Source organism: Acinonyx jubatus, chromosome C2 (genome assembly GCF_027475565.1).
Source record: "Acinonyx jubatus isolate Ajub_Pintada_27869175 chromosome C2, VMU_Ajub_asm_v1.0, whole genome shotgun sequence".
Classification (NCBI taxonomy): domain Eukaryota; kingdom Metazoa; phylum Chordata; class Mammalia; order Carnivora; family Felidae; genus Acinonyx; species Acinonyx jubatus.
In genome coordinates, this window is record NC_069384.1 from 120,562,836 (window position 1) to 120,634,924 (window position 72,089).

Genomic DNA, 72,089 nt, shown 5'->3' on the forward strand with positions numbered 1-72,089 from the left:
TTTCTAAAAGAATTAATTGCCATAACACTTCCAGAGAACATAGGACATACCCTAACACCCAATGAACCTAGTGTCTGACTTGCTGTTGTTACACAAATGCTTTGGGGGAAAAAAAAAATCCAACGGTTCTCAGTAGCCTCAGGATGTAATCTATGTAGATCAGCTTCAAGAACAGTAAACTGTAAATAGCTCTATTTCTTATTATCCCCCAGTAGGTTTCATTCTGAGCCAATCCCCGTAGGTCTTTACTCTAAATGAAGGGTTTTTGTTTTGCTGATCACCTCTGTGTCGTCCCAAATGCTACTGAAGACTCTAGTGTAGTAAATAAACATAGAACTAAAACTCAGAACAACACCAAGTAAAAAAAAAACCCATTGTGACTGATTTCCCCCTAATTATCACTTGGGTATTCACCCAATCTCTAGGCTGTTGGAAAACTTCATGAAATCACTGTATAAAGAGCACACTCTATGAACTTAAAATTACTGAATTGATTCCACATATTAAGATAGTCAGCTGGTTTGTGCAATGCAAGAAAATCAGGAAAATAAAGGAAACCATTTAACTACATCTTGCTTTCTTGCCTGAGTTTATCGGTTGTATGAAGGTCATACCTGAACCTCAAGAAATCACACACTCACAAATTCCTTCCTCTACAACTCCTGCTATTCACTAATAAATGAACAAATAAATGAATAAATAAAACCTGGGACACTATTAAAATATGCTGGTCATACCAACCTCAACTATTATTTTCCCAATGTCTTCACCTCATCCACTATTTCAGTCTTCAGTGGAAAGCAATCAAAAGGTTTGAGTTTTATGTTTGAGAAAAGGAACACAACAAATTTGTCCGATTTCCTTCCTCACTTACAAAACTAGGTGATGTTTGATGGTTGCTATTAATTCGTGAAAACTTAAACAAATGGACAAAATGTAAAATGGGTAGTTACTATTAACATTTATATCTGTGTCACGTGCTGCAACTTGTCATACATGGATTCATTTGGTTATTATAACAAGTTTCCAGCTTTTTAATTTTTTCTTAGCTTTCTGAAAGGCTGAAACCAAAACTAACAAAAATTCATGATGTTAAAAAAAATCATTATAACCCAAGGAGTTATCAATCAAATAACTTAGTCGGTCTCCAACTTCTCAGATATATTTTGCAAACTGGATGTTTTGATACATAAAAAAGTATGGTACCTAAAGATCAATAAACCTGTGGAAAATATGGCAGAACAGAAATACCTTACTACAAGGGAATTCGATTATTTGACCTTTTGTTTCCTCTAGAGACATCACTATACGTCTAGCAGACAGGGGCCTAACACCTTGAAAATGGCAATGCACTTTTGTTCTTCACATAATCCTAAGAAAGTATAACATTCTCACCATAATATTAGAATACATTATAGGAAAAAACCCCCATATTTTCATAAGGATGTTTTAATTTTTTAATTTAACAATTCAAATAAAATTCAGCTAGTTAACATAAATAGAATAAATGCACATAATTTACAGCCATGTACACAAAATGCAAGAATAACAAACCTCACGTAAACGGTCAAAAGATACCAACTCCTTTGAAGCTGATTATTTAGCTATGACTAATAGATCATAATTGTTCACATATGAGGGGTACACATTCAAATGTTTTTTAACGTAAAAACTGAAACCAGAATTTTCAGTTTCTAAAAGGGATAGCCTAAAAAGCAGTGTTTAGATTAACAAGAAGTCTAAGGGGATGATGGAGAAGAGACTTGAATGGGCAGAATGCACACTGTATTAAACACCTTCATATAATTAAAACTCCTTCTAATTTAATTCATTTAGAAATACCTTTATTCTTAGGAATGTTAAAGTCATGATCAGTAGACAGAAAGGCTCATCTATTATATTTATTAAGCCAAAAGGGGTCCCTACAGTACTAAAGTCCTGGCAGAAGAGCATGTAAACAACAAAAGATAGGCATGAACAATGCTGAAGAGTAAGGGGATAGATTGATTTCTAGCACTTACATCCTTCAAGTTCAAATTGGTATTTTAGTGATTTCAAACAATCTAAAAATGCTGACATGTTTATACTCCAGTAAAAGAGTAAACACTCATCATTTTTAACAACCTGGTCCTAATACAATAATGCTACTCCACAACGGGCATTAGGTTTTAAGAGACAAAAGCTTGGATGAATTAATCTAACAATATTCTATCCTAGTTTCAAAGTTATAAATAAATTACTTGTGGGCCCAATCTAGGAAGGCTGGTTCCACAAAGTTACATACGTAATGAAAATTAAGACAAAGCTTTGGTGATACAGTATTTGTTTTTTCCTCGATTTAAAAGCACTGTATTATACCCCAGTCACAGGGTTGGTAGTTCTCAGATTTGGACTTTGAGATTTAGCAACCTGTCTATGTGCTACAGGTACCAAAGTTCTATCTGGTGCTCTATGAGCATATCTTTCAGTATCTACTTCTTTAACGTGAATAAGTTCAATTCAATTTTCTGAGAAGACTGCATAATAAAAGTACAGACCAGTCTGAAGAGTGCTGCCTATCTCTATGCTAGAAATAAAAAGTCATCTGATAGAAAATAGATGAAAAGTTAAAAAAAAAAAAAAAACAATCCTTTAAGTATGCTTTTTAAACATTTGCATCAATTAAAAAATCTCCAAAGAAATGTTTCAGAGACAAAATTTATACACAACTTTTATATATAGTCTTTTTTTTTAAATTATCTCTATCACACATAAAGTAAACTATGGCAGATTGTGCTTTGGGGAAAAAAAAAACCAAAAAACAAAAAACTTCACTGCTCCTTTCCAGTTGTTGTACAAAGAAACAAAGTCTAAGACTCTAAGATCTGGGGCGCCTGGGTGGCTCAGTCGGTTGAGTGTCCGACTTTGGCTCAGGTCATGATCTCACGGTTCGTGGGTTCGAGCCCCGTGTTGGGCTCTGTGCTGACAGCTGGGAGCCTGGAGCCTGCCTCAGATTCTGTGTCTTCCTCTCTCTCTGCTCCTCCCCTGCTCACACTCTGTAAATCTCTCTCTCAAAAAAATAAAAACATTAAAAAAAAAAAAAAGAGTAAAAAAGACTCTAACATCTTGTCTTCCAGTACATACAGAATACTCTATAGCAGAATATAATGCACTAAAGGTCAACATAAGTTTTACTTGCTAAATACAAACCAGAATAGAATACATGTTCATCCTTGAAGGACACTTATTATGAATTTGCTACAGCTAAATAAGAAGATGTTCCTTAGCTGCTGGTTTTCAGATCATTCTTAATCATCTGTGGTGTACTGAGATCATTAAGATTAGGGAGAATGTCTGTCCTACATTCAGCACAACTAATGTTTATGCATCTTCACAAGGCAAATGGCACTGTATTAGGCAGTATAAGTGGCACCTGAAAAGGCAAACACTCTAGATTGAGACTTTCTCTACAGGTTTAAGTGAGAACCCCCTATTATTGGGTTGCTTTTTTTTTTGGCATGTTTCTCACAATAAATGTCAAAGCTAAAAGTCACCATAAAAGGTATGAATAATCCCAAAGGTAATGAAACTGAAATTGCCTTTGGTCTCCAAAGAGATTGGAATATTTTTAAATTCCAATCAAAGCACCTCAAAAACATCCAGTTACTGTTGATTATAATGAGTTAAGAAGGTGAGGAATTTAAGAGGGCACTGTGTTTCATTGGTGACAACAGAGTAAGCTTGCAATGACGTGCTACAATTTTCTACGTTAGGGGCACTAGAGCGTACATAGAATATGTAAAACATTTATGTTATTAAAGATCTCCAAAACACTGTATCTAAAACCCAGAAAAATGTTTTGTTGAACACTGTTTCTGCCTAATACATGACCAATGTTTAAAAAAAAATAATCCTAAAGTGGAATTCTCTGTTACTCTCACCCCACCACCACCCCCCCAAAAAAGGCCACAAAGTGCATTCACAAAGAGTCATTCTTAAGATAAAGCCATTGCACAAAATGTACAGTTCATCTATACTGAAATGAGTACCACACTGGAGTTTAATTGTAGATGTTTTATACACCAGTATAGCAACATCCATTAGCAAAGTCTCTTAACAGAATTATAGCAAACATCTTCATAAAGGCCATACATATAATACATTTAAGTATTAAGAGGTACAGGTGAACTCAACAGCAAAATGTAAAAGCTATATCCTGTTAGCACACTGAATCTGAATTAACTTGAATCTTTCTATGATTTACCATTCAAGAAATTAGGATAGCATACATTTCTTGTCAAAAGCAGTTTGTTCATTTACAAAATTGTAAGTCAATTAGGATCACCACCTGTTCGATCAGATGGCAAAGGGCCCCTCTTCGATGTTTATACTGCCCCAGATATTTATAATGCCACCTTAAAAAAAAAAAAAACCTATTACAGCAAAGCTGAAAATTACCATTTTCTCTACAAAATAAATGCAATTTATATTGATCATCTGGAAATAATTCAAAGGTTCAAATTCCTAATGGAGAAGATTCAGAAGTGGTAAATTTTTTCCACTTTAAGAAAATAATACCTAGGTATGACAGATGATAATTTAAGTCCATAACTAATAAACCACTGAAAAGACAACTGAAGTCATTCACGTATCATAAAGATAGAAAAGATCGGAGGACACGCTCAAGTTATTGAAATGGCCAAGAATCAACATTTTACTGGTTTTTTCTGTCCCAAACTATTACCACTGAATTTGATATGTTAACAAACAATTTAAGGGTCCACATTTTGCTAAACATCATGTTCCTGTTAGCAGTGGAAACCAAAACATTTTAAAGCTAAAAATACGCAAGATATTTAGATACTATTTCATTAGCTGTCAAAACTAGTGATGAATAATGCCAAATAATTAACTTTAAAATACTCCAGATCCTCTCAAGGAAATGTGAAAACAATACTAAGGATCTCACTTATTGTTATTTTACAATTTTACAGAAATTACACAGAAGCCAGAGGTAAGACATTTATGACTGTCAATACTATCTTTGGATAGTTACAATATTTATATAATTATGGATGGCTTTATTAGAAGACTGAAAAGTGCTCATGGAATAAACACTATATTGTGCCATAAATCAACAAAATGCAACTATGTCCCATGGACATGGTAGAGAAAATGGCAATTTGGAGGAAGTAGTGCTTCTAAAGGCTTTTTCTTGGGCAGCCTAGGTTTTTTTCACATTACTGAAAAGACCAAGTAATGCGGTTATTATGATTACTTTAATTCCTACAACCAAACTTTCCCTTAGGCATAGTTACATGTTCCCAAACTATTTTCTTCTGTCCACCATGCTGGCTTCGATACTGCATGGTCCACTGTCATCTTTTGGTCTTCCCTCTTCATAGTATACAGCAGCCTGAAGTTGCTATCCATTGAGAAGGTAGACCACTAATTCATAGGTGGCCATCATAATGGCTGTGTTTGGAATCTGTCTCACCAGATGAGTTGTTAGACCACGGTAAAGAGACCCATAACCTTCTTCTTGAACAACCAAAGACAGTGTCTGAAAAAAAGATCTATATTTTGTTCCCTCTTCACGTAGTCTTGTTCTTACGACTTCTGTTTAGGGGAGAAAAAGTCATTTTAAAACATTAGTGATATCTTTATACCCTCCTAATGCTGAGCATATCCCATTTACCAGTCTTTTAAGTGTACACTTCGGATAAGGAGTGACTTTTAATGAGTAACTGATTGAAATTGGTTACATTAGAGTAACACCAAACTTTTTTTATTTAAAAAAAAAATTTTTTTTTTTAATGTTTATTTATTTTTGAGAGAGACAGAGACAGAGCGTAAGAGGCAGAGAGAGAAGGAGACACAGAGCCCGAAGCAGGCTCCAGGCTCTGAGCTGTCAGCACAGAGCCTGACGCGGGGCTCAAACTCACAGACCGTGAGATCATGACCTGAGCCCAAGTCGGACACCCAACCAACTGAGCCACCCAGGCGCCCCAGTAACACCAAACTTCTAAGTCAGCTGGCTAAAATCACTAGTAGTAAGTGGTAATTATAACAGGTTCCTTAATGGTTAAAGAATAAAACAAAAGTATCAGTTGTATACTAATATAGACAAAGGGGAGAATAGATTTTGTAAGAAAAAGGTAAAGAGACAGGAAAAGGAATGTAGGTGGTATCAAGGACGAATACACAAAGATATAGTGACAGAAAAGATTTTAAGTGGACCCTACAATGAAAAAATAGAACAACTAATCTATTCACCACAACTAATCTATTTGGTCCACAAATGCCAACATGAAATTTCATGTTCATGAGGCTGGATATGTTCAAAATACTAGCCAATCAGCTGAAAGGTTCCATCTGGGAAGCAACTAAGCAAAAATTATAAAGTTTTAGAGCTCTAAGAAATCTAAAAGATTACGTATAGTTAGTCCGTATTTCTTAGTTTTGAAAGATGAGGAATCAGGACTGCTGAGAGGTTTTAGTCAGTTGAGAGGCTGGGACAAGAATTCAGAGCTCTCTACTGAAGAGTCTGTTTTTCCAACACACTACTCCTGATGGGTCTGAGGGAAATGGCCTAGAGACATTTTCACTGCAAATGTGAATATCTGAAATCTCTTGTGTCCTCTCTTAAAAATTAATGCCATTTACATATTCCACTCCAAAATACTATTTATAAATTACCTCTTCTTGTAGTGACGTCCTCTCACTGGAAGGAACAGGGTGCTTACAATTCTAAAATTCTGTCTCTCACCTTAGCAGGCCATGGTTCTAGGCATCCCATAGGAGCCAGAACCTAAACAATGCTGATACTGTCCTCTTTTGACTTCTCTTAAAGAAAGAAGTTAGGAACTTCCCTCAGGAAACTGAGAGAACTTCACAGTGCAAATTGGTTAGACTTGGTTTTACTCGTAAATTACATCTTACGAGTAAAATTCTCATTTTACTCATAGCCCTGTTTCATTTATCTTGATACAGCTTTATTACAGGGCTTTAGCTTCACAAGGGTGAAGCTAAATGCTCATCAGTGTAACAAGAGTGAAGCATTTAGATTAAAATGCCAAAGCGGGGGTGCCAGGCTGGGTCAGTCAGTGGAGCATGCAATTCTTGATCTTGGGGTTGTGAGTTCCAGCCCCATACTGGGTACAGAGATTACTTAAAAAATAACACCTTAAAAGGGCACCTGGGTGGCTCAGTCGGTTAAGCATCCTACTTCAGCTCAGGTCATGATCTCATAGCTCATGCGTTCTGACAGCTCAGAGCCTAGAGCCTGCTTTGGATTCTGTGTCTCTCTCTCTCAAAAATAAATGAACAAAAATAATCCTGAAGCAAAACAAACCCCAAACAACAAAATCAAAGGCTACCTTTAAACAAAACAATAAAAATTACAAAAAAACCCCCAAACCCTCAGCACATCGCAAGACGAATTTTTAAGTAATTTTGTTATCTATTAATGAAATACGCTAATACTGTAAAACTTCAGAGAGAAATAAATCATATATACTTATTTGCCAACATGAAATAATGTAAAATAGGCTGGCCTTTGGGATTACAGACCCAATTTCAAATTTGGGCTCCTCCACTAAAAAAGGTATGTGATCTGAGTAAGCTGTGTGACCTTGGACAACTCAATCTTAACATTTCTTGTTTCCCATTTGAAAATAAAGACAAATTCTGGGTACGTATTAGCATGCTTAGACTTCAACAGAGACGGTTAAGTACTTCACAGAAATTTTCTTGTAGATTAGCACTAATGTATAAAAGTATCTAGCATACCATAACCGTATCCATAGTTTTTTTTAATTTAAAGAAACTTTCCCAAAAGTCACCTGGCTATAATCTGACAGACTCTGGGCTGAAATGTGACTATCCAAAGCCCATGCTAAATCACCACCATGCTACTATAATATATACTGACCAATTAAAACCGTTACTTACAGATTTAATCCCATTATGATGAACTCCTAGGAAACCATATATTGTTTTACTGGAATTCAATAAAATTATAAATGTGCTAATAAGTGGGCCATTGGCTGACACAGGAAAATTTCTAAATTAATAGAATTTTACTCCTATAAACTCAAACACCTCTTACCATGTGGATATGCTATAGTTGTGGCACAAGTTTTTGAGGTGGCAGCAGCTAGCATCATTCCCACAAAATCTGATGCTTCTTTTACAGACTCTTCATCATTTTCCATTGTAGAAGCAATCTTATATTCCAGTAGTTTTTGCTTAATACTTTCATAAATAACAAAATGGATAACAGTCTCTGATATGCCAGCATATGAAGCAGACATGCCCCTATAAAATCCTTTAAGTCCATCTGTCTGATACACTTTACGAATACATTCAAAAGCGCCCATTCGTTTTTCCCCACGGTTCCTGAAAAGCAAAAAGGAAAAATCTTATTAATAAAGTAGTATAGGTTTTTAAATAAGGTAAATAAAGTATAGATGAAATCTGCCATTCCAGTATAGAATGATCCCCTGTAACTCATGAAGAAGTGAAACCAAAATTTTAAAACATTCATTTTAGATTTCCTATTCTTCTGCCTGAACTTTGTCATATTAGATGGGTAACATGTAAATACTTTCTTTTACAAATGCAAAATAGAGTATATTAAATCTTCAGTTTCATGTGCTCATTGAAGTTTGTATTGTAGGGATAAGCAACAAAATCCTTTAGTCCCAATATGCTGTGACTGCAGCTCAAGATAAAACAAACCATCACATCACATTGAATCCAGTTCAAATGAGAAGATTTCTTCGGACTTAATAACATAAAAGAGTGATTGAGACCCCAGTGATTACAGTGTATCATAAAGCAAGTACAATTAATCTAGTATCTGTACGTCTGAGGGATTCTTCCAAACCCACTCAGTTCTTCCCTAAAAATGACTATGTGAATTAAAGTCAAATTTCCTATGATCCTTTTAAGGCAACAGCCAGTATCATGGTGAAAAGTGAATGAGGATCTCTATAGTTATCAAGTAGTTATTGAGTACTGTGTCCAATAAAACTTCCTTAGTGCTACTTAATGGCACAGCATTTACTCTTACACATATACAATTTTGAGTTTGTAAAAATATTACTTTATACTATGATTCTCCCAATAAAACCTTACCTATAAGAAATGGGTTTAAATGCTACCTACAGGGAAAAAAATAGAAAATTTACCTATTTATAAATTAATACAGCCTGTTTCAGACATAAAATAAAAACACAATTAAGATACCCACCTGATAACCTACAGATTCCTCCAGTTTTATGAACTAATTATTGTTTAGAGCTAATGACTGTCCTCAACTAATGACACTGTATGAATACTTTCTCAGTTGAGTGATCCATACAACCAATTGTAATCAGTTTCTGCCATCAGAGACTTCTTCACAAGAAGTTAAAATGCTACAAGTCCAAAGGGTAATATACAAACACATCGGCCCTGTTCTTGATCTCAGTTATAAATGAGCATCCTCAAACCAGCCTTTCACTATTACCCCAAACCCACCCCATTCCCCACCACCCCCAAGCCTAAGAACTTGTGCTGTTGTGTGTTAAAATTAGAAGTGAAAAAAATAATAAAGAGTTTTAAGCCATACTTTTCTCAGGACCCCCTACAGATCCACCTTATAACATCCTGCAGTATACCCCTGGTAGCTTATGGTAGTATAATATGGACCGGCATCTCACATTTCTTTAACCTTTGGGTTGTTTTAGCTGCCACTACTTTTCAGATCTCTTAGCTTTAAGAAATAAACTTTGAGGGGCACCTGGGTGGCTCAGTCAGTTAAGTGTCCGACTTCGGCTCAGGTCATTATCTCACAGTTTGTGGGTTCGAGCCCCGCATCGGGCTCTGTGCTGACAGCTCAGAGCCTGGAGCCTGTTTCGGATGCTGTGTCTCCCTCTCTCTGCCCCTTCCCCACTCTCACTCTGTCTCTCTCTGTCTCAAAAATAAATAAACATAAAAAAAAAAAGAAATAAACTTTGAGTTTTGCTTCACCATTTAGGATTTCATTAAAAATTATTCAGATGAAACAAGAATTAGAGCTATTTCAAGTCTCCAAATAGCATACAGTTCAACATGATAAAATGCAAACAACAGATAAATTATTAATGATTTCTCAGATCAGTTTTATTTATAGTCTATGAGATATAACACTACTTTCCCATGCCATAAAATGTAAAAAAGGTAGAAATTTGTTATAGTCTACTTCAGAAAGGCTGAAAGTTTCAAAAGTCTCATTATTATTATTATAATACACCAATAGGATCATCTCTCCATAAAAGTATTATTTTTCCTATCGTCCATACAAAAGACCAACAGGAATTGACATGGCAAGACTCTAAACTGCACTGCTTCTGGCCTTTGCTCAGTTCCCAGAACACACCAGAGGCCCTAACCTCAAGACCTATGAGGTTTGCACAGACCACTGCCTCTGCTTAAAAATGGGCTCAAAGCAACACTCCCTAACTATTCCACCTAACGTTGGTCCCCAATGTCTCTTGGTATATCCCTAGAACACAGCAGTATCTGCTCAACATAGATCAAATGAATGAATTGTGCTACCATAAAGTGGTCAGTGGTAACAGATCAAGTCTATGAATATATGAGAGCTAAATCCCATGCCAGGCCTCTCTGTACATAAGGCTACTAAATTTGAGCAATGCTCCTCAAAGATTCAGTCTAGACCAGTTGATCCTGTTGGTTAACTGTTGGGTGGTTGATTATAATCATTCATGTAGTGAAACTATCACTGCTTGGCCTAGATTAATATATATTCTTTTTCCTTTTATTTAAAAACACAACACACAGGGGCACCTGGGTGGCTCAGTTAGTTGAGCTCCTGACTCTTGATTTCAGCTAGGTCATGATCTCAGGGTCGTGAGATCAAACCCTGCATTAGGCGTGGAGCCCGCTTAAGAATCTCTCTCTCCCTCTGCCTCTCTCCTGCTCTCAGGTGCACTCTCAAGAAATAAAATAATAAGAAAATAAGCAAGCAAGCAAATAAATAAGTACATAAATAGAAACACATAATCTACATTCTTCCTTAGCAAGTGTCATATTGCCAACTATTATATATATCTCTTTTGCTTCTGATGGCAGACCCAAGTTTCAAAAACCAAACAAAAAAACAAATTCAGCAGCCAAAAAAGGGAAAAACATAGTTAGATACATGGCACTGAAATCTCACATATAAATTTATAGGAAAAAATTAGTTGAAACCAACTTTAATTTTGTTTTAATGAATTAACATACCTTGCATCGAGCTGTAACCGAGTCTTTACAAGCCAAATGGGGTTGGTCGCTGTGATTGCAGTAAAACCTAAACAAACATGTTTAAAATGAACTCTGGTAAAAATGAAGAACTATTAAGTTAAAGGTTTTAAATAGTATATAAATCTACATTAAAGAAAATGCATAATAAATATTTAAACTATTAAGTGATGTATACTTTACACTTTTATTTTACAAACCCATATAATCATGAACGTTTGTAGTTTATTTCCAATCTACATTCTCAAATTCTGACCGTAACTAAACAATTCTTTTAAGAGCAAATTCTGATTATATATAAATTCCTCTCCCACCATATTCAGAATATTCTCTGGGGTACCCATCTACACTCTACGCTAAATTTAAAACCCCATGTTTACAGACAAACCTAATAGAAATTTGGTATATTCTAGGGCTTTTTAGCATGCAAGCTCTACAACAGCTACTTGACATCCTTAAATCACAATTCCCTATCTTAAAAGTGGATTCTACCTAAAGGCCAGCATTTACTATATATGATCTTAATGGGGCTGTATAACAGGACTGTTGTTTGCCCTTATGAATGCTTTATATAAACATATGCTCACTAATACTGTTAAAATAATGGTATCACAGAAGTAAGGTTTCTGTTAGGGTTAATAGGAAAAGATCTATTTTTCATCCACTTAAACACATACAAAAACTCAAAAGTTCGAAAAGTAACAAACTGAAACTTCCCTCTCACTTATAGACACTTAAGAGAGAAACTCAGAGTAGAAGGTAGTTCTAACTTACTTTAAAACTTAAGTACTATATATTATCAGTGCAGAGGGTGGTCACCTAAGATGGCTCATTCTAGTTAGTAAATTAACATTTCTGGAACAGGGTCTCTAGACTATTGCGTATCTTTTACTTGCTATCTTCCTACTATTACTGAAAAATAGCCCATGAAATGTCATCTTGAAAACAGGAATTTATGAAGATTGCTTCATCTTTATAAAACAGGGCTTTGATCTATTGCTTGTGAACACTGAAGATCACTACAGAAACCTCACAGAACTACTTCTATCAAGCTAGATTTATTCAACTGGCCTTTAAATCCAGTGAAACTTACATGCAGAAATGTCTAAGGATCTTAACTGTTTTAATATTATCAACTAGCTTTTAGAAAGGTGGAATATAACCAGCACATTTAATGTGAGTAAAGTGAATTCAGAAAGAAAAATGCTGGGGTGTACTTAAAAATAATTTTGGTTTCTAAGTTAACATATACTGCAGAACCAATCATTATCCTTCCTTGGCTTTTGAAGTTACTATGGGTATACCTAAAATGCAAAATAATTTTACTAAATTGTACAAAGTAGTATTTAGTCTCATAGGTTCTTTTCCCTACCATAATGTCAGACAGTTAGCTAACTCAAACGTTATTCCCTTAATCCACTGTTTTAACACCGTAGAAATAGCCAGATGTCTCACAAAAAGATGCTTAAAATTGAATCTATTTATAAAACATGATAAATGGAATAGAAATTTGGTTTGATAACTTGCCCAATTTTCTAAATAGTTCTATAGTCTCCATTTCTCTTTAGTGCTTTTAATACTGCATACATATGTATAAAACTAGTATGGAAACAATTTTCTATGTGCCAGTATTAAAATAATAAAAATTTAAAGTGTTGGACCAGCTGTCAGGAGCATTTTTAATAAATAAGAGTTTCTTTTCATATATAAATTCTTAGAAAAGGAAAAGAGAAGAAAAATATGACCCTGTTAGATCAGTTTAAATATTCTGGAAAGATTTTTCTTGCATGTTCCAGCTTAAAAGAGAATAAAGTTAAAAGAATTTTTTTTCTTTTCTTGACTCTCATTTTCCTAAGTGAAAAACTCAAACTAAATACATTCAAATTATATTTTAAAGTAAATGTGCACCTGACAGTATTCTGGCCATACCCCTAAATTGATGATTCTTTGTTTTTTAACTTAAATAGTTATTATTAGCTAAATATCTGTATAGCAATATTAGGGGGTTTATTAGTAAAAGCCCACAAAGCTGCACAAGGCAACAAAATATTCTGCATTATTCACAATAGCCTTTATTAATTATCCTGTGGAAATTAAGAAAAAATATTTGCTTTTCATTAAATTTTGAAAGCCTAAAACTGGGAATCCTTATGCCGAACTTTTACCTGTCTAGGTAAAAATCTCATTCAATCTATTATACTTTATTTGTAAATATGAGCAAAGTTTTTTTAATATTAGTTGTATTTTAAAAAATAAACTTAGTACCCAAACTTGATACTCTCCCAAGTCACAAAATTCCTCAATTAAAAGCTGAAAAAAATACCATATGTAAACTTTAAAATGTTGCATTTAATTATTACTAGAAATTAATTTTTAAATATCAGTGAATAAAATTTTAAATTATTCTGTACACACTAATGAACAATGATAGGGCGCAAACAACAGGTATTTCTCACTTAACTAAAATTCATTTCCAGATACAAATTGATCTATAGAACAGGACACATTAAAATTCAGGTAAGAGAGTGCTGCCATCTTATCCCTCTATAACTGCTACTATCAGTAACTTGTACTTTAACTAGAGTTGTTCTGGCTCAAGTCCCCCAATAAAAAGCCAGATCTTAATAAAGACACTAGCCTAAATGCTGGCGAACCATTAGACAGAATCTAGGCATAATGCACAGCTTTTTAGCTATTGGCCTTACCATAGTTAAAATTCTAGTCCTGGAATTTGATGCTATTACATTCTCTTAACCACACTTTATTAAACTAACTAGATATTAGGCTAATTAAATCTATAAAAACATAGTCTATTAGTTCAAGAAATGAAAGAAGTGGGAAGAAACAAAAATCTGTCACCAACTTAGAATTATACATGGTAGGGCAATTTGAAGTTCGCCAACAGCCAAAGCTAAACAGATCTTCCTACTTCTAAGACAAAGATACTGGGAATAATCCCTGAAGTTTAGATATTTACTGTAGCTTTTTATTTTGGCATTTAAATTTTGTGAAATTTTGGTAATATGCTAGTTCATATTAATATTCTGAGTACCTGTTAAACATTAAGAGGTATCTGAAGGATCTACTTGTAAGGTAATAAGAATTAATATTGCTCTAGTCAGTTAAAGCAAAGTGGCAATGTAATGGCCATACTGTTATAGTTAGTATGTATAGTAGTACAGTTAGAATATTATTAGAAAAATGTTTAAAATTTTCAAAATGCAACTTTTAGAGTTCTGCTTCATCTAACACTCCATTTGATAATGTAAACCAGATTAAGAGAAATCCTGCTTATAGGAAACTTGCTGAAAATGTCTATTTCATTAAGTGAGTGATACCTGTAGTATTGCATTTTCTGTACTTTTTATTTCATCAAGTTCTGTAAGAACAAAGCCCACCTAACCTTCTAAGAAAAATACATTAAAATTATAAGAAAAAAAAACCCAATTAAAACTAAAACAGCTTAGATCCCACATATTCTTAACCTGCATTTATTGGAAAGTAATGTAGATAGATTATTTTTGCAAGGAAGTAGAAAGCTAGTAAGTATCAACAGACAAGAGAATAGAGAGCACTGTATTAGACTTTTAATATATGTTATGCTAAGCAAAGAGAACTATTATTTTTCCTGAAAGCTGTAGGATGGTATACCTTTACAACTATGTTTATCTTAAATACTGTCATCAAATTCTTTGGAGGTCAAGGCTATTATGGCCAAGCTGAAGACCCCAGGCTTTTATTACACGATGACTGAAAAATTACCCCATTCTTCCTTCTAGAAGGAATAGTATAAAGGGATCAGAATTAAAGTTTTATAAAATACTCAGAACGCACACACAAATTCAGGAAATAAAAGTTCTTCCCGCCTTCTATTAATTCCATAGCTATCATAAATTCCCAGGGTGTGTTTCTTAAAACTAGAGGCTGCAAGAGATGCTCAGATCAGTACTCACGAGGTTTAAGTTAGTCCATATTTCTACAGGAAGTGACCTGCGGATGGGGAGCATGAGATGACACGATCTCACTCTTTTCTCGGGAGAAATGTACAGTAAATGCCTAAAATAGACACAGGCTTTTCTGTATCATAACAACAAGCAGTGACCTCATCAGAAACATGTGTACAAAATGAATCCCATTGGAAGGATTTCAGAAATATTTACTGTGAGATCTAACTTTTTTGAAAATTTTAAGTTAAAAAACAAAAAGGAATATCAGAATGGGCCATAAATTTTTTTAAAAAAATGCACCGAGTACTGAAAATTCTGCCATCTGCAGCAGTTTCAGAGTCCAAATACTTACCTAAAAGATGAATTTTGCCTTAAAGAAAAAAAATGCTAACCTTGTCAATGGGGAATCTAAGAAAATATTTAGAAGGGATTATCATATCCCATTTTCTAATCATAGTTATCTACCATCAGAGGTGAAATCACAATGTTCTATACTTTAACCATCAGCTTACTTAGTAAATCCTTTTTGCTTAGTAAATCTTAAAAAAGAACCCAGAATATTCAAGTAACATTTTGTAATAATTTATAATTTTTTAAAATAAAATAAAGCATATGTTGCTAGAATAATACCTTTCACCTTTGCACTATGGCCAATAATATTGCACATCCATTTTTATGGAATATTTTGGATTATTTTATATTTAATTTCTTGTGTTCTACAAAACAAAAAACAGGAAGAATGTTTACATACAAACACACAAAACATCTGTCTAAATATCCATTTGGCTGAATAAACTGCCATGGAAAAATATTAAAAAATATATTTTATATAGGCAAGACAAAATTTCTTTGTAATGAGTAAAACTTAATCTTTAATAATAAACTAAGTCAGATAGAAAGATGTATCTTGAAAAATAACAGTGAATGCTAAATAAAAGCAAATAAGACCCATAAGGTAGGCTATAAATGACAAATGATTACATTACTAGTATTTTAAAAATATAGTGATAATGTTTGAATATCTAATCCAATAAAAATCAGAATTCTTTTCATTTAAATCTGTAATGTTGTATAGAAAAGCATATATATTCCAGATAAAAACTTTTGAAAATTAGGAATCACTATAAAGAAACAATACTATTTTTTGTATGCATACTTGTGTCTAGGGATATGCATAGAGATAAGCAAGTTCATTTAAACAAAAACATACAAATAACCTCAACGAAATAAATACTCTCAATCTGATAAAGGTTACATGTAGGGAAGGGAAAAAAAACAGGTAAAACATAAAGACTCAACAATACTTAATTTGATTAAATAGCCTTCCAATTGGAAATAATTTTTTAATTTATACCTCCAGATTTAGGTTTATAAATTCCTATAGTCTTCTCTTGAAACACTAAAGCCAGAATAAGATCCACCTTAAATTAACTGTCATTTTGAGAAAAAAGTTTTACTATCTGAACACTTGAGTTCATGAGGATAAAATACAAAATCAACACGCTACCTGGAATAAAAATTACATACAAGGTCTACTAGTAAATCCTTAATGTTTTGTTTGATGTGGCAAAATCTTGCAGGCAATATCATTACAGTCTATTTTAGTGCACTTTTTGATACTAATATGACAAGGTTAGCATTTTTTTTAATAGCCAGTTAAAAAACAATTTTTTCACATGACTGCCTCTAAGCACTTTGTACCCCCAATTCATATTTAGAAGACTTCTAAAAGTAATGCTGAGGAAAAACCAGAGCAATCTGGTCTAGATTATTTCAAGAATGAAGGGGGCAAAAGGCTCCCTTAATGAGTCTGCACAGGGACCATTCAGTTTCACCAACCATGTAGTTATGTATAAAAACTGCGAAGCTAAGTGTTAATGCTCATGAATAGTGCGAGGAAGCTCTGAAAGCACAATTCTCAGAAAAATGTAACTGTAAACAAATGGAAGAAGTATTTGCAAATTACACAATAAGTATATAGTGTAATAATCTCTGAACAATAGGACCATCAATTTACAAAAACTCAAGGAATTCAAGTTGGAAAATCTTATCAACGTATAGATATAAAACTATGAGTTGACATTTGTACACATTTGAGAAAAAAGTACAAAATGACAATTCCACTGAAATTCTTTGCAACATGATACAAAAATAGTAATAAATTCTGATGAGCTATCCTAATGAAAAAAGATGTTCCATTGGGAATCAAGATATTCTGAAACCCTAAATTTGCACCACTGAATATATAACAACTATCCTCAAATAAAAATGACCACTCATCTACTTTCTTGACTTCAAGTCTTCCAAAACAAAACAAAAAAAAGAAAGATTAACATTTCTTTAATAATTTTCTGGGTTTAAAAAACAAAAACATAAACACTGGTAATCCAGAAATACATTCTTAAAGATCCTATTACAGTGGTTATATAATTTGAAATTAGCCACTAACTTTTACCTTATACCACTCAAATTTGTAGAGGGAAAATCATTTCTATTCATATTCAACATCTATAAAAAAGTACATTAAAAAAAATTCTGGTTGTAACTAGATGATCTCTATGGTATTAAAGAACTAATTCTCAAAATCCAAATCTTTGTAGCGCAATCTACATCCCTAGGATAAGGTAAGAGAGGTTCATACAAACTGTGTAACTTGCCCAAGATCTCTCCTCATGGGTAAATAAGAGTAGTTTACTACCTTGACCTCTAAGGTTTTTCCTTCCAGCTTTAAAACTTCAACAAGTCAGTCAACAATTACCAAGTATAAAAAGACTTGAGAATAATTGTAAAGTATATGGTAGATTATTATGGCTATTGACCTTTCAGAAATTAGTTATTTCCAACTTACACTTAGTTTGTTAAAGTATGTGGTTCAAATTGATCCAATTTATTTCTAAACAGAAAATGGTTAACAGTTTAAAGCACTCATTAAACACATAATTGACACTCCATTTACTGCTCAACAGTTGATGAAAGTAGTCATAATCTGCTTAATAAAGTCATAGTATAATTTGAAAACATGAGGTATGGTTAAATACGCAATGAATCTCAGAAAACTGCAGAGAATGAACCAAACAAAGGTCGTGGCTTTGTCTAACACGCATTGCAACAAATGATTCCAAAACCAGACAAGTCAAATGAATCTCCTAGTTTATCTTTAAGGCAGTGCAGAGGCCCAGAACTAGCTGCTTTGATTCAGAATCATATATACCCAATAATAATGATAGAAGAGTCCCTGGAAAACATTTCTACAGCAGGCATGTACACATAGCCGTTGCCTAAATTTCAAGTGCTATCTAGTGTGATTTATATGGAGTGCTAAACATATATTTCAAAATACATAAATTAGTGACTCTTAGTTATCAATAATACATCACAAAAACTTCAGCATTTGAGCACAGGACAAAATGAATACTTTACCAAGAACTGCCGGCACATTTCAGACAGAAGCCAAAACATGCAGCAAAAAGGGAAAAGGCACTAACAGAAATTGAGGAGAGAAGAGTAAATTACAGCTCCATAACTTATTTATATGTAATTATGGTTGGATTCTTTAAACTGTTAAAAATGATCACTAAATATACAGTGGACTACACAAGACAATGTAAATATTATATTACCTGTATGCTATCACAAACCTAATTACAAAAATGCCAACTGGTATCAGATTTTACGTATACCTCCTGATGAAATTTACTATATACTAATAAATTTAAGAATTATGCTTGTAGATGCTAATCAATGAAGAGAACATTGTCTTAAAAGTACAAATGTACAATGTAAATTCATCGTAATTCAGTATTAAGTCTCTAGCTTTTAGAAACTTTTTTGCCTTTTAATATTAGATATTCATACCTGCCATTGCAGCAGAAATCATGTGTACCTGGGTAGAATCCGGATCAAATATATCATTCAACTTTTCCTTGCAGTTTGAATAAGCAGCAAAGTATATTGCTCTAAAATAAAGATTTAAACTTTATCAACAAGCATGTTGCTTAAATTCATAAGATTTAAATGACAAGTAAATTAATCTTTATAATTTTAGAGAAATCTAAAAACAAAGTCTTAGCCAAGTCTCACATAACCTCAGGTTAATTTCTATATTATTTCTATAATTTCTGTATTTTTTCCGTGAAGATCCTGAAGTACTTCTTACAATGACTCATTAAGAAAAAGACAAACTTCTGGGGCGCCTGGTGGCTCAGTTGGTTAAGTGTCCAACTCTTGGTTTCAGCTCAGGTCATGATCTCAGTCCATGGGTTCGAGCCCCACATCAGGCTCCATACCAGTGGTACAGAGCCTGCTTGGGATTCTCTCTGTCCCTCCCCCACTTGCATGCTCTCTCTCTCTCTCTCTCTCAAAATAAAATTAAAAAAAAAAAAAAGAAAGAAAGAAAAAGACAAACTTTGATGTAAAGTTAATCAAATGCAAAGCATCCTCTAACAAAAAGACACTCACTACCCCAGCCCCAATACTTTCACAGCAACTGAAATAAAAAGTATTTGTAGAAGATTTTGATATTGGGAAAACACATAAGGCTGGAAGGCTTATGTAATGGTAAAGCTTAATTAAAGACACTTGAGTTAAGTAAATATGGCATGAGCACTTAAAAAAATATTGTTAAATATGTAATTAATATAATTAGTTTATATTAATATAAACTATAAAGATATAATATATCATATATATATATATAACATTTTTTAAGTGAGGAGAGGGTTGTAGAACTGACCCAATTAATCAAAATATATTAAACAAATTTGAGATACTGTGGTATATTCTAATCTACATTATACACAGAGTAGTTCACAGTATCCTTAAATAGACACAATTCCAAAGAAATCAGCCCTATCATGTCATATTTTTTAATGTTTGTAAACATTTCATTAAATCTGTAAATATTTCCCATTAACTTATTGACTATGACTTTATGCATCTCAACTACTTCCTCATTGTTTTGCTTTCCAGGCTCTGAATTACCTGCTTGCTGCATCAAATATCCTATTATTTCCCAACAATCCTGATTATCTGTCTAATAAGGAACATAATATGCAAACAAGTACAAGAGCTAGAGTCTCACTGTTGTGCCTTTTTAAATGTGCTGAAGAAAAATGGAAATTAATATAATTTAAAATGAAACATGCTGAGGTGCCTGGGTGGCTCCATCAGTTGAGTGTCTGACTCATGATTTTAGCTCAGGTCATGATCCCAGAGTCATGGGATCAAGCCAGTCTAAGATGCCCTCTCTCCCTGTCTCCCCCACTTGTGCTCTCTCTCTCAAAAACAAAACAAAAACATTCTACTTTAGGAGTAAGAAAAAAAATACATTTAATGATGATGAATTGTGAAGAGGTATATACAATGCATTCCTAGAAATGAATAAGAAAAAAGAAAAAAGACCTCTTAATGAGAAGACAGGCAAAGAATATATACAGGTAATTCATGGAAGTGATATACAAATGGCAAATAATTATAAGAATGATGGTGTGACTATACCAAAAATTAAACAAATGTATATCACAACAGTGAAAATCACGTTTGGTCTCTTTAGCAAGTATTAAAAGACATGAATAGTTGCCAACATGAGTAGTATATGGATAATGAGCAACTAATTCACTACTTGAGAATAAAAATATGAGATACCTTTTTAGAAGGCAGTTGAACAATATTAATTTACAATAGGCCTATGTTCTTTTATATAGAAATTTTAACTTTTAAGTAAATATCATAAAGAAATACACTTGCTTAGATACTCAAAGATAAAAGTACAGCTATGTTGACAAAACCACTGTTTAACAGAAAAAAATGGAAAATCTGATAAATCTAAAAGTTTTATCAGTAAGGGAATACTTATTAATGACAGAATAGCCATACTATGCAATTTAAAAAAAAAAAACCTACATGATTTCCAATGGAAAAAGCTTCAAGGCAAATTTCGTGAACTACTTTTAATATGATTAAATTAATATAGATGAACACAGAGGAAGGGAAAGAAAAATAAGACAAAAACAGAGAGGGAGGCAAACCATAAGAGACTCTTAAATGCAGAACAAACTGAGGGTTGCTGGAGGGGAGGTGGGCGGGGGAGATGGGCTAGACTCGTGATGAGCATTAAGGAGGGCACCTGGGGCACCTGGGTGGCTCAACTGGTTGAGCGTCCGACTCTGGCTTAGGTCATGATCTCACAGCTCGTGAGTTGGAGCCCCATGTCGGGCTCTGTGCTGACAGCTTGGAGCCTAGAGCCTGCTTTGGATTCTGTGTCTCCCTCTCTCTCTGCCCCTAACCCACTCACATTCTGTCTCTGTCTCTCTCAAAAATAAATAAACATTTAAAAAAAATTAAAAAAAAAAAAAAAAAAAAAAAAAAAGGAGGGCACTTGTTGGGATGAGTACCGGGTGTTGTACCTAAGTGATGAATCACTGGGTTCTACTCCTGAAACCAATACTATACTGTATGTTAACCAACTTGAATTTAAATAAGTAAATTTATAAAAGAAAAAAATTAATGTAAATGGTGATAAGTATACATATTATACATTTTACATACACAATAAGCCAGAAAAATTAACAGAAGACTATACACCAAACTGTTTTAACAATAGTTATTGTAAAGAGAAGAGTAAGTATCTGCAGGAAGGCATACAGCACAAGAGGTGATATGTTTAAGATGGAATGTCAAGCTTTATGCTATACATTTTTTTAAATTTCTACAGTAAGGGTAAAATTTTTAGTATAGTTTTTTAAGAGAGAAAAGAGCCCATAAAAACCTGAAACCCAATAAATAATAAGACATGGACTTAGTACATGGGATACAGAGAGCTAGATTTGCATTTTCATTCTGAATGTGAACTCTACGGTATTCTTTCATGGAAGAAGAAAGTCTAAGACAAAAGGACCGCAGAGAAAAATGACTAATGTATTAAGGCCTTTTTGGTTTCTTTAATAGGCAATGAAACCATTCTACCTGTTTAGCTTGTCCTAGAATCCAAAAAATACGGTTAGTTCTAGAGTTCTAGGTATTCTTCTCACTGCTGGTTCCTTTAGTTTGGTTTTTGCCTTTTGAAACTTGGTACAAAAACTGCTTCCCAATGACCTCCACACGGTGCAAACTGCCCATCTTTTTGGATGGTTACAGATGTCTGTTCTTTACACCCTAGTGCTTTATCCTTACCACCCTGACTTCTCTTCAGCATCTTCTGTCATTAAGCTTGAAACAAGAAAGACTGCCACAATTTTGCTTAACTTAAAAAAATTCTTTACCTGGAAGGGGCCACCCCCACTAAATTGGGGCCTAACCCTCTGAACAAGGAACGAGGCCCCTCTTTTTCCAAGATCACCCTGAAAGAGAAAAATGTTATTTAGAAAGGAAATGTCTTTCAAAGTCTAGTACTTTATCTGTATAGCAAACTTAGACTTTTAAACCCATACGTTTCTACTATGATGTTGTGCTTTTCTGGTCAGTTTTTCTTACTTGTGAACATCTGTTTTTCCTGACACAGCACAGACTGATAAATGATAGTAAAAAGAACTCCAATCAGATTCTTTCCTAAAACTTTTAAAGACTACAGTATAATTTCTACATTTATTTTAATATGACCATACTACTATGATCTTCGATATCCTCCATTTTACCATCTTTACCAGCAAATTCAATTCCCAATTAGAAATGCAGCTCCCCATCTAGTATTTGGGGTCCTTTCTTGGTATCAGACAATTCTCTCAGTACTGCAACATTATCTCATACAACCATTCCTGTGAAATGCTGTCAAAATTTGTCACCTTAACCTCCTTTAGGGTACTAAAATGGTTAGCCTGTTACCACTTCTCTCTCTATTCATTTAACATTTACTATATTGAATACTTACTGTATAAAAACTGAGCAAAGTAGATAGAAAGAAGGTAAGGCACCTGCCACTGAGAAATCTGATAACCAGTTGTGGAAAAAAGAATTATACTGAAACCATTCAACAGACTTTATTAATAAGCAAATGCTATACAAGCTAGATTAATATGCCCAGCAGGGAAAGGAAGAGGAAGCCTTTCTGAGGGTGAGGTATTGAGTTTTGAAAGTGAGAAGAAACAAAGAGAATAGCTATTTTAACTTATTTTAACTTAGAGTTAATAGGCTAGGGCAGTGGTTCTCAACCACCTATACACAGAAGAATAATTTCTTAAGGGGCGCCTGGGTGGCGCAGTCGGTTAAGCGTCCGACTTCAGCCAGGTCACGATCTCGCGGTCCGTGAGTTCAAGCCCCGCGTCAGGCTCTGGGCTGATGGCTCAGAGCCTGGAGCCTGTTTCCGATTCTGTGTCTCCCTCTCTCTCTGCCCCTCCCCCGTTCATGCTCTGTCTCTCTCTGTCCCAAAAATAAATAAATGTTGAAAAAAAAGAATAATTTCTTAAAAGGCAGTTGAGCATAATGGTTCAATAAAGGCCTGAATTATGGGGCCAGACTTCTTAATATGAAGCCCAGTTTTGGTAAATGACTAGTTATAAGAACATAAAGTAATGTCTTTTATCTTTATTTACAGCAGCAGTAAACAGAGAAAAACAGTACTCTTTCTTTGGGTTACTGTGAGGAATAAGTAAATTAATATATAAAGTGCTTAAAAGAGCACCTGGCTCCCAGTAAGCACCTGATAAATCTTAATATTGATTACTGATGGAGTGTTTTTTAAAATGCCAATTTCAGCATGGGTGTTATACATAAGTGATGAATCACTAAATTTTATTCCTGAAATCACTATTACACAATATGTTAACTAACTTGAAATTAAAAAAAAAAAAAACAACTAAAAAAACCACCCACAAAACCCCCCAAAACACACAGATTGCTCTGATCTCACTCTCGAAGTATTCTGATTCAATAGGTATAGGACAATGCTCAGTAATTTGCATTTTACCATGCCTTCAGACGACTGACACAGGTGATATGGAACCCCTTTTGATAAAACTAGATTAGACAGAAGCAGAGTTAAAAATAACAAATTATAGAGCACATTTTAAAGATTAAATGCTTGTTAGCCCTTTCTGTATCATAAATCCCCTTGAGAAATTAAGGAAGGTAGTAAATGTTCTTTTAAAAAAATACACATTTGCTAACACTCACAATTTTGCAAACAATTTCATGTAATTTATTGAGCTCTTGAAGTTCATCCATGAACTACCTAGGAAACTAAGGGAGCCCAGCAGGGGATCCCTAAAGTTGCTGGTTAAGAAGCAATGAAACGCTTCACTCACTAGGATGGTTTTAATAAAAAAAGACAGTAAAACAATGCAGAAATTGAAAATCTCACTCACTGGTGGTGGCAATGTAAAATGATACAGCCACTCTGGAAAACTGTGTGACAGTTCCTCAAAATGTGAAACATAAAGTCATCATATGACCCACCAATTCCACTCCTAGTATATCCCCCCAAAATAAAAATGTGTATGTCTATAATAGCTCTATTCATAATACCCCCAAAGTGGATACAACCTAATGTCTATCAACTAATGAGTAGATAAAGCAAATATACAGTGACAGAAAGTAGGTTAGGAGTTGCCTAGGGATAGAGGATAGGGGGAGAGAAGAGAGGGAAAATGAGAAGTGACTGCTAACAAGATAAGGCTTTCTTTTGGTGATGAATGATGAAAATGTTCAAAATTTAGAAGGTGAGGATAGTTGCACAACTCTGTCAATATATTAAAAATGAATTTTACACTTTACATGGGTGAATTTTATGGTATGTGAATTATTCCTCAAATAAAGATGTTAGGAAAAAAAAAGCAGCCATGAATCAGACTGACTAGGACAGAGCCTGAACAGGGAAACAATGGGAATGAGAGTAAAGAGATGTTAAGGCAGAGAATACAGACTTGGAAGTCACCTCAACACTGAGGATAGGTGAAACATGTTAAATTAGCTCTTATAAGAGGGCCTGAAAAACAAATTAAAATGAAGCAGAGAGGGATTCCTAATGCTGAGGAAAATCAGAGAAAGCAAAACCACTGAAAAAGAAGACAAAAAATACAGTACTGTTACAAAGGTCAAAGGAAGAAGTTTAGGAGAGATAATCAATGGTAATAAAGGCAAAATCATGATATTTAAATAACCTATTATTAGTAGATAAAATATTCTATTTTTAATCAAGATATTACTAATCAGGATTGATAATACTATTACTCATCAGATATTTATAACTTTCATTAATTGGTAGCAATTTTATTCTACCCATCCACGTACTTAGGTAAGTTTAAAAAGAAAAGACTGATGAAATCTTTTGGTAACCACGGTAAACACACAGTATGAGTTTATTTGCTACCACAAAATAAACACTACTGAACTAAGTTCAAACAGATCATGTCCCAAGTGACCTGATAAGGCAGATACGAGTTACATACCTAAGTCTGAACACGTAAAACCTAATTTCAGTAGTTTTGAAATTTCCAATCTAATTTGCAACATAATGAAGTACGGTAAAACGTAAAAACAAATCTTTTTCAAGCCACCAAAAAATTTCAAGCAAACAGTGAACGGTCTGTTAAAAATCAGCAGAATTCTGCTTTAAATCTCAGTTATGTTTAGGTTATAGAAAAATCACAGACTGCCATTAATTGGATGTACTTACTTGTGTCAGTATGTCAGTACTTGGAAAATTAAAAGCACATACACAAAGAGTTAGCATTTAACACTATCACATTTCAAAGATAAATAAATAATCCAAAATAGAATACCTATAATAGCTTTAGAAAATAAATCCAGGATAAATGTAGAAAAATATTCCAAATACACATGATTTGGAAATAATATTACATTTTATATTATCCAACTAACTATTCTTCTCCATTAGGGATGATCATTTCTGACGAATATAATTGAGTAACTCTGTTATTAAGTTTGTAAAAAACCTTTTTAAATGTGGCAGAATATAAATGAACAAAACACAGGGGCATCACTAAGGTAAACAGACTAAAAAAACAGATTCACGAATACTGTGCTCTCACTTTAGGCAATGGAGAGGTCCAGGAGACACTACTCGGTTGACACTGGCTCCAGCCATGGTGTTCAACTGAACTTCAGAGATGTAAAGCGTCACAGAAGATGATTGCAGCCGTGTTTTTACAACTTCCAGTGGACATGTCAGAATAGCTCCTACTGTACCACCACATCTGGGAAAAAATGAAAAGAACAAATCTACTTAGTACACACATTTAGACTGTAAAATGAGTGGGCAACTGGGGGCTTCATCAAGGCACTAAAATGTACGATTTTTTATTTTAGAAGATTAAACTATTTTAATGTTTCATTTATTTGACTGCATATAAACACCATTAGTAGCTAAAAAGAACTGAGTTAGGGGCACTTGGGTGGCTCAGTCAGGTAAGTGTCCGACTTCTGATTTTGGCTCAGGTCATGACCTTATGGTTCCTAAGTTCAAGCCTCTCATGGATAGAACCCCACATGGGGCTCTGCACGGACAGTGCGCAGCCTGCTTGGGATTCTTTCTCCATCCCTCTGCCCTTGTCCTACTCATGCGCATGTGTGTGCTCTCTCTCAAAAATAAACTTAAAAAAAAAAAAAGAAAAAGAACTGAACTCAACATTTACCTAGCAAAAATAATTAAAGAAGACTCCCAATGGTGGATATTGTTACTAAATTTTACTGGTAAGTCACATCAAAGTTTGAAATACTTTTCTAAGGGTTTCTTTGGTGCTCCTTGCCCAAATATTACTCGTGGCTCTGTTGAAACCTAGATCACTATTTGAGTATTCTCTCTCAAACTCCTATCCTATCTTTCAAAACTTCGGAGAAATTGTCTTCAGAGCAATAAAAATTAACCATTGATGGTTAATCATACATTTCCTATTTTAAATATTCAAATATTCAGAAGTGTCTTATCTACAAAAAAAATTACATGTGAATCTCAAAATCAGTAATATTAGGCCCACATGTAGAAATCTGTACCAGGTAGGCAGGCTTTCCTATAAGAATCTAATTTAAACATAAAAACTGGATAAATAATAAAGCTCTTAACAAATGACATCATTTAAACTTTTTAAAGGAATTTGAGATAGGCTGAATAATTATTCTTTTTAAGTGGAAGAGTGGGACATAAAGCATTAATAAGTACTTAGTGAAACCCTGAGAATTGCTTTTAACCAGATGAAAATCACTCAGGAGAGCTCTTACCACAGTCAAAGAGAAAAGCAGACCAAATCAGAGGTAACCTGGACCTCCAAAATGGGCATTAAAGGAAGAAAAAGAAAAGCAGCCCACCACAGAAATACACTAAACAATTCTACGTCTAGAATTAAATATATATATATATTTATTTTCATATATATATATATATATATATATATATACACACACATATATATATATTTTCATGGTGATTTTAATTCACATTTCCCTGATAAATGACTCTGAAAAGCCTTTGTATGTTTATTTACATCCATCTATCCATATATATACATATATACACACTCACACATACATATATATAACACATAATAAAAAATAGAGGCATGGCAATAATATCACTACAAATAATATTTAAGAAAATACGGTATTATATATTGATGTAATAGTACATGCCATCAAGGAAATAAAACCAGAAACATTTTATGAGATAAAAGTGAAAAATACAACAACTTAAAAATTTGAGAACATCCATATGTAAAATAAAATTGGACTCTTACCTCATACTATATTTAAAAAATTAACTCAGAATGAATCATAGACCTAGATGTAAAACATCGAACTGTAAAGCTTCCAGAAGAAAACATTTGGAGAAAAATTCTTTTCACTTTGGGCTAGGCACAGGTTTCTTAGATAACAACAAAAAAGCATAAATCATAAAAGAAAAAAATTGATAGGGGCGCCTGGGTGGCTCAGTTGGTTAAGTGGCTGACTTCGGCTCAGGTCACGATCTTATAGTTTGTGGGTTCAAGCCCTGCATATGGCTCTGTGCTGTGCTGACAGCTCAGAGCCTAGAGCATGCTTCAGATTCTGTATCTCCCCCTCTCTCTGCCCCTCCCCCACTCCTGCTCTGTGTCTCTTTCTCTCAAAATAAACGTTAAAAAAATTTTTTTTAGAAGAAAAAGATTGATAAACTGGACTTTACCAAAATTAAAAATTCCCACTCTTTTAAAGAAACTGTTAAGAAAATGAACAGACAAGGGATGACTGGGTGGCTCAGTCAGTTAATAAGCCTCTTGATTTTGACTCAGGTCATGATCTCACGGTTCGTGAATTTGCGGGTTCGTGAGTTTAAGCCCTATGTCAAGCTCTGCTGGCAGGGCAGAGCCTGCTTGGGATTCTGTTTCCCTCTCTTTCTTTGTCCCTCCCCCACTTGCTCTTGCTCTCTCTCAAAAATAAATACATAAACATTGAAAAAATGAAAAGATAAGCAACAGTCTGTCTTTTGCAAATATTTTGCAAAAGTATTTGCAAAACACGTATCTGATAAAGTGCTTATATTCAGAAACACAACTCAATGATAAAAACAACTCAAAAGACTGGAAAAGACGCTTCACCAGATCGATGCAAATAAACATACAAAGGTTTTTCAAAATCATTTATCAGGGAAATGCAAATTAGAATCACAATGAGATACAACAGACATATAACAGATGTAGATCTATTTATTAATGGCTAAATTACTAAAGGCTGGCCCTGCACTGTCAGTGTGCAGCCCAACGTAGGGCTCAATCTCACGCACCATGGGATCATGACCTGAGCGGAAATCAAGAGTCAGATGCTTACCCAACTGACCAGCCAGAAGCCCCACGGTAGCTATACTCTTAATAACCCCAAACTGGAAAAAACCAGTATGTCTATCAACTGAAGAAGGATAAACAAGTTATGGCGTATCAGTATAATGAATTATTACTATCTTGCAATAAAAAGCACCAACATGGATCAATCTCAAAAGCATTACGCTAACTTTAAAAAGTCAGGGACAAAAGGCTTTTATTTTTTGACATTTCTTTTTTATAACTTTTTGGAAAAGGCAAAACTAGAAGAATAGAAATGAGATCAGTGATTACCAAGAGGTAGTGGAGGGGAGAAGAACCGACTGCAAAGGGCACAGAGGAATTCTTGGGATTAAAAAAGGTTCTATGGCTTGATTATAGTAGTTACAGTACCTTATACATTTGCTAAAACTCATTGAATTATGCAATTAACAAAGGGTGAGTTTTATTATATATACCTTGATAAATCTGATGAAAAAACTGAATATGTGAAAACTAGTAAAAAAAAATGTTAAGTATATGAACTACCTGCAATTGAATACAATTACACTATGTCAAAATCTTAATCATAATAAACTTAATGTCTCCTAAAAATTCCACTTATAGCTTTAAATAGGAAATTAAAAAAATTAAACCCCCAAAAAGAAAAGATCAAAACCATAATTATGGTGTAAGAAATTAACACATCAACTAGATAAATAGTAGGGCTGTAAGAGATCTGAAACAAAATTAACTAGCTCAAGGGAGACTCTATACTCAATAAACAAGGAACAGATATTATTTTTAAACAGCTATGAAATAGGCTTAAAACCTTATTATAGTTGACTCGTAAAATACCATGGGGGTTAGGGGCACCAACCCCCCCCCACCCCATGCAGTCAAAAATCCACACATAACTTTTGACTCCCTCAAAACTTAACTACTAATAGCCTACTGTTGACTGGAAGACTTATCACTAGCATAAACAGTTGATTAATACATATTTTGTGTATGTGTTATATACTGTATTCTTACAATAAAACTAAAGAAAATGTTATTAAGAAAATCATAAGAAAAACACATTTGCAGTACTGTACTGTAGTTATCCCCAAAAAATCTGCCTGTAAGTGGACCCTGTGCAGTTCATATCAATGTTGATCAAAGGTCAACTTAAAAAAAATTTTTTTTAATGTTTGTTTATTTTTCAGAGTGAGAGAGAGAGAGACAGACAGACAGACAAAGCATGACTGGGGGAGAGGCAGAGAGAAAGGGACACACAGAATCTGAAGAAGGCTCCAGGCTCTGAACCGGCCACACAGAGCCCAAGGAGGGGCTCAAACTCACAAACCATGAGGTTATGACCCAAGCTGAAGCTGAACGCTCAACCAACTGAGCCACCCAGGCGCCCCAAAGGTCAACTTTATGTAAAAGACCAGAAGCAAAATCTTAAACAGAAGCCACAAGTTTGTTTCTGTTCATTGGTGAGGGCTAAGTGGCAAGAAATGTGAATCATCACAGTACATGCTGTAGTATATGCTGCAGAACTGAAGACAACCTGTGCAGTAAAACACCGTATTCACACTACAATAGTGGTTTAGTTAGAGTACATCATAGCTGTTTTTAACGTGAAGTTACATGGATTTTTTCTTTTTAACTACTTGGTATATTTACTTTGTAAATTTATTGAACATAAAAATGAGATAGGCCCCAAATTTTAATAATCATGCATATTGGTTTTGGTTTTATATTCTGTAAAACATAAAATGTATTCTTGGGTTTCAGAATGAACATGAATTACTTCTATAATTAAAATAAATAAATATAGGGGTGCCTGGCTGGCTCAGTCGGTGGAGTGTGCGACTCTTGATCTCGAGGTTATGGGTTCAAGCCCCACATTGAGTGTAAAGATTACTTAAAAATAAAGTGTTTTTTAAAAATTAAAATAAATAAAAACAAAAAGCCAAGGTAGCACATAGGCCATGATTCTTACCCTACTCCTGATTCCAAGAAAATAAACCTATTATACACACAAAAAACAATTTACTGGGGGAAAACAGTCTTCTTGTAAAAATGATATATGATATAACCCATGTACAGTATTTCATGACATGGCACATAGAAAATACTAAAAAAATATTACCTACTGAAGTTATCAGCACCTATTACTGATAGTAATACCTAAAATTCTGTAACAGAAACTATTACAAATACTTTAAGGCCAGACCACAGACAAGATATATATATATACTGTAATTCCTAAAAACATAATTCAACAAGTAATGAGGATCTAAATTGTACAGAGCTAGGGAGTGATGTAAGTAGGTGTTTACACAAGCACTCAGGTTGTCCTGAAGCAGTTTTACGTTACAAAATGCAACAGGTATGCAAGCACAGGGGTGACACTCCAGTATCTCTCATGCTGTTTTTATCTTAAAGTCATTTAAAATTATTATCCAAGCTGAAATCATTAAAATCAATGCAGAAAAAAACTCTTGGAGTCAATAAACACTTAAAATCTCTACTTACGAGGGGCGCCTGGGTGGCTAATTAGGTTTGGCGTTTGGCTTTAGCTCAGGTCATGATCTTGCCGTTCACGAGTTCAAGCCCCGCATTGGGCTCTGTGATCACTCGGAGCTTCTGATTCTGTGTCTTCCCCTCTCTCTCTCTGCCCCCCCCCCCCCCACTCACACTCTGTCTCTCTCTCTCTCTCTCTCTTTCAAAAATAAATAAACATTAAAAAAACTAAAAAAAATAAAATCTCTACTTATGACAACAGGAATTAACTATAGACTATTTCTTCTCCACGTCAAAAACCTCAACTGTCTAAAGAAATATGCCACAAAGACAGAGAACCAGGGGAGAAATGAACAAGACCTAAGATTTCAAGCAATGAAACAAGTAGGAAGGGATAACTGACTTAACAAAGAGGAAGAAAGGCTTAAAGAAGGAAATACCAAAGGAAAGCAGCAGTTTTGCCCCGCAGAATCTCAGACGCCTAAAGATTAAGGGCATGAAGTACTCAAGATGGAAGTAAGGCAAAGAACTGAAAATAGAAGGGCTGGCTGATAGGCTATATAGTGAAGTTGGGATACCGTAGTGGGATCTACCCCTCCCACTCACCACCATGTTACCAGTAAAACTATGCTCCCAGGCAGAAGCTTAAATCTCTAAAGAACATGAATTTAGGAATCTCTGAGGCCAGGGTGCCTGGGTGGCTCAGTCAGTTAAGCATCCAACTCTTGGTTTTGGCTCAGGTCATGATTGCTAGGTTCACGGGCTGGAGCCCCAGGTTGAACTCACGATGACAGTGTGGATCCTGTTTGAGATTCTCTCTTTCCCTCTCTCATTGCCCCTTCCCTGCTCATAGTCTCTCCCTCTCAAAATAAATAAATAAACTTTAAAAAAAAGCTTAAAAGAATCTCTGGTCAGGTTTCACAGGTAGAATCAATAGATACTTAAAAACCTCACACCAAGTTGCACTACTACAATCTTTTAAAATATTGGGAACAAAGGGATGCCCGGGTGGCTCAGTCAGTTAAGCGTCAGACTTCAGCTCAGGTCAAGACCTCACGATTTGAGTTCAAGGTCTGTGTTGAGCTCCGTGCTGACAGCTTGGACCCTGCTTGAGATGCTCTCTCTCTCTGCCCCTCCCCTGCTTGCTAAGTCTCTCAAAATAAGATAAATAAATAAACTTTAAAAAATAAAATAAAATGCTGGGAACAAAGATATTATCAACTTCCACAAAGAATAAAAGGTAACATAAAAAAAAAAAGAAAAATAGAATTCCCAACAACTGCAGATTACTTATTCTAGAATTCTGTACCAAACCTGTCAAGCAGAAAGAATAAATACACTCGCATACAAAGAAATATTTAAGAATTTTCCTACCTTGTACCCTTTCTTACACAGCTACTAAAGAATGTGTTCTGCGAGTTAAGGGCTTAATCTAAAAAAGAGGAGGGAATATACCTAAAAACAATACAAGGCTCTACGTCAAATTATATCTCAATAAAATGGGGGCTGGGGAATTGAATTTAGGAACAGAATGAATAACACAGGAGAGGGAGAAAGGAATCCCAAGATATGTCAGGATTAGAAAATAACCAGTCCAGAAAGGATTTGGGTAACAAAGTTCAGAGGGATGAAGAACTTCAGGAAAAAAAGACTGACAGATGAATATATTTGATGATATAAAACTAAATATTCAAGTACTCATATTACTAAGCATTTTAATTTTTTTGTTAAAAATTTTTTTTACCATTTATTCATTTTTGAGAGAGAGAGTCAGAACGCAAGTGGGGATGAGGCAGAGAGGGAGGGAGACACAGAATACCACGCAGGCTCCAGGCTCTGAACTATCAGCACACAGCCCCATGCAAGGCTCAAACCCACAAACCATAAGATCATGACCTGAGCCGAAATAGGACATTTAACCCCACCCAGGTGTCCCACTAAGCATTTTAAATGTGCAGCGATTATTAACTCCAAGGGAGGAAAAATGAAGTTATTCAAGAAAGAAAAGGTCAATAACTGAGCCCTACTATCACCAATATTTATAGTGTCATAAGGTAAGCACTGCCCATTGATTTAACCAAAAAACTGTGATGTAACTATCTAATGAGAATAGAAAGATAGGGGAATTTGAGAATGGTATAACTAAATCCTCATCTACCAGAACAGAAAGTATGAAGAAAATTCCACATAGCTAAGACATATACTAGGTTCCCACTAGGAAGGAAATGTGGAGGGAGGGGAGATGGGGAATGCTGATTAATAAAAATCTTAAAGGAGCTTAAAAAAACACGATATGCATACATTTATTTTTAAAATAATTTTAATCAAAACTCTAGCAGTATTTGTTTTTTTGGAACAGCAGGGGTTTTTAACTGGAGCATATGGTTGAAGTTTCTGGGACTCACTCACTGGACCCCATGAAAAAATGATGTGTATGGTATGCAAGTGTCTTGGACTCAGTACCCTAAAATAAATCTGGAATCTTGGGGCAGCTGGGTGGCTCAGTTAGGTGGTTGACTTTGGCTCAGGTCACATCTCACAGCTGGTGGTTGAGTTCAAGCCCCACATCAGGCTCTGTGCTGACAGCTCAGAGCCTGGAGCTGCTTCAGATTCTGTGTCTCCCCTTTCTCTGTGCCCCTCCCCTGCTCATGCTCTCTCTCACGCTCTCAAAAATAAATAATAAAAACATTAAAAAAAATTTTTTAAGTAAATCGGGAATCTTGACCACTTCTCATCATGTCCATCCTGGTCTAAGCCACTGGCTTCTGCTCTAACTCTAATTAGAGTTTAATACATGAACCATGCTCTTGCCTCAGGATCTCTGTTCTTGCTGTTTCATCTTCATATTTTTGCCTCAAGTATGAGAATGGGTTACTATCTCACCTCATCTTTGCTTGGTTGTCACTTCTCAGTGATGTGCTGTCTGATCGCCATATAAAAAAATCCCCCACATTGGGGGTGCCTGGGTGGCTCAGCCGGTTGAGCATCCAACTTCAGCTCAGGTCATAATCTCACGGTTCGGTTCATGCGTTCGGGCCCTACACTGGGCTCTCTGTGGTCAGTGCAGAACCTGCTTGGGATTCTTTCTACCTCTCTCTGCCCCTCCCCTGCTTGCACTCTCTCTCTCAAACCCCTACACTGACTCTTTATCCACCTTCTCTGCACTACTCTTTTCTACAGCCCATATTGTCACTTAACATATTTTATTTACTTTATCTTCTGCTGTGTTCCCTGATGCTACAATGTAAGCATCAGGAAATCAGCAATTTATATCCAATACTAATAACCCCAACATCTCTGTTAATGCCTGTGACATAGCAAGCACTCACGCTGAATGAGTGAATGAACATTGTAGCATTTGATAACTCAGGATTTAAGAGGTAGGAGACAGTGTATTTGGCCCAACTTCCTTATTCTGCAGATGAGGAAACAAAAATCTTCCAAGGGAAAATTAGTTGCTCCACGTTCACAGTCAATTAAAGAACAACCCAAATCTCCTGATTCTTAGTTCAGCTCTTTTCCTTTCAAATCTCTAACTTAAATCCAGAAGGAGTATTTTACATCAAGATGCAGTATATGCCCATGCACATTTTGCAGAATTTTTATCTTTTTTTAAAAATGTTGGTTATAAACCAAATTGATTTCATAATCCACTAATCGGTTGCTATAAATTTGAAGCATGCTGTTCTATACTAAGTTAGATGCAACTTAACCAGGAAGGATAGAAGGAGAAGAATCTGTTCTTCTGTATTGTTATTATTACACATCTTAAGTGCTTGGGGGTAGAGGTATTTTTTATGCACTGGTCAATTTACTGCAAGATTAAAGCAGCATGCTAACTTAATAGCTGGAGGGCAGGGACAATGCATGCATATTCAGCTTCACAACTTAAATGTGAGTACAACTAAAATATATTAAATATATACTGTCTCATTTATTAATTTGTAAGATTTGGATAGCACATTTTATTACGCCAACCAAGTTATAAAACAATGGAAAAGACTAGAAATAATTTTTAAAATATTCTATATAAAAATAACATTTAAAATTGTTTTATTCTAGTCTCCCAAAAAGAAAGTTTCTTAGCAATGAATACTGATTTACGTATTTTTTACCGCTTATAATGAGCAAACTCCTCATGAATATTAATTTGTACAGCCAATATAATGCTTTAAAATTTTAGCAAGATAGGGTCAGCTGGGTGTCTCAGTAAGCATCCGACTCTCGGTTTTGACCCAGGTCCTGATCTCACAGTTCCTGAGTTCAAGCCCTGCAGCCCCACATGGGGCTCTGCACTGACAATGCAAAGCCTCTTTAGGATTCTCTCTTCTCTGTCCCTCTCCCGCTCATGTGTGTGCACTCTCTCTCAAAATAAACATTTAAAAACTAAATAAAGAAAAAAACTTGCAAAATAGAAATGTATAATGTAGTGAGGCTGCGATGACTCCAAGATCAAGAAGGCCATGCATAAGATCCTGCCGTTGGCAACATGGATGAACATGGAAGACATTATACTAGGGAAATAAACCAGCACAGAAAGAAAAAAACTGCATGATCTCATTTATATGTAAAATCTAAAAAAGTCAAACAACATAGAAGTTAAAAACCAGAGAAGGGTAGTTAACAAAGGCAAGAGGTGTGAGAAATAGGAAGGTATTAGTCAAACAGTACAAAATTGCAGTTATGTAGGATGAGTAAGTCTAAAGTTCTAATGTACAACATAATGATTAAAATACTACTGTACTGAATATTGGAAATTTGCTAAGAGATTTCAGATGGTCTCACATACAAAAAATGGCAACTGCATCAGATGTGATGTTATCATTTCACTATGTATACTTACATCAAATCATCATGTTGTGGTGTATACCTTAAATATACACAATTAAAAAAAAAAAAGACCATGTGAAGAAGCTCCTCTGTATGAGATATTAAAGGCTAACAATCATCAGTTGGAAGAGTGTATAAGGCATACAGAGGCTTTCTGACATCCAGCTATCTTCAAGTCTCTGTGGTTCTGCATTCCAAACTTCCTCTCACACTTCCCCTGACCATTCCCACTTCAAGTGCCTTAAAGCAGGCTTTCACTTTCTTTTTGCCTTCTAACTGGTCCTGAGTCCCTCTGATCCAGTGACCTGACCAATGAGTTAAGATCAGCTGCAAGGTATCACCAATGTGATTTGCTACTACTAGTAATAAAGTACTAAATTGGATGCTTTACTGTTAAAAGACAAAGTTACAATTCAAAGCCACTTGCTCACTGGCTTTAAGTGCTTTGATTAGCAAGCAAAGAACAGTTAAGTTTGACAGCTGAACAGCATACAAGTTCATTATTCTATAACATCAAAAAAAATCTAGAAAGGACAGTTTCCAAGATTTATTCCTTCTATCTGAGACAATCTCTCTCAAAGAACAAAATAAAAAAGCAAAGTGCCTCTTGGTGCACATACGTAGCTGACATAATAACAGAAAATAAATAGTTCTATTAAAGAATTTAAAAATATATATCATACTGCTTATATCTTCACATACCTATAGTGTTATCAAAAGTACAGCTCAGGGGCTCCTGGGTGGCTCAGTCAGTTAAGCATCCAACTTGGGCTCAGGTCATGATCTCACCGTTCGTGAGTTTGAGCCCTGCATCTGGCTCTGTGCTGACAGCTCAGAGCCTGGAGCCGGCTTCAGACTGTGTCTTCCTCTCTCTCTGACGACCCTCCCCTGCTCATGTCTGTCTGTCCGTCTGTCTCTCAAAAATAAATATACATTAAAAAAAATTAAGAAGTACAGCTTAAATAAATCTTATCTACATCCTTTCTGCAGGTTAACACGAGTTGCTTCCGTAACTTCCCTGACCTAACCAATGACCTTATAAATTCTGAAGATTAACTCTGGCAAATACAAAATGGGACCAAAGGGTGTCCTAAAGATAAACCAGGTCCAGCACCGGTCCAGACCCAAGGTCCAGCACTGGTCTGTCGTGAATGTTTCTGATTTAATAACATAGCTACTAGGCTATTTGAAATCGCTCTGAAATCCTAATAAACACATACTTGAACATAATTATAATTATCAGGGAAATGATGCAAAGGCCATATACTCAATTTTTGCCTAAGATTAAATGCCACTATGAAAGGTTATTTGGTTGTTAAAATATATTGAGTTTTTAGAACTTAATCTAAATGATCCCTGTGTGTAAAGCTCATAAAAAGATATCTCTCCTTTTCTTCAGCGTATTACTATTAAAGTAAAAAAAAAACAAAAACAAAAAAAACCTTTCCTAATTCCTAATTAATGTAATTCTATCAGGATAAAAATAATGAAATCTAGTTTTCTATGAAGAATGTCCTGAAAACAATTGCCTAAGTAAGCAACTTTCATATATAAAAAAATTCAACATCTCCAATTGAGAACGTTACTGGCACAACCCAATGTGTACTTCCACAATGCTTAACATACAGACTTCCAGAATATTCTATAAAATTGACTTCATATAATAGAGAGATAGAAGGATCTGTTAGACATTATTTATCTCTCATTTTACATGAATGGAAAGCTGTTTGACCTTGGGTAAATCAATACACCTCAGTATTTTTCCACATTTTTAAGGGGATGAGCCAGATGATCTTTACCATCCTTCCTAGTTCTAATGTTTCTCTGAAAACGATACACCAAGGAAAAAAAAAAAAAAAAGATAAACCAGATTTTATGGCAACAAATTATGCAACCGCATATAAATGTAAAGTCAAGAGATACAAAGGAAGGGAATTTACAAGGCTGATCACCTACGTTGTATCAGGCCCTACATCCCAGTACCTTTTAATGCTCCAAATAACCTGCAAATGCTAGGTTCTTTGTGGAGGAGAGGCTCCTAAATCTATTGTTTAGATGCTGCAAACACTCTCCATTTCTGCTTTTAGGGAAAAATCTAACAAGGAGGGCCTTTACATGTATTCATAACAAAAAAATGACCGATAATCTTAATCCAAATTGGGAAGTCAGTGCAATCAAGCTAACACTTCAAGTTACCATGCCCCACTTTTAACAAAACTTAATACATGAATCTTGAACGTAGAGTAGTAGAAATGTTAGGACCTAGGAAGGGCCTTAGAGATCATATAGTACACCTCCCTCATCTTACAAATGAAGCAATTAAAATAATGGACATTATTAAAATAACATAATGGAAAAAAGGTTTTGTCCATTTTTCACTCAAAATAGCAGCACAGTAACCTAACTTTCAGGTATTACCTGTGATAGAATTACGCAAGGAAGCCCAATTGTTTGCATAACAAGATACCTTTACAAGAACACCTACCTACATGATTAACGGTTTTTTAAAAAAATGATTTAATTTGCTAAGATTTAGTTAACATATCAGAAAGATGGATCATTGGTAAAAGTCTCAGAAATGTGGAAAATACATCGCCTAAGCTTGGCCTCACAGATTACAAGAAAAACACTTTTTCATGCCACAACAGTGACTGGCCCATGGCTGGTGGTGCACAGTGAGTTTGTTGAGTGAATACGCCAACGGAAGAAAAGTACTGCCATTATTGGCAATAAAGTCTTAAAGTGGTCGATTTTAAAACAAACTGTACGCTTTAAGGGGATGAGACTATATAGTCATATAGACAGAAAAGAGCCTCAGCATATTTCACCAAAGCCGTTTTTGGAGTAACATGATCCCACAGATAAGTAACTCTTAAACTTAAAAAATTCTAGCATTCCCCAAATAACTTGGAAGGAATAAACCTAAAAGAGAGACTAAACTGGCTCAACAAAGTATCTGTAGCATGTAGACTGGCAATCAGGGAACTGAGACTTTAGGCTGAGTCCTAATCTTGTACACACAGTAACTATGGCCAAAGCATCTGACCTCTCCCTACCCCCGACTTTCTCCTTTCACCAGACGAAAAGCAGCGGGTGCGCAAGAGGGTTGGTTTTCACAAAAAGAATCCGATCCCAAAGGCACTGACGCTTTGCACCGCATCTCGCAACCTGGAGAAACCCGGGCAGAAAATTTTCCGAGAGCGAGAAACCTACAGCTCCAGCGAGCGAGCGAACACCAAAGCCTCCCCGCGGGTGCCGGAAGCCCCCCAAAGACCCACCCCCGCGGAGTGGGCCGGGAAAACAGCTACCCGAGGTCCGAGGTGCTGCGTGAGCGACGTGAGGAGGCCTCGCAGCACGGGGGGAGGGAGGAGGCGGCCCCGGCGCCCATTTTGTCCTCGGCCTCGGCACCTCCGCCCAGTACCCCCAGGCCTAGGAACGTCCGTGAGGCCTGCAGCCACGTTCCTCTCCGCGGCCCCGCATCTCGGACACCGGATAGGCCGCGACGCGTGGCCCTGGCCCGCGTAGTCCCCCAGCCCCGCCCGCCGCTCCTCAGGCTCGCGCTCCAGCCTCGCCCCGGCTCCGCGGGCCTAAGGCCTCACGCCCCGCCCCGGCTTCAGCCCCTAACCCTCCCCGTCCGACCTCGGCCTCCTTAGCACCCCCGGCTCAAGCCCCCTCACCCCTCCCCGCCCGGGTCTCACCCTCTCGGCCCCGCGGGTTGGAGCCCCCTCACCCGTGTCGCCCGCGTGTCAGGCCACGGCCTTCTGCCCAGCACCCTCAGCCCCAGCCCGCACGCCCAGTGTGGACCGTACCCCCCGGCAAACAGATGCACCAGCGTGTCCCTCTGGCTCATTCTCTCTCCCGCATGTCCTCCGGGCGCTGAGGCGGGACGCGGATCCAGGCACCCGCGAAGGCCGGCAGCTTCAGTCCCGGACTAAAGCTGCACAGTGCCCCAGGGACGGCGCAGGGCCAGCTAGCGGAGACGCGGCTGCAGAAGGCAACCGGCGCGGCCCTCCCCGCGGCGCTGCAGCCGCGCCGCCTCCCGCTCCAGCTGGGCGCTCTCGACCAGAGCCGGAGAGCGGCGCGGCAGCGGCGGCGGCGGCAGCGGCGGGGTGAGGTTGCGCGCGGGGGCTCTGATATTCTGATGACCCCCGACATAAACAGAAGCTCCCATTGGTCCGCGCTTCGTGACGTCATGAGGCCGGCATGACGGTTTCACGTGATCGCCAAGGTTTCTTTCTTTTCTTTTTTTTTTTCAATGAAGGGCCTCGAGGCGGGGCGGAGAGCGTGTCCCTAGGGTAGTAGGTCACCGTGCTTTTGCACCTAATCCGGGGGCTAGGAGGCTCCACCAGGTGCCTCCTGGGCCCGCCAGCGGGCGGGCTGATGGGACCCCACGCTCCGGCCCGGAGCAGGTGAGAAACTGCCTGGATTCCCGGTTCGCCAGCGTGCCCGTCTCTGACTTTTTTCTTTTAAGACTATTTCTTTCTTAAATAGCAGTATTAGGTTTACAACACAATTGACAGGGAAGTACAGAGATTTTCCATTCACCCCTTGGTTCACTTTTTGAATATGGGATTTTTGGCATTTCCGCTTCCTGATATCTACCTCAGACAGTGCATGGGAAAGGCTTTTACGGTTGGTACAGTGTTTACAAATAATGCTTGTAACAGAAACTTGGGATCTGTGAGGAAGGGAAAAATAAATTCTGGAATATTCTTAGTGTGGAATATGCAGTTGTAACAAGGAGTAAGAGAGATCCATATGGAAAAAAAATTCCAAGGCGTAGTAGTTTAACAGGCAAATAGAATTTAAAAACCAAGGTTTATTTTAGAAAGAATAAAACTATCATTTACTTATATATATGTAAATATAAATATATAGGTAAATATATATACGTATATCACAGACTTAGCGAAAGAAAATGTGTTCTTTCTTCAGAACACAGTAATTAAATATTTTAATTTTTGTTAATTACTATTTCTAAGGTGCACAAAGGTACAGAAAATAATATAACACAAAATCTGTACTCATCACCACATTGTACAAATGTTATTTTCCACCCCTTTGTTTGGAAACTTCCATTCTACATGCAAGGCCCTCACTACCCTTTCCCAGCCATGTAGGATTAACCAGGGCCCATCTTTCCTTCCATGGCCACTTGCTTCATGAAGTCCCCCCTGATTGCCTCAGCTTTCTATGCTCTTTATGTGTTCCTAAATTACTACAAAATGTGCAGACTGCAGGGGCGCCTGGGTGGCGCAGTCGGTTAAGCGTCCGACTTCAGCCAGGTCACGATCTCACGGTCCGTGGGTTCGAGCCCCGCGTCAGGCTCTGGGCTGATGGCTCAGAGCCTGGAGCCTGTTTACGATTCTGTGTCTCCCTCTCTCTCTGCCCCTCCCCTGTTCATGCTCTGTCTCTCTCTGTCCCCAAAAAAATAAATAAACGTTGAAAAAAGAAAAACAAAACAAAATGTGCAGACTGCATGTCACTGGTAAATGTCACACTTAATACTCATCTGTAAAATGGGCATAAGAGTGTCCTACCTTACAAGGGAGTTGTAAGGACTAAATACATTAAAATATGTAAAACATCTACAGTAGTGCTATAAAAGCACTATCTGTAAAACTTAGTATTATTTTATTGTCTTTTATTCTTAATAATGGAAATGTCAGGGAGAGCCTGGCTGGCTGAGTTGGTAGAGCATGTAACTTTTTTTTTTTAGAAGATATTCAAGACACTAAACTTTATTTTTTTGTAAAGTTTATTTATTTATTTTTACTAATCTTTGCACCCAACATGGGGCTCTAGCTCACAGCCCCGAGATCAAGAATCACATGCTCTTCTGACTGAGCCACTAGGCTCTGTGTGTATGTAACTCTTGATCTCTGGGTGGTAAATTCAAGCCCCACATTGGGCATAGAGATGACTTGAAAAAATAAAAAAGCTTAAAAAAAAAAGGCAGCTGATATTTCTTGCGCACTTACTAATATGCCATGCTCTGATCTAAGCACTTTACAGCATTCTCTTATTAAATTCTCCCAACTCCCCTGTGGTAAGCAATATATCACCCCAATTTTTCATGAAGAGCCGGAAGTGTAGAATAATTAAGTAGTTTACCCAAGATTATCCAGTTAATTCAGAAGGAACTTGGATTTGAATCCAGCTAGATCTGTCCGATTCCAGATCTTCACTTGGTAATCACTGCCCATTAGAGGGGGGGACATTTTGGGAAAAAAAACCTAGAAAAGTAGAAATAAAAATTGCCACCCAGCCATACTTATCCAAAACTGTTTCAGTAACATTTGGGGACCATTTCTTTCTTTATAGCAGTTTTTTTTTTTTTAAGTTTATTTATTTATTTAGAGAGAGAGCGCACTCACTGCCAGAGGGCTGTGGGGCTGTGTTTTCAGCACAGACCCTGATGTGAGGCTTGAGCTTACGAACCTCAAACCTCGAGATGGTGACCTGAGCCAAAATCAAGAGTAGGATGCTTAACGGACTGAGCCACTGAAGCACCCCTACAGCAGTTTTATTGGGGTATAATTTACAATGCCATAAACTTCACCTATGTAAAGTATATAATTTAGTGGTTTTTAGTATATTTTCATAGTCATACAACCATCACCGCTATCTAATTCTAGAACATTTTGCTCACCCAAAAGGAAACCCTACACTTGTTAGCAGTCACTTTCATTCTCCTCTCCCTTATCCTGCAGCAACCACTAATCTACTTTCCATCTTTCTGGATTTACCTAATGTGGACTTTTCATATAAATAGAATCATACAATATGTGGCCTTTTGTGTCTGGTTTCTTTCACTGAGCATAATGTTTTCAAGGTTCATTCGTGTTGTAGCACGTATCAGTATTTAATTCCTTTTTACAACTGAACAATATTCCTTTGTATGGATATACCGCATTTTGTTTATCCATTCTCAACTGATCAGCTGTTTGGACTATTTCCCCTTTTTGGCTATCACGAATATGCTGCCATGAACATTTGTGTACAAGGTTTAGCACGGACATACATTTTTAATTCTCTCGGTAATACACTTGGGAGTGGAATTGCTGGATCTTAGGACAGCCCTATGTTTAAACCCTTGAATACCTTCCACTATTTTCCAAAGTGACTGCACCATTTTAGATGTATTTCTTTTAAGACAATAGCTCTAGCTGCCTGTTTTTGACATAGTGAATGTCAATTACATTTAATGAATCTTCTATAACTGGTGAGGAGGGAGCCAGAACTCTTATGTGTAACAGTTATTTCCTTTATGGGCAATAACAGTTCATATGTGATCCTTTGCTTTTGAACTTCCTTCAGATGCCATCGTGGAAGGAGACTCTGACCCCTGCGCCTTAAGGCTGATACGACGTTGGCACCGCCCACTTGCGTGTGGTTGCAGAGGTCCTCATTCTTGTGGGGATCCGGGGTTGAGTTGCCTGTCATGCTTGAAGTTTCACAGCACTGCCATCTGCCTGCTCCTGTTGACTAGAGCACGCCTTCAAGTGATTCCTTCAAGACCAGCACAGAGAGGTTTCTTGAGCTTCCAGGTGCTTTTCCAGGAGAATGTTAAGGCAGGGTGAGTGGGGCTAAGATCACGTTTCATCTCCCCCAACCTCCCTATTCCTTCCCAGGGGACTTCTGGGAGTTGTAGTTTTTAACTGAATCTAGAAAGAGAAACTGATGGGGAAGGGGTGGCCTCAACAGGATACTTATCTCAAAACGAACAAATAAATTTACTGTAGAGAGCACTGCTACTCTATTTCCTGATTGGTACTGACCTCGAATTTTAATTACTAATGGGCTAAAGAAAAGTTCTCAGTAGCAATTTGTGGGAGAGTGGAGGAGCATGGATGAAACACCGATGCCAGCCTCCCTGGCCCCCACACACTTAGATTTTATTGGTCTTGTAGGTACAGCCAATTTGTATGAGTTTCGAGCCTTGGATTGGCAACGTTAGCTTTATTTTATTTTTTTAAGTTTTGTTTATTTAAGTAATCTCTACACCCCACCTGGGTCTCAAACTCAGGACCCCAAGATCAAGAGTCATATGTTCCTCCAACTGAGCCAGCCAAGGGCCTGGGCAACATTAGTTTTAGATGTTTGGATAGTATTTTTTTTTTTTTTTTAAGTAAACTCTACCCCCAAGGTGGGGCTTGAACTCACACCGCACAAGGCACATGCTCTACTGACGGAGCCAGCCAGGTGCCCCAGGATTTTTTTTTAATGTTTATTTATTTATTTTTGAGAGAGAGAGAGACAGAGAGAGGAAGAGAGAGTCCCAAGCAGGCTCCACACTGTCAGTCCAGAGCCTGACGGGGCTCAGTCTCATGAACTATGATATCATGACCTGAGTGGAAATCAAGAGTTGGACACTTAACCGACTGAGCCACCCAGGCACTTCCAGGATTTTTTTCTTTTAATCTCTGTACCTTCTTAACTATTTTAGTGGGAAGTTGGGAGAGATATTTTTACATTCTCTTAGCCAGATGGCATTTAATTTATTTTCCTATTTTGCTTTTAATAAAAAGTAATAAATTCAAACAATACAGAGGTTCATGAAATAGAAATGAAAATCCTCTCCTCAACCTCCCTTCCTAAATCCCGTTCCTCAGAAGAAATCATTGGTAGGAGCTCAGCGAGTGCCCTTCTAGGTACTCTATGCCATGATGGCAATCATCTCAGAAGAGCCGAACTCTGCAGCACTCGTCCTGTGCTGGGCATTGTTGCAAGCTCTTCACGTGTACTTAAATTAATTCTCTCTAGAACCTAATGAGGGACAGGTCTGTAGATGAGGAAACTGAGATACAGAAAGGTTAGAGGATTTGTCAAGGTGACTCAACAGCAAGTAGCTGAGCTGGGATGAAAATCTAGGTAGTCTGACTTCAGAGGCTGTAAGCTCATCCTCTGTTCTACACCATCTCAATTGTGTTTTTGGTTGAGAATGTTAGCTGTAGTTACTCCAAAAGGGCAAGGAGTGGGGAACTTTTAGAGGAACTTACGAAGAGGTGGTGCCCACAGGACAAATGTGCTCTTACATCTGAGCCCCAGATAGAGAGTCATGAGAGCAGTTGCCCCCCTCATGCAGGTTTGATCTCCCACCGAGCACCACTTCCATTACGCACTGTGCGTAACACTTACATTCAGAGATAAAAGGTCCTTCTCATGAAAGCAGAGCTTGTGTTGGAGACAGATAAGGAGGTTAGAGAAATGGGTTTTACCCAGAATAGATCAAGAGTTTGCTTGTAGGAAACACTATCCCTCAGGGTGCAGTTCAGGAATGTGTCCCAGGAGGCTTGGAAAGAACAAACAAACCAAAATCCAATTTTTCCTACCCTCCAAGACAAGGGTATTAGAAAGGCAAGGAGAACTTGCAAAGAATTGCACAGATTTTGTTGAGATAAGGGTACACACTTTTTAAATTTTGTCTGGATAATGCCTGGGACTTCAACAATCTGTGGTAATATGGAAGAAGTACCCCACTTCCCATTTAAGAATCCATCTAAGGGCCTTACCAGGGGTCCCTGCTTCGAAATCCAACTTTCCTGTTGGCATTTGGATCTTGCTTTTTTTGGGGAGGGAAAGGATCTTGCTTTTAACATTAATTCTTTGTTTTGATTACAACGTAATAAAGGCAAACAGCTCAATTCAAAACATACGTAAAGGACTTGAATAGACATTTCTCCAAAGAAGATATACAAATGGCCAATAAGCACTTGAAAAGATGCTCGGCATCACTAATCATTTGGGAAATACAAATCAAAATCACAGTGAGATACTACCTCACACCCATTAGGATGGCTACCATAAAAATAAAAAAACACAAACGGAAAATACCTGTTAGCCAAGATGGAGAAACTGGAATCCTTGTGCGCTGCTGGCGGGAGTGTAATATGGCGCAGCTGCCGTGAAAAACCCTATGGCAGTTCCTCAAAAACTTAAACATACAATTACTATATGTTCTGGCAATGTCACCTCTAGGTACATACCGGAAAGAATTGAAAGCAGAGAACAAATAGGGAAGTTGACACCAGTGTTTATAGCAACATTATTCACAACAGCCAGATGGTAGAAGCAACCCAAGTGTCCATTATCAGATGAATGGTGTTTAACAAAAATTCAACTGACTACACTCTAAGGGCCTGATTGGCTTTATTAAATGATTCATGAATTGTGCAGCATCCCATCGTGCCAATACAGGGGCCTTCACGGAAATGTACAAAATGGAAGGTTTTTGTAGAAGGAGGGTGGGGGTGAGAAAGTTATTAGCATAAGAAGAGGATTGTTTCAGACAAGGTGGCTTTCCCTTAGGGGGGGAAGGCAAAGGGTCTTATGCTGATGACCTCATCTTTCTTTGGGGAAGTGGAGAGGGCCCAAGTGGCAAACTGGTTGACCCTGACTGAAAAATTCCTGACTGTCTGGTTAAGACTCCATTTCTCGGGGAGGTTGAAACTAATTAGATAGTGTGTCAAGCCTTGGTTTGGGAACTGGGTCTAAGTGGCACCATTTTGGGTCTGTGGCTTTCTTTTTAACCATGGAAAAACAAAATATGATATACACATACAATGGAATATTTATTCAGTCTTTATTTAAAAGGAGGGAAATTTTCTTTTCCTTTTTAAGATTTATTGTTAAGTAGTCTCTACACCCAACATGGGGCTCAAACTCACAACCCCAAGATCAAGAGTCACACACTCCACCAACGGAGCCAGCCAGGCATCCCTAAAAGAAGGGAAATTCTGACACATGCTACACCATGGATAAATCTTGATGGCATTATGGTAAATGAAAAAAAATCATAAAGGGACAATTATGGTATGGTTCCACTTATATGAAAGATCTAGAATAGTCAAATTCCTAGGGAAACAAAGTGAAAGAGTGGTTACCAGAAGCTAAGGGAAGAGGGGATTGGAGAGTCAGTGTTTAGTGGGTATGAAGTTTCAGTTTGGAAAGTTCTGAAAATGGATGGTGGTGATGGGTGCATAATAATGCGAATGTACTTAATGCCACTGAATTGTACACTAAAAAATGGTTAAAATGGTGAATTTCATGTTACAAATATTTTTCAAAATCAAGTAATGTAAGCAATGCACATGGCTGTTATAAAGTAAATACAGTGTTAGAAAAGTTACAATGACAAACACCAGGTTCCTGACCCATTTAATTTTGTCTCGTTTTTGCTCCTACAGCTAACCACTTTCAAGTCTTTTTCTTCAGTTCCATATTTCTCAATGATAGCAGTTCATGTTGTTTTTCTTGGTTGATTAATTTTGAACCCTCTTGTTATAACAGATGCAGAGTTAGCTCCTCTCCACTTCTGCCTCCCCCCTCTTCAACCCTGCCCTGTTGTCCCTGTTGCAGCTTCCCAGTCGAATCATGGTCTTTCGGTTAACTCTGCAATTATCTTATTATGACTATGTCAATTTTGTCCCCTGCAAAGCCAAATGGCATACATGTTTTTCTTGTACAACTTTTTTGTCTTCTTGGAGTTAACAATTGTATGTTTCTCCCACTGGTTTAATTTTCTATACCTATCCTTAATGTTTTTCACATACTACATCACATCTATTGATGGCCTAGAAATCTTATTTTCTAAATGTTTAAATAGCAGTCTTTCAACCCCATTTTTTTGCTCCCTCTGAAGACCTACCTCCCTCCTAGATTCTTCCATCTTCCTGCCTCAACAGGAACTAGTAGCTCTCTTGGCTGCCAGTTGTCATTCTGGGATTTATACAGCCCCCTACCTGTTTGCTAGAGCTCATGTTTTTTGTTTTTTGTTTTTTTTTTTTCTTTATCTGCCACTTCACTTTGCTAAAGTACATCCTTCAGCAGCTACCAAAGAAAAAGGTATATAGGAAGTATTATTATGATAATACATGCTTTTATTTTATCTTCCCATTTGATAATTTGGCTAAGTATGGGATTCTGGGTTGAACATCATTTCCCTCTGGCTTTTTTTTCCTTTTCAAGATTTTATTTTTAAGTAATCTCTACACCCAATGTGGGGCTTGAATCCACAGCCCCAAGATCAAGAGTTACATGCTCTACGCACCCAGACAGCCAGGTGCCCCCCTCTGACTTCTGAAGCCATTGCCCCATCATTTTCTAGCTTCCAGGGCTAATATTGAGAAGTTTGACTCCATTTATACGTCTGGTCTTTTATGTATAACATGGTTTTTGCTCTTTTAACCTTTAGGGTCTTTCCTTTCTCATGAAATTCCATGACAAAGTGCCAGGATGGTGGTGGGATTCCTACATTCATTGTGTTGGGTACCCAGTGGGCCCTTTCAGTCTGGAAATGAAAATCTAAGATACGCTTAGAGAGCTCTTTAATGGTTTCACATATGCTAGTTTGGTCTTTCGGTCCTCAGAGCCAAAATAGTACTTGATATTATCTCTCCCTTATAGTACCTGGGAAGAAGTTAGCACTAAGTCAGTACCTAGGGTCAGGGGCCAGAAGTTAAAAGGATAAATTTCTGGTTTGGCAGTAATGCTCTGAGAAGAGGCTCTTGACAAATGTTTGGTGAAGAGTGATAACAGCTTTATTTCACAAGCGGCCAATTCCCCTGAGCCTGGGGTGGGAAGAACAGGTTCAGCAGCTTTTCACTTCTCCAGCCTCTACTCCAGGCCATACACTCTTAGGTTGTTTAATAGTTGAGTGAACAGAAGGGAAATGGAGAACAGGACTGGGGAGTCCCATTGTACTTGGGTTTAGGATCAATGATCAGTGCTGGTAGGGAAGCCCCACACACCATAGTCAGAATTACCTTGGAAAAGCCCTTACATCTCCTGGAAATACAGGATACTAAGAACTTTTTAGACTTAAAATGTTTCTCTCTGTCCTCAGTTAATCCTTTAACGTCTTGTTCCAGAATGTCGGTGAGACTGTCACCATCCAGTTTCTTGGCCACAGCTAAACAGTGTGTTTTTCATCTTGTCATTGATTGGAAAATACTTGAAGTTGTTTTCACAGCTTTTCCATAATTTTGGCTCTGTAAGACTTCCTTCCAAACAAGAGGGAGTACCAAGAATCAGAAATATCATTAAAAACCAGGAGAAATATATAAGCCAGTGATTTTTAAGATACTTGACATCAGGCAATGGGAGACAATGATTCCTGAGAGATGGGAAACAAAGCAGGCCATGTCATTGCCTCAGCTTATTGCCTGGAGAGAGTTTGTAGCTATACCACAGGAAGAGGAAAACCAGGCACAGCTGGCAGACTCCCTGGATCGAGGACACAGAGCTGAGAATTCCTGACTGAGGGAGACCAAGGCAGCCAGAGTGTGGAGCACAGAGTACCAAACACTCCAGAGGGTCCTCCTTAAATTTCCAGCTGAGTATTAATCCCATGAGGAGACTGCCTGAGGGAGGCAATACATCTCATAGAATTAGAGGGAACATCATGTTGTCATTCTTGCAGGGCCAGGAATAGTGCCTATTCCCATCAGCACGGTGGAACACCTCATGGATCATGGGGTGATGGGTCGAGTACTCGGAAGAGTCTTGACTCACAAGTGGGGAAGATAGTGGGGAGGAAGTAGCCCTAGACTAAACACTGATCTGGTCCTGCATAATACATCTTAAAAGTGAGCAATGGAAGGACTAAACTATGGGTAATTAAATGCATCCCAGAACAAAGGTCAAAAATATCTATAGGAGTTCGGAAACAACCAACACCCAACAAGATAAAAGTTACAGTGTTGGCATCAATCGAAGATTACCAGGCATGCAAAGAAGCAGGAAAATATGCCCCCAAATATGCTATTATAGGTTTCTTACATATATGTGGAAGAGGATAGCATCATTTGAAGGTAAACTGTGATAAGTTAAAAATGTCCACTGTAAGCCCTAAAGCACCCACTAATATAACATACACAAATATCTTAAAAGCAAAAAGATGAAAAAAAAAGATAAACCATGCTAACACTAGTAAAAGAAAGCAGAAGAGCTGTATTATTCGACAAAGTAGGTCTCTGCACAAAGAATATTATCAGGGATAAAGAAGGTCATTTCATGATGATTAACAGTCAATTCATCAAGAGGATATAACTGTCCTAAATTCTTATTTAGCTAAAATAAAGCTACAAAATACATGTGGCAAAAAACTGTTAGAACTGCAAAGGAGGAATAGGCAAATACAAAATTACAATCAGAGAGATTTCAGTACCCCTCTTTAAATAATTGATAGAACAAGTAGACAGACAGGGTATACTCAGCAAGGGTATGCAGCTTTGAACTCTCAACACACTTGCACTAATTGCATAGAATGCTTGTATAGAACACTTCTCTCAATAACAGCTGAATGTACATTCTTTTCAAGTGCACAGGGAACATTTACCAGAAAGACCAGGTTCTAGGCTAACAGAATATATCTGGAAGAATTTAAGGGGACTCAAGGTATGTGAATTATGTTCTCCAACCACAATGGAATTGAGTTGAAATTATGAAAATGATTTTCGCTGAACTATGTGATTGTTTCAAGCTTGAGTGCATCCACTGCTCCTATAATTTGATTCCTATAAATTAAGTGCATGCATGATTCTACTCTTACATTGGCAAAGACAGGATATACAAACAGTGTAGTGGTGAGCTGCTAGATGTGTGTGGTAATAGGTAGGTCATCGAAGAAGTGATAAACTGGTGGAATTGGGAGTGTGGATTAGAAATGGTACACCATCCTTTCTGGTCCAAGTAATGAAATGTTTATTACAGTTATGCAACTAACTTAGAGTCAAGTAATTGTTATCAGTTAGGGACCCAACACACGGGTGGATGTTTCACATATATTACCTCATTCTGTTCTCACAACACATCCATTTGGTTGGATTTATTTTTTTCCCTCCTTATCAGGGAGAGGGAGGGATGGAAGGGGAGAGAGAGAGAGAGAGAGGAAGAGGAGTGGGGAGAGGAAGCCTCAGCTCCCTTAGCCTGGCACATCTACTTCTCCCTCCCGCTCTCCCACCTCTTCCTGCAGGCACAGGCCCTTCTAGGCCAGCTAAACTGCTGGCATTGCCCACACTTGAACAGCTGTACTGGCCTCTGAAGATCATGCCCTGTCCATTCCTCAAGCCCATGCACTCCCTGAGCGGCAGGATTCCTGGCACACCATAGAGACCACCTTCTCCAGGTTGGGAGCCATTTCATACTTGTCTTTGTAGCCTCTTTGGCACTTGACATCGTGGACATTCACTAAATATTTTCCATGTGCCTGCTCTGTGCCAGGTACTGTCCCAGCAGTGCAACAAGACACTGAATGGACCAGCTCTGACTGGACTTCTATTCTAGACAATATGCTGTTAACAAATAAAATAATTTTGTACTATGAAATTTTTCAGTGAAGAAAAACAAATGATGGGAAAACGTAGTTTAGACTGAGTGGCTATGGACATACTCTCTGGGGACATGGCATTTGTTGAGAACTGAGGGTGATAAGAAGGAACCAGTCATGTAAAGATGGGGGTTTGTATTAGTTTCCTAGGACTGCCATAACAAAAATAGTACAGCCCGGGTTGCTTAACCAACAGAAATTTATTTTATCACAGTTCTGGAAGCCTGAAGTCCAAGATTAAGGTGTTGGCAGGTTTAGTTTCTTCTGAGGCCTCTCTCCTTGGCTTGCAGATGGCTGACTTCTCATATGATTGTCCCTTAGTCTGTGTGTGTCTGTGTCCTAATCTCTTATAAGGATACCAGTCATATTGTGTTAGGGTCCACCTGTATGACTGAATTTTGCCTTTTTTTTTTTCTTCTTGTATTTTGCTTTAATGTCCTCTTTAAAGATCTTATCTTTCAAATACAATCTCATTCTGAGGTACTGGGAGTTAGGACTTTAACGTGTGAATTTTGGGAGGACACAATCAACCCATAGCAGAAGTGCCCTTTCAGGAACAGCACGTGCAAAGGCCCTGAGTGAGTTTAAGGGGAAATGGGGGCAGTGGGGCAGGAGCAGAATGAGCACAGAAAGACTGTTTGGACATGAATTTGGCTAGATGGCCAGGGGCCAGCTCAGTAGGTATTGTAAGTCACAGCAAGGATTTTAGCCTAATTGAGGTGAAAGCCCCCTGGAGGGTTTTAAGCACAGTAGTGCAAGGACTCAGTCTTCAGTTTCAAAATATCACTCTTCTAATGTGGAAACTGGATACAAGGAAGGCAAAAAAAGAAATAGGAAACGTATTAGAAGGTTATTGAGGTGGTGGCTTGGACAGAGGGCTGTCAGAGGAGTAATAAGTAGGCTGGGGGGAGGGGAGGAGTAAGTGAATGGGGAGGAGGAAGAAAGTATATGATACCTTTTATAAAAATGTGATTTTCAACCGAGAGTCATCATAGTGAGTAGAAGGTGCTGTTAAGCACCTTCCATGAGTATAAAACAAGGTGTTTGGATAATGAGTCTTGGATAATTTGATTGGAATACTAACTTCCATTTATTGAACCTCTACTGTGTGGCAGATAATTGCTTTATATGCAGTATCATTTCATCCTCAAGATAATCCCGTGAGATGGACTTGCTACCGTCCTTGTAGAGATGGAGAAATGCAGGCTTTAGTGAAACCACAGGTGAGCATCAAAGCTGGTAATACACTTTCCGCTCTCCCAGTCCCCTCCTGATACCCTGCAGTACCCAGCTCTTTCCCCTGGGCCTTCCCAAGGCCATACCCGCTGCTCACTGTTGGGCTCAGGGAGAGGTGTTGGCTCCTTCATCTCCTCTGAACAGCTGAGCCCACCTGATCTGCCGGTGGAGTGAGCCCCATGGTGGAGTCCTGAGGCTACAGGCCTTTAGGAAGATAGGGTTGCTAAAAGGGAACAATTAATTGCATGTCTTATTAATTTGTTCTCAATGAAATACTAATCATGAACTCTTGCTAACACAATGTCTAGGGAGCGGTGAGTAACTTTGACTTGTGGCAGTCTTGAAAGTACTGAACCCCAGCCCCCCTCCGATTCTGGTTTGCAGCGGAGTTCTATCTCACGATCCTCTGCTCTGTCCCACCAGAGATAATCACTCTACCCAGAGTATTCTCTACTCAGCTCCATTCTTCAGCCCTCCTGAGGAAAGCTGCAAGCTTATTTTTATGAAAAGGAAAAAAAAAAAAAAAACGGTCAAAGGGAAAGAAAAGGAGAGAGAAGCCTAGGAAGGGAAGGACTATAGCCAGCAATATTGGGAAAGCAGAGGCAGTCCTGGAGGAAGTGGGTTATGGGACGTAGAGAAGTCTAGCTGAAGACCTCCTCATCCTGTGGGGGCCACTGAGCAGGGTAAAGTGTGCCTAACCAGAGCTGCCTGGCTGTGGGTGAGGAGAGGCCATTCTCCACCCCCAAGTGGTTTTTTGCTGGCCAGGAGGAATGTCAGCAACGGACACCAAACAGAAATGGTCTTTATTTTTACTTGGCCACAGCACACACTGCCACCTTCTCTTCAGGGAGTCCCAGGGCCAGGAATAGTTTTAAGAAATAGTCAACAAGGAGGAAGGAGTGGCTGGTGTCTTGGGCAGGTATCCAGTGATTTTCAGAAGGTGGTACAGCCTCTGCCCCAAGGCATTCTCACCAAATAGGATCAAAAAGGCCCTTTCTCCTGATGGAGGAGGAAACTTCTTACTGTGTTACCTAGCCTGCTGGAAGAGGAGGTTACTGTATTGCTGCATGTAGAGAATGATCAGTTTGAGGGAGTAGACAAGTTCAAGGAGCTCCCAAGCTAATGGTGTCTGTTCTCAGGGAGCCCCACTGAGTGGTTATACAACCGCTGTTTGCAATAAACTCTAGGATATGGTGAACACATGCGTATACCTTATCATATTTGGAGAAGCGTTAGGAAGTGTATAAACACCTCTTATTTTAAGTAATCACCAGGTACAGACTTTTAAAAGCATTCTGTTTTTTAGATCCAAATACATATAAGAATTTAGTGTAAAAGTGGCATTTCAAAACAATTTCACGTTGGGCTTACCAGATTATCCCATCTGCTAAAAACAAACAAAACTTGGGCTCCCAATGTCATTCCTTAGATCAAAATTAATTCCAATTGGATCAAAGATTTAAATACAAAAAGATAAGCCAAATCAAGATAATGAAAAGACAAGCCACAGACTGGAAGAAAATATTCGCAAAACGTATACCTTGTAAAGAACTCTTATTCAAAATATACAAAGAACTCTTAAAACTCAGCAATAAGAAATGAACAATCTGATGAAAACATGGACAAAAGATCTGAACAGACACTTCACCAAAGAAGATATCAAAATGGCAAGTAAGCATATGAAAAATGTTCAATGTCATATGTCATCAGAAAAATACATATTAAAACGAGATACCTTTAAACACCTACTAGAATGGCTCAAATCCAAAACACTGACAACTGTAAATCCTAATGAGGATGTGGTTCAACAGGAACTCTCATTCATTCCTGTTAGAACTACAGAATGGTACAGTTATTTGAAATACGTTTTGGCAGTTTCTTATAAAACTAAACATACTCTTATCCCATGATTCAGCAATCATGCTTGGTATTTACCCAGAAGAACTGAACACATGTCCTCACAAAAGCCCGCACACAGATATTTATAGCAGCTTTAGTTAATTGCCAAAACCTGGAAGCAACCAAGATGCCCTTCAGTGGGTGATGGATAAATAAACTGTGGTACATCCATGCGTGGAATATTACTCAGCACTAAAGAGAAATGGCCTATCAACCCATGAAAAGACATGGAGGAATCCTAAATGCATATTACTAAGTGAAAGAAAACAATCCGAAAAGGCTACATACTTTGTGATTCCATTTATATAACATTCTGGAAAAGCCAAAGCTGTGGAGACATTAAAAAGATCAGTGGTTGCCATGGGTTGAAGGAGGGAGGGATGAATAGGCAGAGCACAGAGGATTTCTAGGGCAGTGAAACTATAATGGTGGATACAGGTCATTATACATTTGTCAAAACCCGTAGAATGCACAACCTTGACATGCACTTGAACATGAACTATGCACTTTGGGTGACAAAGATGATGTAGGTTCATCAATGATAACAAATGTACCACTCAGACGGAGGATGTTGACAATGGGGAGGTTGTACATGTGTGGAGTCAGGGGTATATGGGAATTCTCTACTTTCTGCTCAGTTTTGGTGTGAACCTGAAACTACTCTAAAAAATAAAGTTTATTTAAAAATTGAAATTATTAGGGGCACCTGAGTGGCTCAGTCGGTGAAGTGTCTGACTTCAGCTTGGGTCATGATCTCACAGTTTGTGGTTTGGAGCCCCGTGTTGGGCTCTGGGCTGACAGCTCAAACCCTGGAGCCTGCTTCAGGTTCTGTCTCCCTCTGTCTGCACCTCTGCTGTTTTCACTCTGTCTCTTGCATTGTCTCAAAAATAAATAAACTTTAAAAACATTTTAAAAATTGAAATTATCAGAAAAAAATAACACTAAGCCAAGTAACTTTATTCATAATATCTCCAAACTGGAAAATACCCAGCAGGTGAAAGGATAAATGAATTGTGGTTTACCCATACAATAAGATACTACTTAACAATAGAGAAGAAAGAAAATGCTTGCAATAACATGGATAAATCTCACAGACACGAAGTTCAGTGAAAGAAGCCAGAATCAAAGGACATGTTGTACAATTCTAATATGACATTGTAGCATAGGCAACACTAATCTAAAGGGAGAGAAAGCAGATGGATGATTGCCCGGGGTGGGGGTTGGAGGTGCTGATTAACTGTAAAGGGGACAAAGACTCAGTGGAGGAAACTTAATGGATGGAAATGAATCAGGTGATGGAAATACTCTTACTCATATGGCTGCTGTATATTACTTGGCTGTATATATTTGTCAAAATTCATTGAACTGTATGGCTGAGCCGGGTGCATTTTATTGTATGTAATTATATCTCAATAAAATTGACTGTAAAAATGAAACCATAAACATTTTAGAAGAAATCATGGGAGACTCCAAAAAAGATGTAATTTGGGTATGAGGAGGCTCTTCTAAACATGGCACAAAACCTGGAGGGCATAAAAGAAAGGGCTGATAAATTTGATTCTAAAAATGCCGATTTTCTATAGTGCAAAGAAATATCATGTACAAAGGAAGAAAACAAATGACAAACTAGGGTAAATATTTACAACCTGGTTTCTCTTGTTCTTAAAGTACTCTGAGTGTGTTAATACAGACCTAGGTGGTCTCAAACCTGAGCCTGATGTGGGATATAAGGGCATATATGTTCTGAGGACTGGGGCTAGGAACTGGATTTGGGCTAGGTTCATCACAGAGGGCGTGGCTTGCTGGAGGAAGTGATTTATATTAACAGAGCATATCCCATCTGTGCTATGTGCAGTGCCCCACCTGGGCGTCAGACTACCAGTGGGCTACTACTGTTGCCACTGCTATTAGTGATCATGACCTCACATGCTTGGGTGTATGGTGTTTGTGCCAATCCAGGTTAACGAGGGTGGCGCTGGGATTGAGGAAGATTTCCATCCCCAGGATATCCTCCTTCCTTACTCCTGTGTCTTGATCATGATGTAGGAAAAAACCCCTTCTTGTAAGTTTGAACTGTTTTCTCCAATTAAATTTTAAAAAGGAAACAACTGCAAAACTCCTGCGCACTGCTCTCCTCCCCCACTGTCTTACTTCTAGAAACCTAGTTTCTTTTTTTTTTTTTAAGTTTAGTTATTTTGAGAGAGAGAGAGACAGACAGACAGAGCAACAGAGAGACAGGGAGAGAATCCTAAGCAGGCTCTGTGCTCTTAATGCAGAGCCCAATGTGGGGCTCACCAACCGTGAGATCATGACCTGAGCTGAAATCTAGAGTCAGATATTTAATTGACTGAGCCACCCAGGCGCCCCTAGAAACCTAGTTTCTGATTAACCAAAGCCTAGTCCCAGATTAGACTGGCTGACCCTGCTGATCTCACACCTGGGCCCTGGCTCCTTTCCCTCGTGGTTGCTTTGTCTGGCTCCTAAATAAAGAATGTCTGGCTTCTAGGCCAAGGTCAATGGGGCTGGCCTGATGTCCAGTTCTGGTTGGATGCTGTGTCCTGTCCTGAGCTGGCTTCCCAGTCTCAGGCCTTGGGCCCCAAGTCACTCTCCTCAGCTCACTCTGATATTTCCACTCTGAGGCAGGCAGCCTAGTTGCCTTGATCTCTGCACTGCCCCCTGGCTTCTCTGGGAGGAAGTCCCTTTCCTGTGTGTCCCAAAGATTCTCTCCTTGCTCTTCAGACCAGTCACCATTTGCTTTGCAGTTGAGTGTTTCTCTTCTCCAGGAGCTTTCTATAGATCTGAGCTTCCAGAAGCCCCTTGAAACCTTCCTGGGTACCTATTAGGTGCCAAGTACTTAGCTAGATGCTGGGATCAGCTCTGCCTTCAAGTTGCTCACAGTTTAGTGGAGTGGATAGACACATTGAATGGGCATAAAAACTCATGGCTGTGATAAAGGTAAGCACGGGGTGGGGAGGAAGAATGGGGTCCTAGAAGACAGAACAGTTTGGCAAGCTGAGATCAGGGGAGATTCCTGTAGGAGGTGATGTTGGAACCCAGTTCTTAAGGGCAGACAGGACAACATGTAGGGAAAGATGCCCTGGGCAGAGAAAATAGCCTGTGTGGAAGCAAAGAACAAGGGGGTGAGCTTTGGGACCTGGAGGAAGGAGAATCAAACAGCTCATTTCCTCTGTTGGGCTGTATTGATCAGGAGCATATTGTTTGCCTGATTGTTAAAGCCTGTCCTCTTCTGTATCAGCTGTCTAAGATCTAATATAGAATTTAGCAGCCTACCATAGGAAATATTTATTATCTCATGCAGTTTCTGAGGTCAGGAATTGGAAGCAGCTTAGCTTCTGGTGGTTCTGACTCAGGATCTTTCATGCAGTTGCAGTGAAGCCATCTCCTAGGCCAGTGTCATCTTAAGGTTTGACTCAGGTTGGAGAATATGCTTCTTGGCTCACTTGCATGGTTGTTGTCAAGCTTTTCACCATGTAGCCTTTCCATACGGATGTTTGTAACATGGTAGCCTACTTCAGGGAAAGAGAGGGAGAGAAAAGAATGAGGAGGAGAAGGAGGAGGAAGAGGAGGAGGAGGAGGAGGAGAAAGAAGAAGAGAGCTCATAGAAGCCAGTATTGTATAATCTAATCTCAGAAGTGAGATCCCATCACTTCCATCAATGCTATTGTGACACAGACCAACATTGGTGCACTATGGGAGGGGAATACACAAGAGTGTAAATCAAGGAGATGGGGGGGGGCGCCTGGGTGGCTCAGTCGGTTGAGCGTCCGACTTCGGCTCAGGTCATGATCTCGCAGTTTGTGAGTTCGAGCCCTGTGTCGGGCTCTGTGCTGGCAGCTCAGAGCCTGGAGCCTGTTTCAGATTCTGTATCTCCCTCTCTCTCTGCCCCTCCCCTGCTCATGCTCTGTTTCTCTCTGTCTCAAAAATAAATAAACGTTAAAATAAAAAAATTAAAAAAAAATCAAGGAGATGGGATCATTGGGGCTATTTGGGAGGCTTGGTACCACATAACCTATGCTTAAACTGGATTGACATCTGTGATCCGAGATGTAATACCATGCAGACTTGGTCTCCCAGGCATCCAATGGTTTCATTTGGGCCCCTCATCTTTATCCAGAATTCCATAGCATTGGGTCAGTCACCTTTCTTAGAAAGCTAGACATTTCCTTGCCTCTTCCTACCTGGGGAGTAAGGGTTTTCCTTTTGGCCTCCTACCTCTTGTTTTTAGTTTGTAGAAGTTCCCTCCTTCTGACCCCACTCCTTAGGGAATTTGGGACACCCTCTGAGCCAGATGAATGACCGGGTCTTCTCTGACTCAGTTAACAAAACATGTCTACCTTTTGAGAGTCTAGGAGCAGCTGGAGTATGGCTCTTTTTGAAGCTTATTACTCAAGATTTACAATTCCAAAATATTAAAAGAATTGTCATCAGGAGAAGAGGAAGAGTGCTGTGTCCCGCATCTTGGGGAGTTGGTACATGTGGTGTGGTGGAAAGAAAATGGGCTTAAGTTGCAGAGAAACCTGATTCCATCATTGGCCAAGGTCTTTAACCTCTCTGAGCCCCAGTTTTCTCATCTGTGAAATGGGTCATTCTGACGATTAAATGAGATAATTCATACAAAGAAAGTATTTGCTGGAAATAGGTTGTGAAAATTGGTACTTTATTTATTTACTTAATTTTTCCCCCTCTAAGGGCACTGGTTTTAATATTAATATTATCACTACCATCTTCTTTCAAGGTCCAACTTGATCTTTACCTCTATTTCAAATCTATCACAATAATCAAACCAACATTGCCGTCTCTGTTCTCTAAACTCAGATAGCACTTTGAGTCAGAACTTAATTTAATACTTAATTACCTATCATCTTATATTCCCTTCTACTTATTTTGTGTCAGTCTTGTCTTCACAGTTAGATCTTAGTCTTTTCCTAAGTGCCTCTAGTAAATCCCAACCCAGTAGTCAATAATTGCTTAAAAGCTGTTCAAGATATCAAGTATCCTTGGGGGGTTGGCTGCAAAGTGAATCCCCTGCTATGAGCTCAAAAACTTTCAGGAGGGGAAAAAAGGGAAGGAGGAGGGAGCAAAGTAGCTAAGTACAGATGCTATCAGGAATCTTTGCATATAAAATTTTGTGTTATTTCACTTGCTATGATTTTGTTGAGTTTCCAAATGAACTGCTAAAACCCTCAGTACTGCTAGCAACCAGCAGGGAAGCCATCAGATCAGATTGGATTCATTTCCTTAAAACAGTGTGAATTAATCTTACTTCTGCAGAGGAAAACAGGCTCTCACCCTTTAAAACCACTTAAAATATACCCAACTAATATTAATCTGAAAATATAATGTAAATAGTTCTTCCTGAGAGACAGCAGTGCTACTATTTAAAAAAACCCTAAACCCATGTTTCTTTGCCACAGATGACAACATGTTTATCAATGTGGAGACTGTTTTGTAATAAGGGAAGAATGGTTCCATTAAGGCATCAGCTTTATGGAATCTAGTGACTGGCTTCAAGTGCTATTTTAGGGCCTTTATGACATGTATAAACGTCGGTGTTGACAGCTCCAGCTTCCTGTTACCGAATGTGAATAAAATTAGTCCTCATTTAAAAAAGTAAGTTATATAGAGAAACTTATAACTGCAGGGTTGGTTAATTCATGCCCTCATTCCCTTTATAGAACCTGCTGCAGCAAATGGGAGGGATTTCCAGCACAGTATGTATTATTGGAAGTTTCTGCGGAAGAATAACATTGCAGCAGTGCCTTGGTAATGACCTAAGCAGTGGGTTCTTTCATGGGTGTCTGGTGAAGCCAAGGAAGGGACTATTCCCCCCAAAAAGTCATACTCATAAAGAAAAATATGAAAGTTCCATTGATTTCTTCCAGGAGCCAATGAATCCTAGGCTAAGAAACTCTAGGGTCAAGTTGACAAGGAGTTTGGGATTTTAGAAGAGGCTAGAAAATCAGTTATGGCCTGAAAGGCAGATCTGTGTCTACTTGGCTCCCTAGAATCCAGCATGGAGTCCTCAGGGAATGTTTGAATGAACCGTAGTTAGAACTGATGTCTCTTTAAGATCATGGTGAAGTCAGAAAAGTCAGCAGCTTTAGGGAAGAGCACCAGTGTAACTGACAACCTCATATGGAATCTCTTTTGTCCTTCCTTGTGTTTGTCCCTCTGCTGAGCACACTTAGCTGTAGGATTTCAGGTAGGTGAATGCAGCTAGAGGGATGATGCCTGCCCTTGACCTCTGACCCTGTTGTGGAGGCAGAGAATCCAGACACAGCCAGAAGGCAAATCAATGTCCTGTTGCTGGTTCTGGTTCTACTCTAGAAATTCCCATGTCCTAAGGTGCTGATTCCCCCATGAGGGCCCACTTTGCAAGTATCCCCTTTTCCAGACAGCATTTGGCAGCCTGCCAGTATCTAGAAAAGTATCCTTTTCTTCCTGGCAAGATGCCTACATCCTTGGTCCTATAATCTCAGGAGGCAATCTGATAATGAATTCACACCAGCCAATGTATAACAATTCAGCTGTTACTCAAAGGGATGACTCTGTTGGTGTGTTGATTTGATTGCTGGGACAGGCCAGTGGGGGAGGCATCTTGTCAGTAGCCCTGCCCGGGGTATTGACATCCTTCCCTGCCAGTGAGCATCGTATGAGATCTTGGAGCATAGGTCTGGGTGTGGATCTTGGCTCCCCCACTTGGCCAGCTATGGGATGATAGCCAAGTTATGTTAATTTCGTTTTGTCTAAAATGGGGAAATCACTCTTCCAGCCCTCACAGGGTGTTGGGGAAGAAAAGGTGAGTGTGTAAATGTAAAAAAGACTGCGGGCATTTGGTAAACATTTTAATGAATATCATGTGTGGACTAGTCTTGTCAGGGTTGGGGAATAAAGGTTGTGATGTTGTGGAAATAAATCCAAATAAATTACTGAAATTCTGGTATATGGGGTGAGGTTTGGAGATAAATTTCAGAAATGCTTGAACTCTGTGGGGCTTCCGTATCCCCCAAACCCTGCCTCCACCACCCCACGTGGGGCTCAGGGCCTGCCAGCTGTATGTGGGAGGCCACTCAGAGAACCTCTTTAGGCATTCTTGAATGCCTCCTATAGGCCTGAGCACCAAAAAAAGCAGGAGTCCATGTGGGAAAAAAGGGAAAAAAGGGACTTCTTGGAATGAGACTCTCACTCTGTTCCCTTTTTTGTCTGGGTGTCTGGGAAGTACCTGGGGGAGATCATAGGCTCCACGGGTCTTGGGCTTTTGTGAAGGAGATACATGAACAGACAACTTGATGTCAATGTCAGGTCACATTCAGTCAGCCCCAGAGTATGTCCAGCACAGGGGCTTGTCTCTGAGAGGCCCTCAAGTAGGGGCAGCTTGAGGGAGGCTTTTGCTGACTGTCATAATGACTAAGGATGCAGCCCATGCATTCTGGAGAGCTTTCTTAGCTGCCTGGAACAGACATGCATCTTGTTGAGATCAGAAGCCCGGAGGGGAGAGGCAAGGTGGAGTTCATTTCAGACATAGTGGGATGTAAGTGAAAGTGTGTGCTGGCAGGGGAGGGAGATATTTGGAAGCCACCAGCCAGGAGGTGGTAGGTGAAGTTGTGGACTGGTAAGCCCATCAGGGAAATGTACTGAGTGAGAGGAGGGACTCCTACATGAGCCAAAGCCAGGGCAGTGGGAGCCAGTGGCCTGGGTGCAAGAATGAAGCACTGCGTGTAGATAATTTCAAAGCAGTACCAAAAACTGACTCAGTCAGGCAGCTGTTTATCATCATGAGTGCAGGCAATTCTAAACAATATCAATGATAAAATTCCTCCTTTTGTTGGGACAGATGACTCCCGTGACCCCATCCGTGGTGTGTCACCACCTGTGTCCCCTTGCACTTGTTCACTCCTGGCTTGGGGAATGACTTTCCAGATGGCATAGCACTCTCTGGGTGTGTCCTGACCAAGTAAGTGCTGGGCTTGTATTTGCCTGAGAGGCTTGAACAGAATTACAACATGGCAATCTCAGGAAGGAAGAAGACAAGACCTTCTAGAGACAGAGAGAGGTTCCCACATCCAGATCCAGTCATGGCTGAGGATTTCCCTGACATGTTCATATAAGACACCATCAAGTTCCCCCTTGGGCCTAGTTTGATTTGAGTTTTTGTCACCTGCAACAGAAAGAATTCCATTTATATGAATAGCATATTAGTAACTAGAGGCATAAGAAACTCCAAAAGCATCTGGTTGTATGCAAAGTGTTCTGATTTTCACCTAGTGATGGGGTTAGATGCTGTGGTTTCTAGGTTTTTCCTGGCTTTGGTGACCTCTGTCCTCACTAAGCAAACAAATGCACTGACATGTCACAGAGACACCTTTTTGTACACACCAGAGCTCAATAAAAAGCTTCTTGGACCCCATCCAAGGCAATTATTTACAGAAGGTCCCAAAGCACATAATTATAGGGCCACAGTGCTGGGACCTGCACCCTGAGGGCAGCTTCTGAGTGTAACTCTAGAGTGTAATATATAAAAAAAAAAAAAAAATCACTGGACTAGTTGAACCGGAATTTAAGGTTTAAAAAAAGTCCATGGCAGGGGCGCCTGGGTGGCTCAGTCGGTTAAATGTCCATTCAGCTCAGGTCATGATCTCACCATTTGTAAGTTCCAGCCCTGCATTGGGCTTTCCCCTCTCAGCACAGAGCCCACTTCTGATCTTCTGTCTCTCCCTTTCTCTGCATACCCCCTATCTCTCAAAAACAAATAAACATTAAAAAAAAATCCATTGCATAAACTTAAAGTGAGATCTGAATCAACAGTATTTCACACGAGAAAGCTTTGAAGATACAACTTTTAAATTTCTTTTTTTCAACGTTTATTTATTTTTGGGACAGAGAGAGACAGAGCATGAACGGGGGAGGGGCAGAGAGAGAGGGAGACACAGAATCAGAAACAGGCTCCAGGCTCTGAGCCATCAGCCCAGAGCCCGACGCGGGGCTTGAACTCACAGACCGCGAGATCGTAACCTGGCTGAAGTCAGACACTTAACCGACTGCGCCACCCAGGCGCCCCAAAGATACAACTTTTAAAAGAAGCAGAAGAAGCTGTCTTAGGGTTTTTAATTTATCCCATGTCCAACACTAACCAGTAGCTGATAATAGTGACTAAAAAACCAAGCCTTTTCTCCTTAAGTAGGAAGATGATTCCAATACCTTAAGGCTCACAGAGTCCTTATAGCTAAAGATCTCTTAAAGAAAGAGATCCTTTTTATGCCCAGCAGTTCCCTCACATGGCTGTGACTAGGCATGCTCTGATCACTCTTCAAGGGTTCCTTGCTGGCCTTGTGGAGTAGGAGGCAACATGCTCCCTGAATGCCAGCCCCACATAATCCCATGGATTAGTAGTACTGGGAAGTTCCATGAAAACTGGAGGTGGGTTGGGGCACTCAGTGCCCCAACTGGAGGTGGCTCAGTCGGTTGAGTGTCCAACCTCGGCTAGGGTCATGATCTCGCAGTTCCTGGGTTCGAGCCCTGCGTCGGGCTCTGTGCTGACAGCTCGGAGCCTGGAGCCTGCTTCGGATTCTGTCTCCCTCTCTCTGCCCCTTCCCCACTCATGCTCTGTCTCTCTCTCTCTAAGATAAATAAATGTTAAAAAATAACAATAAAAAAAATAAAAAACTGGAGGTGGGTTGCTAGAAGGTAACACATGTCCATAAGAATCTTGTGAAATTCAAAACTTCATTTTCTTTCACATTGCTCCTACCTTCTGTCTGATCACTTTATTTATTTATTTATTTATTCACTCATTCATTCATTCATTCATTCATTCACTTATATTTTTAAGAGATATTACTTTATGAAAGTGGCAAACATCCGAAAGTCCTTCACTGTCAAGTATTAGTAGGGACATGGGGCTCTTGCAGCCCTCATGCATAGTTGGTAGGTGGCAGGCTGTCGTTGCAGACAGGCAGAGCTTAGTCACGTTAAATGTACAATACCCCACGATCCAGCAACTGTGGTACTGCGCATATTCTGATCACTATATTTAAAGACTTAGGAGTTGGATGGAATCTGCCATCCAATCAGGTTTCCCCTCTCTGCTCTCCCTAGTCTGGAACCCTGCAAACTACATTTCCCAGAATCCTTGCTCAGCTGGCTTCTGTTAGGATCTTCCAATAGGAAGCACTGGCCAGAGACAAAGGTGGGAGAGAGGGAGAAGCCTTTTCCCCATCTCTGTTTCCGGAAGTGACCCTGGGCATAGTGGTGACGGAAGCTGTGGCCCGCCAGTGCAGTCTCCTGAGTTTGGCATCCTCAGAGATGCATGCTCCTGGGCTCTGGGTGACAACACCATTTTCTCTTTTACTTCTTCAGCTCCAGGGTTAGTAGCTGCTTTCCACAGTTGTTAATCTTTTGGTGATTTCCCTCTTTTGCTCCTTCCAACACCTTATAACCAATTCTTGGTATTAACTTCTTTTTGTTTAAAATATCTATGATAAAACAGAAATATTCTGTTTTCCTATTTGTACTAATACAGCTTTCATTTTATTTTGTTATTGGAAATTCTTTATTTTTTTATTAAAAAACTTTAACATTAAACATTACATTTATAAGATTATAATTTTTTAAAGTGTACAGTTTAGTGACATTAAGTTTATTGACATTGTTGTGCAACCATCGACACCATCCTTCTCCAGAATTTTTCCGCCATTCGGAACTGAAACTCTGTACCCATTAGTTAGTACCTCCCTATTGTTAAGACCCTCATTCCTAGCAGCCACCATTTTACTTCTTGTCTCTATGAGTTGGACTACTCCTAGGTACTTCATATAAGTGGAATTGTATGATATTTATCCTTTTGAGACTGTCTTACTTCACTTAGCAGGATGTCTTCAAGTTTCATCCATGTTGCAGTATGTGTCAGAATTTCCTTCCTTAAAAAATTAAAAAAAAATTTTTTTTTGAGAGACAGAGAGAGACAGAGCTCAGGCAGGGGAGGGACAGAGAGAGAGGGAGACACAGAATCAGGAGCAGGCTCCAGGCTCTGAGCTGTCAGCACAGAGCCCGACGCAGGGCTCCAACCCATGAACTGTGAGACCTAAGCCGACGTCTGGTGCTCAATCGATTGAGCCACACAGGTGCCCCAGAATTTTCTTCTTTTTAAAGTTTTTGTTTTTGAGACAGACAGAGAGACTGAGAGCAGGGGAAGGGCAGAGAGAGGGATAGAGGGAGAATCCCAAGTAGATTCTGTGTGGTCAGTATGCCTAGCCTGACGTGGGGCTCAAACTCACAAAACTGTGAGATCATGACCTGAACCGAAATCAAGAGTCCTTCACTTAACTGAATGAGCCACCCAGGCACCCCAGAATTTCCTTCCTTTTAAAGCTACATAATATTCCATTGTATATATATATACCACATGTAGATTATTCCCTCATCTGTTGGTATACACTTGGTTGTATGATAGCTTGCCAGGGTTGCCATAACAGAGTACCACAGACTGGGTGGCTTAAGGAAGAAAAATTTATTTTCTCACAGTTCTGGAGCTAGAAGTCCAAAGTTAAGGTGTCAGCAGGGTTGATTTTTTCTGAGTCCTCTCTCTTTGGCTTGTAGATGCTATTTCCTCTCTGTATCTTGGTCTTCCTTCTGTGCGTGTTCATCTTATCTTTTTCTTTATTTCTTCTTCCTTATTTTTAGCCAGGGAGAGAGGCAGAGGGAGAGAGAGGAAGAGAGAGAATCTTAAGCAGGCTCCATGCTCAGTGTGGAGCCAGATGCCAGGCTCGATCCCATGATCCTGGGATCATGACCTGAGCCAAAATCAAGAGTCAGAGGCTCAACTGACTGAGCCACACAGGCGCCCTCTAATTTCTTGTTCTTAAAAAGATGGCAGTTGTATCGGATTAAGGCCCACACTAATGACCTCCTTTAACCTTAATTACTTCTTTAAAGGCCCTATCTCCAAATATGGTCACATTCTGAGGTGCTAGCGGTTAGGACTTCAACATGTAAATTAGGTGGTTGAGGGGCACAGTTCAGCCCATAACAGATTGCTTCCACCATTTGGCTGTTCTCAATAATGCTGCTATGAACATGTACAGAAATTTATTTGACCCTCCTTGGTATATATACTAGAACATATGGTAATTTTATGTTTAATTTTTTGAGGAACTGCCATACTGTTTTTCACGGCAGCCATTATACATTCCCTACGGCAATGCACAGGATTCCAATTTTTCCACATCCTTGTCAATACTTATGTTTATTTAAAAATTTTTTTAACGTTTTTATTTATTTTTGAGAGAGAGAGAGAGAGAGACAGACAGACAGCACAAGCATGGGAGGGGCAGAGAGAAAGGGAGACAAAGAATTCTAAGTAGGCTCCAGGCTCGAAGCTGTCAACACAAAGCCCGATGTGGGACTCAAACTCACAAACCAGGAGGAGATCATGACCTGAGCCAAAGTCGGACACCCAACCAACTGAGCCACCCAGATGCCCTGACACGTGTTATGTTTTATTTATTTATTTTTGCTTATAATACCCATTCATCCAATGGGTGCAAAGTGGTATCACATTGTGGTTTTGATTTGCATTTCCCTAACGACCAGTGACGTTCAACATCTTTTCTGTGCTTACTGGTCATTTGTATATTTCCTTTGGAGAAATGTCTACTCAAGTCCTTTCCCTGCTTTTAGACATTTTTACTTTTGAAAAAAAACTTATTAACACTATAGCAACAGTAATTGAACTTCCAATAAAATGGGGAAAATATTTACCGATAATCCTAGATCTGAGATGACCACATAATAGAGCAGTCGGTATAATCTTTGAGTGTCAGTTATAGCAAGGTAGCAAAGCAGGTGGGCTGAAAAGGCAGCATTGCCTGGGGTTTGATTCCTGGTTCCTCTGCTTACTGGCTATGTGAACTCAGGCAAGTTTCTTTCTTTCATTTTTTTTTTAAATTAATTAATTTATTTTGAGAGCGAGAGGGAAACAGAGCGAGAGAGCAGGAGAGGGGCAGAGAGATTGGGAGAGAGAGAATCTCAAGCAGGCTTGTTGCTATTGGCACAGAGCCCAACTGGGGGCTCACTATCACGAACCGAGAGCTCATGACCTGAGCTGAAATCCAGGGTCAGCTGCTTAACCTACTGAGCCAACCAGGTCCTCCTCAGGCAAGTTTCTTAATTGATCAGCACCTTATAAAATGGGAATAATAATACCTTCTACTTCACAGGATTGTTACAAAGACTGAGTGAATTAACAATTAGGACAGTGGCAAGTACAAAGCAAGTGATTCACACAAATTTGCTATTCTTATACTTTTCTGGGTCCCAACATTCTGCACTGCCTCCACAGCTGCGTGCCTTCTTAATGTCCCCTCCACCCACTCTAATGTTTCCCCTTACCTAGTTATCCACAAGGCAAATAGATCTATGTATGTAGCAGCTATTATATGCTAAAAGCTTTTTACGTATTAACTTTAATTTTCACAGTTTGTTTTAACCATAGCCTGGTGATCATGAGCTCTGGCTCAGAGATCACCTGGGTGGGAGTCTGGGTTCAAATGTCACATCTGTTCTTACTATGTGACCTTGGACAAGTCTCTTCGCATCTCTGGGCTTTAGTTTCTATATTTGGAAAATGATGGTAAGAATAATTTCAACTTCACAGGGTCGCTGAGGGGTTAAATATGATAAGACCTCTAAAGCATGTAGTGCCCAGTACATGGTACTGGTAAATGCTAGCACATGGTAAATGCTTAAGAGATATTTGTTATTATTATATCCATTTTTATGATAAGGAAACTGAGTCTTTGCTGAGGTTTTTGCCCCAGGTCATAAAGCTGATGTTGGGAGAATATCGACCAAAGCAATGTTCTTTGTTATTTCCTTCAATCTGCATAAATGATTTTTGTGCACTTCTGTTGTATGATAAGAGTACAGACATAATTTTGTATTGTAAAAAATTTTCACATTGGAGCATAAGTAATTGTCATATTGCTGTGGAGATGAGAAGGCCTGACTGTATAACCTTCCACTGAATAATACAGCATCTTCATGCCCCTTATTTCCTTTCCTTCTGTTGGATTATTTCCTCAGGACAAATTCTCAGAAATGGAATTTCATGTGTCAAAGAGTGTTAACCTTATTTGGATCCTGGATACAGAATGTCCTATTGTTTTCCTAAAGAGTTTATCAATAGTAGTTGTTCATGTGCTGTGATTTATTTTCCAATCTCATTAAAATAATTGGAACATTGATAAAGAATGAATAAACTTGACATAGATAAGTAATCTCCAGACTGAAAAGGAATGAATAGCTTGGGAAGATGATAATCATGTTTGGAAACTATGGCTTTGTAACCTGAGTTATTGTTTGTAGGTATATGGTTCTTGTCTACTAGATGTGGTGCTCATACTGTATGGTTAAGGAGTATGTACATTATCTATAAATGACCAGTTCAGTCTCTGGGCTTACGAGGTGACAAGTGTTGCCACAGGGTAGACTTGTTTACTGGGTCCTGCTGATCACTTGGCTCATCTCCTGAAGAGGCCTCTTGCTCTTAAAGGAAAGTTCCAGGAGATGCAGGTGACTGAGTGGGAATAACTCCTCAAATTCTAGCTCAGAGGGAGAGTCCAGGAGAACAGGGTTGACATCCTTCCTCGTTATTAGTCTTGGGAATGACAGAAAGTTCTAGGAGCCTCTGTTCCTTCATCTACAATGGGGGGGAGGGGTGGTGATAAAGTAGGTAGTAAGTGTTTAACAAGCTTTCAAAGAGCTTTGCATATATCAAATCACACAATTCTCAACTTCTGTAAGGGAGGTATGATCATTATTCTCATTTTACAGATGAGGAAACAGGTACAGACTGGTTAAATAATGTGTCCAGGTAATGCAGTCAGTAGGTATGGGAGCCAGGGTTAGAACCCAGGCATTCAGGCTCCAGAGTATCTTCAAGACCAGGTATAAACTGAGTAATATGAAAGGTTAATAATCTTTAGGTTTAAGGGCTATTGTGAAGATTCTTGATGATGGCACATCTGATATATGGTTTCTCACTATTCTATAGAAACGGTAGATCTGTTAAATGTGTCAATGACCTTCATATTGCCAAACCTAATAAACTTCTGTTTTCATCTTCCCTGACCTCTCAATGACATTAAACCAAGTTGATGTTCTTCATTTTTTTTTTTTAAGTAATCTCTATACCCAACATGGGGCTTGAACTCAGGACCCTCAGATCAAGAGTCACCTGCTCTACTGACTGAGCTCATGTTTTTAGACCCATAGGCTATGAGGCAGATTTTTTTCTTTGTTCTTTTCCTTTTCTTCTTTGTTTAAACAGATGTGCACCACAATGGTTCAACAAGTAAGGGAAATGCCGTTAATACGAACGCCGCAGTTTGCAATATATCAAAGGGGAGGTGAGTTAGAAGTGGTAGTCATTCCAATTAAACATTCAGGTAACATCATCACAATTCGGTTGCAGCATCAAAACTGTCGGTTGACGTTTCTTTTTCCTAAATGGTCGGAGGTCCCACATTCTCTTGTGTCTTTGTTGTGTTTTGTGTGAGATCCATCATAGAATGGGAACTTTTGGCCTCCAACAACAGTGGTACACAGCTTTGTCTCCCTAACCCTCCATGTCAAAAGCATGTTCTATCTTGTGTTGTCTTCCTGGATGTGAAGCTTTACTACAGATTTGCTGTGACAATCTTTTTTTTTTTTAATTTTTTAAAACGTTTATTTATTTTTGAGACCGAGAGAGACCAAGCATAAGCAGGGGACGGGCAGAGAGAGAGGGAGACACAGAATCCGAAGCAGGCTCCAGGCTCTGAGCCGTTAGCAAAGAGCCTGACGTGGGGCTCGAACCCACAAACCATGAGATCATGATGTGAGCTGAAGTGGGACACTTAACCAACTGAGCCACCCAGGCGCCCCTGCTGTGACAATGTTTACCAAAAAATCTTCGTAAACTAGATACCCAATTGCAGCTGTCCCAGCAATAAAGGCTGCAGTCCATTCAACATGTACCCTGGAAGTCAGACACACGGTGCTCTCGCTTACAAGGTGTGGGCACAGGACACTGAGTGCAAACGGCTCTTTGGCCAGCGTGAGTCCAAATGTGAGAGGCATCTTAAGGCCACCAACCATAGGCCAGATTCTCTAAAACTTACCTCAAACTGCTCCATCCCTTGATCGTTTTCCTTCCAGCCCCGCTGGCCTCGTCCTATCCCAGGAACAGGCCAAAGTCTTCCCTTTCCCCAGGACTTCACTTCATTTTTGAGTATGTATTAAAGTACCATTCTTCAGTTTAAATTCAAATACCATGGAGTGGTCTCTCCTGACCACCCCTCTATTTAAAACTGCCTCCACCAATTTCTCTCTTTACCACGATTTGGAATTATCTTCTTCCTTCATGTGTTTCCTTGTTTTACCAGAAGATAAGCACTGTAATTCGTCTCAACGCCACACTACTGGTCACCACTACCACTGGGTAAAAATCGAGACCTAAGACAAACCCGTTCACCTTTGCAGGTGCAGAGCAAGGCTCCTCAGTGAGGGATGCAGAGCCGGAACCCTGGTGGGTTGTGGGGCAGCAGGAGGGCATTCCGTGAGGGGGTATGTCCTCAGTGACTCAGAAGCTGCCAAAGATATACTTCCTGTAAGTCACACTTGGACACGTTCCAGCCCTGTGGGCTCCTGGCCAGGAGCATCTATTGGCCTCATTTTTCTTCTTACCAATCTTGCCTGGGTTCTGAGAGTTGCTGGGGGGAAACTGTGTCAGTCTCAGGGATACCTTTGGGGACTTGGGGTTCTTGAGGAACTACTAACAATGGTTCACGATTGCATTCACAAACAGAAAATGCACTTTAATTAGATCTTCTTCCTCCTGAACTGTTCATGCCAAATCGCCAGAGATTTGGGCTCAATGCTTAAAAAAAAAAAAAGAAAAAAGAAAAAGGTTTTAATTCTCAAAGTTGGGAGCAAGAAATATAAGAAACAAAAAAACTGGGGGCACCCGGCTGGCTCAGTCAGTTAAGTGTCCGACTCTTGATTTCAGCTCAGGTCATGATCTTGTGGTTTGTGAGATCGAGCCCCACATCAGGCTCTGTGCTGCCAGTGCAGAGTCTCCTTGGGATTCTCTCTCCCTTTCTCTCTGCCCTTCCCCCACCCTTGTGGAGGGTCCCTCTCTCTCTCTCTCTCTCTCTCTCTCTCTCTGTCTCTGTCTCTCTCTCTGTCTCTGTCTCTCTCTCTGTCTCTCAATAAATAAGTAAACTTAAAAAAAGAAGCAAAAGGGTGAGGAAGTTCAAGAAGTACTATTTTATTATCATTTCCTTAGTT

The 72,089-nt window shown here is 38.7% G+C and overlaps 1 protein-coding gene across 1 annotated transcript; it reads right to left on the reverse strand.

Moving 5' to 3' along the window:
- Nucleotides 1–1,443: 1,443 nt before the first annotated feature.
- SLC25A36 (solute carrier family 25 member 36) lies at nt 1,444–40,376 on the reverse strand. The gene is made up of 7 exons (XM_027061726.2): nt 40,087–40,376; nt 26,201–26,365; nt 22,478–22,555; nt 19,074–19,174; nt 11,254–11,320; nt 8,090–8,379; nt 1,444–5,598 (listed from the first exon to the last, which is right to left on the reverse strand). Exons 1-7 carry the CDS (start codon nt 40,125–40,127, stop codon nt 5,405–5,407), a joined length of 936 nt encoding a protein of 311 aa, XP_026917527.1. The 5' UTR covers nt 40,128–40,376; the 3' UTR covers nt 1,444–5,404.
- Between the last annotated feature and the right edge of the window lie 31,713 nt (nt 40,377–72,089).

Excerpts from the sequence above, each read along its gene's own strand:
- SLC25A36 (XM_027061726.2), bottom strand. The coding sequence starts at position 40,127 with ATGAGCCAGAGGGACACGCTGGTGCATCTGTTTGCCGGGGG. Across the intron at positions 22,556-26,200 it reads GGACCTCTCCATTGCCTAAA|GGTGATCTTGGAAAAAGAGG; the intron begins GTGAGAGCACAG and ends TTTCTCTTTCAG. Across the intron at positions 19,175-22,477 it reads GTGGGGGTGGCCCCTTCCAG|AGCAATATACTTTGCTGCTT; the intron begins GTAAAGAATTTT and ends TCTTTATTTTAG.